The sequence below is a fragment of the Pongo pygmaeus genome, chromosome 5 (assembly GCF_028885625.2).
Source record: "Pongo pygmaeus isolate AG05252 chromosome 5, NHGRI_mPonPyg2-v2.0_pri, whole genome shotgun sequence".
In the NCBI taxonomy this organism is placed as follows: Eukaryota; Metazoa; Chordata; class Mammalia; order Primates; family Hominidae; genus Pongo; species Pongo pygmaeus.
In genome coordinates, this window is record NC_072378.2 from 34,240,384 (window position 1) to 34,311,645 (window position 71,262).

Here is a 71,262-nt window from a genome sequence, read left to right on the forward strand (position 1 = left end):
GCATGCGCCACCACGCCTGGCTAATTTTTGTTTTTAGTAGAGACAGGGTTTCGCCATGTTGGCCAGGCTGGTCTCTAACTCCTGACCTCAGGTGATCTGCCCGCCTCGGCCTCCCAAAGTGTTAGGATTACAGGCATGAGCCACCGTGCCCAGCCAGCAGTTTGCCAGTTTCTATAGCACAGCTATCCTGAAGAGGTGTAAATCATCAAGTCTGGGTGGATTCTCTGTCACATATTCTTTGATAGTGTTTTTAAAAAGGAATTGGAAAGAGCAGACAGACCTGCTTAGCATTGTTAGGATTTGTTCATCATGGCAGGTCTTTTCCAAAGAGGCCACCACGTTGCTGATTTTCATGCCTCTGGGAAGTTCTCCAGAGTCCAAATTCTTGCGTCAATTACTTCAAAACTCAATTGTTTTATGCCTGTTACTTCACTTATGTCAAACCACTCAAGGAATAGCAGTGTTGCTGGGGCCAGGAGGTGTTGCAGAGCAAGACAGAGGAAGGAGAAGCAGTTTTTGGGGACTGGCTGGGTGGGGTTGGACACCCAAGAGTTCAGAATTTGGGCATTTGGGGAGCAAGGGAAGGCCATCCCCTAAGATCCTGGTGGTGGCATCCATGCCCCTGAAAAATCACTTTTGAAAATCTGTGCTCTAGCTTAACAAAGAATTCTCCTCTCAAGTATCAAGTGACCCAAGGGGTACTCTGGGTTAAATAAAAGGGAACAGCCAGCAGAAACTGCCCTAAGAAGAACCTGGGGTTCTTGGGGCAGATTAGGAAATTAATACCAAAGAGAGGCTTAGGGCAGCTGCTGCCCAGCCTAGTAACCAGAAGTGGTCTTCTGGGTCTTGAGGTCTTCAGACCGGTAAGTCAGTGTCCGGTGAGCAGCCTCAATTAGAGACCATAGTTCTCAGGCCTTCTGCTGAGGATGCCTGAGGTCTTTGCTGACACCTGTTCTTGAAAAGCAATGGAGATCAGGACAGTTTGAGCTTCAGGTAGATGAGCAAAGAGCAGAACAGGGCTCTGAGCTGGGTGGCCTCCTCCTTCCTCTGAGGAATCATGGGGAGAGGATGAGTAAAAAGAAAGGATGTCTGTGGGGGTAGGGAGTGGGCTTGGGAATATTCGGGATCAGTGACCCTTGGGTCCTCCACCTTGGCCTGATGTGGAGTTGCATTTGCTTTCCCTGAGTTTCAGGCTTGTACACTGCGGGGGTGGTATGTGAACATGCAAGCCCTGATGTGCTGAGGACACGGTGGTGGTAGCAGGCCTGGGGACTTGCCATAAATAGCCCCAAGATGCATCAGGAATGGGATGGGCCTGTTGGTGACCTCCTTGCTCAGCCAATGATAGTTATAGCACCCTACAACTCAGGGGCACTTGATTTATTTACCAGGTCCTTCCATACCCATTAACTCATTGGAGCTTTCCAAAGGTACTATAAAATGGACAAGTAGAGGTGACTGGGTCTCAAGAGAGGTGACTCACATGATGAGTCAGTGGTAGGACTGGCACTGGACGCCATCCCAGAGCTCTCAGCTCTGGCCCTCTTCCCTCCTACTCCACCATACTACAGAGGGACAGTCCCATAGGAAGACCCCCAGGTCAACCCAAGAAACAGCCACATGAATGTGAGGGTGTCCAGAGCCGCTCTGCTTCCAGGCACCTCCCTCCTCATTCAGACACCTTCTAAACCCAGCTTGGAAGGATGTGACGGGAGCCCTCTCACCGGTTGCTGCATGCCCTCACTTTTGAACTTTGTAGATTGGGAGCTTGAGGGCACATACCACCCCCCCTGCACAGGACAAGAGGTCAAGAGGTACAGGCAGCTAGGAGCAATTCACACCCACCAGCAAGTGGGGAAGAGGCTGGCTTAGCCCTTTGGGATACCTGGCCAGGCCTTGTGGAGACCCAGCTGGGCTCCTCAGAGCAGGGACAGCCTATGGGCTCCATAAACTTCAGTGACTCATGGGTGACCATCCTGATAGGGCCAGGGAGAGGCAGAGAGGTAGCCTGCCCTAATCACTGCCTGAAGGCTCTGATATCAGAGAGGTTTGCTGGCCTCCCTCTCAAGTTGGCTCACTCTCTGTGGGTGCCCTTTGTCCTGGACCTGGGCTCCAGCCTTTGGGGCTTCCCAGATGGGAGGAGTGTAGAAGTAGGGGAACAGCCTACACTTAATATCTTAAATTTCAAAGTCTTCTGCTCCTAGCAAGGCTCATGGGGTAGGTTTGAGAAAGACTTTGATCTTGAAATAGGTTGTTGGGTCGTCCTGAGTCCAGGTCTGGGGTTTGTCAGGTCTTGGGTCTTTGATTTGCTGTGAGTGATTTTCAGTACCCTTATATCTTCATAAAAGGCCCCTCCCAAAATTAGCCAGGTGTGGTGGCACACATCTGTAGTCCCAGCTATTCAGGAGGCTGAGGCAGGGGAATTACTTGAACCTGGGAGGCAGAGGTTGCAGTGAGCCAAGATGGTACCACTGCACTGCAGTCTAACGACAGAGCAAGCCTCCGTCTCTTAAAAAAAAAAAACAAAGGCCCCTCCCAGAGTTTCTGTAAGGATCAAATGAGATAATGGGTGGGAACGTGCCTCACCATCTATACGGTGTTGCACAATGGAAATGGATTTTATCGTAAGGGTTTTGGGGCCCTGTGGGCAGGTGCTTTTGCAGAGGAGAACCAGTATACCAAGGGCTGTCAAGACAGCCTTACTTTCTCACCTTGATGTGCGGGACAGAGGGCTTTCTAAATTTTAGGGGCTGCCAGGCTGGACAGGGAAATGCTCAGCATGGTTAAAGATCCACAGAGTAGAGGGAAATGAACCTTCACTGGCTGCTTAGCTTCCCAGGCCTTTTTACTGCTCATCATAAATTACCATCCTGTTTTATTTTCGTTTTATAGCCTCTTCCAGGCTGTTTCTGGCGATTCACTCTCTGCTCTGGGCCAACTATGTTAGAAATGGTTTCCTGGTCTTTCTCTTTCTCTGCCGACACCTCAGATGGCTGGCGACTGACCCAGCAGCTGGGGGGCTTCCATAAGCACCCGTTGGATGAAGAAACATCAGAGCTGACAGCTGAAAGGTGACAGCAAAGAATTGAGATGCGTAGTGTCTGCCCTCTAGCAGCTTCCACCAGTGGAGGGAGGGAACCGGACACCTCACATTTGCACAGGCTTGCAGACCCAGCTTCTGAAGAGGAGTCACTACTTCCTGGGACCTGCCCCTCCAATTCAGGCAGCTCTCAGGAGGTGATGACAAGTTCTTCAGCGTAGTTGGCTCTCTCTTGATGTGGTTGGTCCAACCTTTCAGTATTTAGAAGTGTTAGGGAGACCTCCAAGATCCTTTCCATTGTCAATATCTTGTGGTTCTGCCATTGTGAGAAGGAAGGGCCCTGCCTGGGGGTTGGGAGGCTCTCGTTCTAGTCCCAGTTCTACCACCAATGAGTGGCCCTGGGCAAGTCCCTTTCTCTCACCAGGCATCAGTTTCTTCTTCTGTAAAGTCAAAAGGCCAAAGCAGGTCACCCAAATGCCTTCTGGTTTTGCCACTCTACAAGCAGTTACCTCATCTGCACAAAACATGCAAGTATTTGTTTGCACACTGACAGATTCCCACAACAAATTAACATCCTGTCAAGCGTCACACACAACAGTCCTGTCTTTAATGAAATGCTCGTTTTTCAAATGAAAGCAATGGGTTAGGGAAGATTTGAATGATGTTCGCGAGCCTTTGATATAACATTTTTATTGAGTTTTTTTGTGTGTCCCGATTGAGGAGAAAGCAACATAATGGCAAAGTTGTCTCTCCTGTCATTTTTCTAACAGAAGAGAATTTTTGTTCAACACAATTTTTAGTGTGAATTGTCAATTACCATTCTCCCAGATCTGTTTGGCAGCATGACCTTGGTTGTGGCCCGTTTTGTGGACACGAGGAGGTAAAAGATAAAGTAGCATGTGCTTAGTTTGTGATGAATAGGACACAGGTGAGGACTGGCCTTACAGCACTCACAGTGGCTGAGTTGCGGGTCTGGAGGGAGGGAAAGGGGTCTGCCTTTGCCATGCCAAATATAAGATTGCAGGAGCCCACCTACTCAAAAATATTGTGAAAAGAGTAATGTAGGATGCGGGGCTAGAAGAGAGACAGGGTGGGCATCATTCACGCTGGAAGGTATTGGGGTGAAGGCAGAAGAGGAGGAGAGGGGATGCAGGATGGAGTAAGGGCAATCCCTCTCTGGGCCTCACATTCCTGATCTGTAAAATAAGGAGTTTGGACTAGACAGTTCTCTGCTTCACCTGTCTAGCTGGCTCAGCGTGGAGAACAAGGAAGAGGGGCAACGGAAGAGGAGACCCAGGATGCATCAGAATGGGAGATCCTGGCTTGGCGGCACCCCGGAGAGCTTGGAGAGCACCCCCAACGATAGGGATTGAGGCGCAATTTGCTCTCAAACTTGTTGAGAAACTGATTGATACGGAAACACTGCTCTCTGGGGTTTACTTATAAAAAGTAACTCCCCACCCTGCCCCCCGAGAAAGGTGCAACTTCCAGGGTGAGTCACAGAGCCGGTGAGGATCCTCCACACTCCGGAGTGTGACACTGCAGACCAGCAAATGCCAATATCATTCTTCTCGGGGCAATGTTAAAAGTCTGTTCAACTACATTCAAAGTCCCATTTCAAGTGTAGGCTCCAAAATCACATACCAAAGTGTAACGCTTTATGGCTCCATCCCCCGGAAGAAATACACAAAATTTATAATTGTGCATGCATGTGCATGTTTAACATCAGCAGGCACTAAGAAACAATAGGCTTTTCATTATCTTCTTTTTTTTGTTTTTATTTTTATTCTTTAAAAGGATTATATGCCAGAGAGTGCAATGGCAGAAAGCAGAAGAGGAGATACGGAACAAGAAGATGGTGGGAGACATTTTACAATTTATCAAGATATGAGTCCAGTTCCCTCTTTTTAAATGCCCAAAGCGCCCTACATTGAGCTTCTTAAATTAGGAAGTAATGTTTTTAATGGCTACCCTGAGGCAAGGCTATATCTGGAAGAGCAATTTTTAATCATTAATGTAAAATTATCCTGCTCAGGTGATTCCAGTGATTCAAGCCAGGAGTTTGAATGACCCCAGATGTGCAGCTTCTAGACAGCACATCTGAGGTGGGGTGGCGGGGCCGGGAGCAAGATGGGGCTTATGTTTCAGAAGAGGCCTGCCTTGGCAAAGCCTTGCCCTGGGAATATGTCTTTACTCAGCCCCAACTTAGGAGGTGGGTCCCCTATTGCTGTGCCGAGGGCTGGTTGCCTGAGTGTTGTCCATACCCCACTGCAAACTTACGGAAAAGTCTGATTCTGCTATTTAGACTTCCTCCCCTTTCAGCAACCTACCTCGACTTAGCTCTTCTGGGTTTTGGCAGAGAATAATCTATTATAATAGAAAACACTGTATGATGAATAATACCATCTTTCATTTGTGTAGCACCTCATCCATTCCCAAAGTGCATATATATTTTATTAGACACAGTTAATTCTAGATAAAATAAGTAGCTCACTAAGTCAGTAAGTCCCATTTCCTGACAATTCTGGAAGAAAAGTTCGGTTCTCTGAGCTAATGGAGGGTCTGAGAGAATCCCTTTAAAATGACTAGATAAAAGAATAAACTGAGATCTGGAAGAATGAACTTGCAAATATACCATTTAATGTAAATGAAATGTTTTAAATAAAATTCAACTTAGTGTGTCCGGCACTGAGCCTGCTATAAGGAATAGAAAATAAAAGAGTCCCAGCTCCTGAGGGGCACATGGTCTAGTTGGGGTAGGGAGGTGGTGGTTGGACTACACTCAAATTCACTCAACACAAATCAGAGATTAAACGAAACCAACGCTCCACTGGTCCAGACCCACTAATTCTTTCCCTGTACCTCACAGCACCAGACCTCTGTGCGAAACCCCCTGGTTCCTGAGCTTCTCTGTTGCACATGGCTTGCCCCCCATGGAATCCACAGGGCCTTGTACTTAAAGTCCCAGACCACCCTAGTCTCTGCCCACCCTCCTCCAACCCACCACTCCTTTGTACGGCAGGCCTCAAGGATTCAGTCTTTCTCCTTTTCTTTGGGAGAGATCTGGGCTCCCCTCTTGTCCCCTGCTTCCTTGCTGTTTTAAGGGTTTTAACTGCAGAAAAATTAGTCAACCAAAGTAGAAACATCTAGAAATGACAAGATGCAACTCTTCCAAGCTTCCGCAGGTTCTGGTCTCCAGTTTAGAGCTTCTGATTTCCTTCTGGCAGCACCCTGGAGTGGGGACCTCTGTTTTTCACATGAAGAGGGTGGCTGGCCAAAAAAAGCAAGCCTGCCCCTATGGGGAAGACTTCCTGCCCGCCTTCCCAGCAGGAGGCTGGCCCAGGGCTTTGAGGGGAATCATGGTGAACTACAAGTGCTCCCTGCTTTCTGATGCCCTCCTGGTGGGGCCAAGGCCCTCCCTGCTCTCAGGGGCTTGACACCGCTACTCTCCCAAGCCTGGTGATCCAGTACTGATGCTTAATGAGCTCTCCAACAGCACCGCTGCCCCTTCCCTTGAGGACTAAGCTCCGATTTTTTATCTTGCCCAGATTCCTATCTAAGGGGTCTGGGGAGTCATGCCCTACCAACCATACATTCTCATCAGATGGGTTTTATCTGACCCTGTATATCGTGACTGACTTTCCAATCTGACTGTGGCATAACGAGAAAGAAAATCAAAATGTTTTACCCCAAAATATATCTCCTTGCCATATCTCGAAATTGTCCTGCAAAGTCTGTTGTGGGAAAAATCCACATTCTACAGGAAACCTTTCCTTTCCCCTTTGTTTTCCTTCCTTCCTTCCCAGATCCAGGAGATAATCAACTAAGAGCCAGGTACCCTTTTAGGTCCGATGAGAAACATTTTACAACCTGCTCTCTCTCTCTGAAGTCTGCTATCTGAGAGATTCCTCTGCACAATAAAACTTGGTCCCCACAATTCTGTATCTTAACCTGAACATTCCTTTCCATTAATCCCAGGTCTCCAGATAAATCCAACCAATTGTCAATCAGAAAATGTTTAAATTTACCTATAGCCTGGAAGCCCCCACTTTGAGTTGTCTCACCTTTCTGAACCAAATCAATGTATATTTTAAATGTCTTTGATTGAGTCTCATGCCTTCCTAAAATATATAAAACCAAGCTGTACCCCGACCACCTTGAACACATGTTCTCAGGGTCTCCTGAGGGCTGTGTCACGGGCCATGGTCACTCATATTTGGCTCAGAATAAATCTCTTCAAATATTTTACAGAGTTTCACTCTTTTAGTCAACACCCTTTAATCACCAAGGCTTCCAAGCACACCCCCATTTGGGAACCATGCCGTAATGGGGCTCAGACCCTGTCTTCAGGTGATCTGAATTGGCGCTTCTGAGAAAGCAATTTGGGAGAATGAATTTCCCCCCTCGAACTCAAGCCTTCCTTCTCTGGCTCCCTGGCTGAGGCCAAAGTATAGCCCAGACCTGCTTCCAGATCTACCCTCCTCCTGCAGTCGCTCCAGCCACTCCACCGCTCCTCCAGGGCCAAAATGCACTTCTTCCAGCCTGACACCCCTCTTTCCTGCTGGGCTCTACCAGTCTGTCTTCTGTGGTGAGCCACCCTCACCTAACTGTCACAGGCCCAGGGCAGAGTTCACCACCTTGTTTTCTCTGTCAACAGCTCTTCCTTCAGACGATCACAATGCACATCTGTGTTTTAAACCTAAGGCCCTCTAACTTTTGCTCTATTTCCAACCACTAATTAAAAATGGACTCCTCCTCTCTTCTTCCCTCTTTCTTAGTATATTCCCTTACAGTTTATCATGACGATCTGTGAGAATAATTGTCACAGAGGGCTTTGGAGGGACCATTTCTGCATGTAGATGGACTGGGGCTGTCAATGAAACCTGGATGGTTATAAGCTTTCTATTTTAATGAATTTATACAAGTACAAATATATCGCTTCAGAGCCACCTTTTGTTTGCCTCAAGAAATAGCCAATTCATGTTACATTTTTAAAAAGGTCTTCCACTATTAATTAAAAGGAATGATTTGGGGTGGGGGAGGGTGCAAGTGTGGCAGAGATTGGTTGTGGCCACCTTCAGCTTATTAACTTCCACTTCCGGCAGGTTCCTAGGAGGGCCACCTGTTAAAGACTGAGAGGACATTGCTTTGCAAAACCTCCTCTCTTTTTACTGCTCTGCTCATCTCCTCAGCTTGGGGCCTCAGCGGGCAAGGGCAGAGTAGGAGGGGAGGGCCCCGAGGGGTGGTGGACAGGCTGGTAGTCCAAGACGGTCTGGAATGGAATAGAATATGAAGAGAAATGCAGCCCGCCCACTCCTTCGGAGAGAGGAGAGTGCTGGTGGAGAAACTCGGGCCTGAATTTTTCTTGAGGAAGCTAATAAGATCCTTTGGCTTCAAGGCAGATGGAACCTGGATGGTTTAGGGGAGGAATGGGACTTGACAGCAGCGCTCAAAGCTTCTGGGCAGGGCTTTTATCTAATTGACAGAAGCGAAAACAGTAGACCTTGGCTCCTCTCTGCTCCCATCTCTCTCCTGCTCAAAGTCCTTGGTCAGGCACTGTTCGTTCCTTCCAGCCCAAAGACTTGAGAAAGTAATTTCTGCAGGCCCCTCCAGAGCTGTTTCTGACCCCACAGACAATCTGGTGGGTGAAGAAACCTGAATTAGCTGGGACTTTCCACAGTAGCCCTCAATCACTTCTCTTCAGCTCAGTTCCAGACCCTTTACAAAGTGCGTGAAGGCACCATTCCCCAAAGCGCAGAAAGGAGGCGCAGCCTGCCAGCAGGACAGGACATGTGAAATCAGGGACGTCTGGGGAAACCCTTTCTAAGGTGATCCTCGCCCCTGGCCTAGAAGTCTAGGGAGGAGGAGGTCCCCATACACCCACCTCGAGGGGTACCTCAGGAACAGAGTAACCGCCCCGCGGGGCCGGCTGGTGGAGTGGGGCCGTTCCTAACGGCTGCCTCCGTCCTGCCTCGCGGTCTAGGGAAGGGGTCTCGGCCACCTCCTCCCGCAGCCTTCCAAATCAAGATGGACTCGCAGGAGACTACACCCTGCGTCTGCAGAACCTCAGAATACAGGACTACCAGGGGTTCCTGGCCCATGGCCCTGGGAGGATTGCTGTTGGGGAGATGGGAAGGAATCTAGGGAGGCCAAGGCCCGCAACAACCACCCCGGAGGACCTCAGAGCAGATCCCTCCCTCCGCGGGGTTGGCAGGGGCAGCCTGGCGCGGGGCGAGGAGAGGGGCCGGGCGAGGGGGCGGGGCCGGGAGGTAGAGGGCCACCAGGTCCCTCCCCACGCGCCGGCTGTCCGCGCTGCGGCCTCGGAGTAACTGCTGTTCGTAAAGGCTGCCTCCGTCCTGCCGCGTGGCCTTTAGAGGGTTGGAGCTGGCGGAACCGTAACTCCCTCTCTGAGGGTGAATACGGGCCTTGATTGCCAGAAGGGCCTCAGACGGGGACGCGGGATGATGCGGGGCCGGGGGGTGCTTTCCTGGAGGCTGGGAAACCTGGAGGGAGGCCCCCAAAACTTCTCAGTTCGCCAACCCCTTGGTCCCAGAGGGAGAGGAGGTGGGCTGTGCCTCAGCAGGGTCGCAGGCATTGCAGGGGCATCACGTTAGTCAGAGCATGTTGGCATGGAGGCCGCTCAGCCCAGGGAGGCAGGATTCACTCCCCAAATGGAAGGCACGCAGTCGTGCCCACCTAGAGGCGTTAATATTGTGCCACATTTTGGGGGTGAGGATCTGGCAACTTTATACTTTTTTGAGTTGTCTTTTCAAGTCTGTAGGATCAGCCCACAGCTTGGTTCCTGTGAAGTGAGCTTGCTGTGACTGCTTCTTCAGGGACAACTGTGGTCATCTTGAGGAGATGCCTTGGGGTCTGTGGCAAGAGGCAAATAGGAGAATGTGTGATACTCAGAATGCACTAAAGCGTGCTCTCACAGAGCAGAAGTCAGCAGCTGCTCACCAGAGAGGGTCCTGGGCGTTGAGAAAGGCAAAAAAAATGGATGGGCTTCTATCAGATTTCAATACTGATGAACTCCAGTTGGGGGGCAGGTGCCAGCCAGGGCTATTAAGTAATAATAGGAGGGGCTGCCATAGGATGAAATGATGGGGGAGGGTGGGAAGGGGAAGAGGAAGGGGACGTGCTCCAGGAAGCCACCCAGCACCAGTGGTCTCATTAGCTTTTTGCTATCAGTCCTCAACTACATTTGGGGGACAGTTCCTGACCAGGCAATCTGTCAGCAAAGGGGTGCTGCAATCTGTCAGCAAAGGGAAGAGGAGAAGTTTGGGGTCTTAACTGGCTCTCTACTAAGATACCCAGAGAAATGCCTTCATTTGCAGAATAAACCAGAGGAAAATTTGAGTCTGCACCTGAGTTCCAAAGATTCTGGGTACCAGGGCTTGAATCTAGCAGTGTGACTATTCGTGCCTCAGTTTTTTCATCCTGAAATCTGGAAAGTAGTTCTTTCCATTGCGATATTCTCTAGCTAGAACCCAGAGAGGATAAGAAACTGCCTCATGGTAGCCTCCCAGGGGAGAAGGTGTTAGTAGGAGATGGCCTCAGAGCAGGGACTTCCAGCCTCCCATCCTCTGGTGGTCTGGGAGGATCACAGGATGTCAAGGCCTTGCTCCTGTGGCCTTGATTCGGATTAGCTGTGGTTCAAGACTGCCTGTGTGGCACATGTGGATACGTGCAAGGTCGCTGAGGCAATGCTGTGCCCTTAACATTCATCTGCTTTCCCAACCCAAAGGCAGACTCCCTAAAGGGTAGGGAATGCCTCATTACCCACTGGGCCCTCCTGCAGCTCCTGGCATGGAACGGACACATAGTTGGCATTGGCAATGCACATACTTACTAGATCTTAAAGAAGTCCAGAAGCAGAACCAGAGGCACATAAATAGGATCTGTAGCAGCAGTGGGTTAGAGAAAGGGTGGGAAACTAAGTGAAATCTTAGAGTGCATCCAAGGAAGTAGATCAATTTGAGCTTTAACTACTGGAGAATGGCCCCTGAGCAGGCCCCATTTGTTCACACTTATAGCTAATTGTACATACCTTTGAGGAATGCAAGAGCCAGCAGGAAATTCCCCTCCTCCTAAACCACAAAGGATTTCTGGGTGGGCATTGATTGTCTATGGGCCATGGCATAAGACCCCCACCCCCCGATCCCTCGGCAACCAAAGTATCTTCTTGCTCCCTAAAAAAAAAATGTATGGAGACTACATATTCTTGCCTGTCTAGTCAGCCTTGGTTAATTTCATAAAGTAAAGGGGCCCTGAGCCTGCCTGCCCGGCTGAGTTTAGAGTTGAAAGGGAAACGTCTTTGAGGTGGAAACCAGTTGGTCCTGATGGTTCATAGAGCCTTAGGTTTGGAAAGAAGTGAAGGGCCTTGCCGCCTTGCTGGGGACTTGAGCCTCTCAGCCATTGGTGCTCTCTGGAGCTGCCCCCCCCCACCAGGGGCAATGGCCCTTGTTGGCCTCCAGGCCCCCTCCTTCCCTGGATGCTGTGCTGTTCTCCTCTTGGTCTTGTTTCTTTGGCTGTGGCAGAACCTTTGGTCCCAACAAGGCCCATGAAACAGAGCCTAGCAAAGACCTGAGGCAACTGGGTGACCCAGCACCACAGGAACTCATGTGTGCTGTGAGGGCTTTAAGAGCTTTGAAGTGGAGAGTCTCCGACATGGACCAGGGCTATGGGTGCTGATGCTGTCAATAAGCCACACGCAAAGGTTGGGTCAATATGACTACTTCTTAGACCCTCTTCAGAGGCAGACTCTCCCTCACCTGCCTGGCCAAATTCCCTCTGGGCAGAAGGACCTAGGGAGCTTTCCCTGGCCCGTGTGGCAGAGGCCCAGGCTCCCACTCAGACAATGGCCCCTTGCTTTGCCCACTGAAAGAGGTCTCCAAAAGATGAGCTCTGTTACAAGCCGAACAGACAAGAAACAGTGGGATTAGGGCTCCAAAAACCCTCCAGAACTATCAGAGAATTCTGGACAGTGGTCCCTGATGGCATCTGTGTTAGGGGCTGGGAACAAGAGCCCCTCTCACAGGCACCTCTGCAGGTGGGGTTGAGACTGTCAAATACTGGTCGAGGCCAAGGGAGACTCTGTCATGTCTGAGGCCATAGGCATGTTTTCTTCTGGACTTCAGTGAGAGGCAGAGCCCCCAGTCCCATGCAGTCACCTCAGCTCTGCCTGGGAAGAAGCGAGGGAAGCCCATTCCTCCCCATCAGTTGTCCTCTGGGGAGGCAAAGTCAAGTATGTGATGGTTCCTTACCTGTGCAGGGAAAATGGAACTTGGGAGTCAGCTGTCTGAAGGCATCACTCCTTGTATGACTCTTGCAAGCCCAAGCTACCTGTTCCTGTACAGAAACCCTGCCTGGCCTCATCCTGTGGGTGGCAAACCCACGTATTCAGTTATTGCTGTTTTCCTCCTTCCTTGGATACTTGTTTCCAACAAATATTTACAGTGGGACCCACAGACGAACCTTAGCCCCAAACATAAGATAGCTATGTCAAAAGGGGTCCTGGGACAGTGATACCCCAGGGGGGTCAGGCAAAAACAGAAGCAAGCCTCTTGGCCACCTCCTCCCTTAGTCTTCTGCGTAAAGATGGACTTGCAGGAGAAGACCACACCCTGCAACTACAGAACCTCATGGTGCGGAACCATCAGGGGATCCTCGCCCATGGCCCTGGGTGGAATTGATGTTGGGAAGATAGATTAGTATTGAGGCACATCACCTGGCTATGACTCACCTTCTTCTGCCCCCACGCCTGTCCTTCAGACCATCTCCCTGCTGCGGCAGAGCCACTGAGTTCAGGGAGCAACTGTGGCAGATGAAATTGGGCTGTGGTGGGTGTGGGAATTCCTGTGGACTTCCAAAAGCACTTCGGTTTCTGCCCTGCTTGGTGTGGTTCCAGAACCCAGGATGGTGGCGAGGTGGGAGCTGGCAGAGCGCAGGGAAGAAGTTCCAGGATTAGAGCTCACCTTTCCGCTCTTCACCCTGATCAGGCAGAAAAACATGAGGGTGCAGACCTGGCCGTCTCCCAGACTGCACATTCTTATGGAGAGTGAGGCCTTTGTCTGTTCGGATTTGCTGCCTCGTGTGTTTCAAGCTGCCCACACTTCACAGGCTGCTTCGAAGCCCTCCCTACCCACCCAGTGAGAAACGCCCCTGGGGAGAGGCAGAGATGGGTCTTTTAGTCTTGCAGCCCTTGTTTGTTTAAAATGTCAGGCTGACTTCTTCTCAATCCCAGAAATATTTTACTGGCATGGCTTCAGCAAACGTGACTCAAAGCCTAGAAGGACATGGCCAGATCTCACTGAGTGACCACTTAGTCCAACCTGACGACGGATGTTAGAAGGAAAAATTCTTTCTCCGGGTCAAATTAGACTTCTGCAGATCAAATTAGAATACCATGAGAAGCAGGCACTTTGGCCAGGATGGGGAGGGGCTAAAGAGCAGGCAACAAGCTTGGGGCGAGCTGGAAATATGTGCAACACAGGTTTGTAGGAGCACAGGCTTCCAGTGGCGGGGAAATCTCCAATTGGGTGTGTAGTAAAGACTTAAACCTGTTAAAATAAATTGATTAGCAAAAGATCTCTGCTCAGTGCTCTTTAAACTCTAACATCTGTTCCCAGTAAATAATTCACATAGCAGATATTAACTAGGAGGCTTAAAAGGAGGAGATGGCAGCTTAAAACATGTACTGAGATGCCTCTTTGCCTAAGAAATGCACACGCAAACCCACACCCAGATGTTAAGGAAAAAGTGCTGATGGTGCTGCTTCCTCCTTCTGTCCCTTGTTCCAGGCTGCACACCTGGTCCTAACCCTGTCCCTAGTAGGCTGGCATCTTCACAGCTGCTTCCTCCCACCCCAGGACAAGTGCCCCTGGAACACTGGCCCGCAGCCAAAATAAGGGTGTCCATGGATTCCTAGAACTACAAGTGGTGGAAGGCAGCCCTCTCTCCAACCCTCCCTGTCACATATACACCCTCCCCTGCAGCAGGCAGACAGCTCTTGTTTGCTGAGGCTCTGCTGGAGTCCTCCTTACCTGTCCCTCACCAAGGAACAGATGCACCTCCGATAATGGGCAGAAGTTGGGTGTCAGTGATGGGAAGATTCTAGACCACTCCCTAGGAGACAGCCCCTTCTCTTCCCTTAAGCATCTCCCTCTCGACTTGGTTTTCTGGATATTCCAAGAATATCTTTTTCCTTGCCTCCTTTGCTCAGCAGTTTCCTATGGAGTTCCAGTGTCTTCAGCAGATCACCATTGCTTTCAACTTTGGAAGGAGCAGGGCTTCTGGGGACACCCAAGATATTCCTGGGCAGAGTAGGTGGCTAGCTTCTCTAAGTAGGGCAACCCAGCTCCTGTCTGCATGGAGTTGGAGCTGCCACCACCAGGCCTGGTCAGGGGCCAGGGTAAATCTAGTTCATACTGTCTTCTCTGGGTGAATAGTTTGAGCTCACTGAGACTACCTGGGAATTGAGAAGATGCACAGGAAAAGTACTTTATACCCTCGGATGTCTACTCTCTATCAAACATTGCAAGAGTTTTGTAAGGACAGGGTGGCCTGGCTCCACACTCACTGGCAGGTGCTGCGCTCAAGGGGCTGCTCCTCCTTTCAGGTAGAAGAGGGTTTCTCAGGTTCTGCTGGTGAACCAAGGTCGCTGAGTACCATCTTCATTGGCACTGTAGCCCGTTGGACCCAGGGCTAGAACGCAGCAAGGGCTGGGACAATGCCTTCTGGCTGGCACCCAAAGCAACAGGTGGGAGAGCTCTCATGGGAGTCATGTGTCTGCCCAGGTGAAAAGATTCCAGAAATTACCCACACATCATTTTCTCCATGAATTAACTGAGCATTAATTCCTGAAAGCTTTGATCTCCAAAAGGGCCTGGCTTGATTCTTTCAGAATCTCTCAGTGCTGTGTTATTGCAATGGTCATTTTCCTTCTGATCAGAGGTCATTGGAATAGAACGGAACTGTATGGAGTTCTCTTGGATTGAGAAGTGGAAGTGTCACTGTGCGCTCTCTTATTCCACACTTTCAGAGCCAAAATCCAGAAAGACGGGGCAGTAACCCTCATAGGTACTTCACTCCCAGGAAACCCCCTCTTCACTAGAGGTTGAGTCAGAGACCTAGTGAGTTCCTCGGAGTCCCGCAGGCAGGGCTTAGTGGTTGGTGATCAATGTGGATGGGCAGGAGGGTGGACTAAGCAGAGTCGCAGTGAGCTTACTAGTCTGTGCAGGGCTGCTGGGGCACGGGGGTAGAAGCTAGCTAGCTTCATTTTTGAAGAACTTTTAAGTCCATGAGCCTCTGGCTTTCAACAGGGGTGTGGGATGACCAGGGAAGTATGCCGGGCCTTGGCATTTCTATGTTAGTTGGAAGGATCAGGCTCGAGGCATCTAAACACAGACTTGGGCAGGTGCTGTGAAGAGAAGGACCATCTAACATTAGAAACTTCAGTGGAGGTGGTGAAGGATATGCAGTCTCCTTGGGGATAGAGGACAGAACTTCTTTCCTAGGGCGGAAAGGAGGGGGTCCCTTGGCTGGAGGGCAATGTGGCCTCTCTGGGCAGAGTGGGTGGTTCTTGGCTGGAAGGAAGGCTGAGGGGTAGCTGGGATGGGGCTTCAGACTCCGTCACATGTCCTGTCATTTAGAATGGCAGCTGTGGAAACCTCCATCTGACCAGTATTTGGAGAGACTTTAGATGGATAATGGGCTCAGTGGCCGATGGCCAAGTTAAGTGGCTCTCTTATCCACAGGGATCAGCATTTCTTAGCCTCTATTGAGAGGTGCCCATACTCCAAGAGCAGAACACACTAAGTGGATGAAAAACTAGAACCTTCCCCATGCATCCAGCAAGAAAGCATTGCCTGGCAACACATTCCCGGACGTGGTGGGGGCATGCCTCTGGAAGCCAGAGGTGGGCTTGGCTAGGCAAGAGTGGATTGGTCAAAAGCCAAACTGTCCTGACCCTCGCCTGTCCCCCTTGCTGTGGCCCAGAGGCTTACTTTCTCTCTCCAGTTACTGGTAGGAGGCATTTGAGTGTCCAGCTAAGAGGAAGCATGGCATCTGCAAAGGCAGAGTGTAGGGCTATAACCATGTAATCAGTGAGAGAGGGGGTAAAGGCCTCTGCATCCTGTTTCTTCCCCATCAGTGCATGCTGAACCCAAGGTCTCCTGGTCTCAGAGGGGCCAGTGCCGGGAGTGAATGCTTTCCTGTTGTTATTTCTAGATTGGCTAGAAATGCAGGCAGGGCCAAGAGCACGTGTCTCATAAACACATGTTCCTCTCCGCCACCGCCTGCCATCCTCCCCCGGGCTTCCCAGGCCTCTTCTCAAGGCCTCTATGAAGTGCTTCAAGTGCCTCATGGCCCTCTGGTCCAGGCCTGCTGTAGCAACATGGAGAGCTCTTCCTCCTCTGCTTCATCCGATCAAACCCTGCCCTCTGTTCAGGTCTCAGTTCCAATGCCATTCCCTGGATAACACGTTTCCTTCAGGCAAGGCAGCTGCCAGGGACATGTCCATGAGCCACTCCCTCATAGCACCCAGCACAATTTGAAACCCAACATTGATTTGTGTGATTATTTGATTAATGTCTCCCTCGCCTCCAGGACAGACCTCACCTGATTCAGCTGAACATCTTCCCCGGTCTCTGGCACTTAATAGGTACTCAATAAATATTTGTAGAATGCATGAATGGCAGAGTCGATGTGAGTTCTCTCCTTTTCCGCACACTCACTTGTGTAGCCCTCGTTCGTTCTGCAGCTGAGTTGAATGACTTGGCTGCCCTGTACCACGAGGCGAGGTGGCCCAGGGAGAGAAGAGGGGTGAGGTGCAGAGGGAGTGGGAGACCCGTCTGACTGCCATGGGCATAAAGATGATGGGGGAGGAAACCCAGAGAAACTTACGGAACAACAGTAAAGGGCTGGCAGAGGAAGATGGCCCAGTATCACGGGGAGGGGGAGTGAGAGGAGGTTCGAGAAGACCAAAGGAGTAACGTAACGAGAAATGTCTGTGCCATTGCTGGGGGCTGGGGGCAGAGTTGGAAGGGGCAGGCAGGGCTGTTGCTGCAGATGCCACGAGGGAAACGTTATTGGGTGCTGGCCCAGGCGTGGGCAGAGGCACCCTCGAGGGCTGAGGTAAAGTGCACACCCAGCATAAAGAAAAGGGAACCGAGGGTTTTAAAGCTGGTGCAGCCTCTCTGGAGGGCCATCTAACAAAAATATTTAAATAGAAATAAAAAGCAGAGCCATTTTTGAGACTCTCTCCAACAGAAATAATACAGAACGCCGTGAGGATAAGCATACAGGGATAGTTGTGGCAGCCTGGCAGTGTTTAAAAACATGGAGAACCTGAGTGCCTGCGAAATGGGGAGCCCTTAAACTCATGGCACATCCACAGAATGGGGTGCAGTGCAGTCTCACAGAGTGTGGCTGGGCATGTACACTGATGTGATGTGGAACCATGTTGGTACATGGCTTGAAATGAAGCAAGCTGGAGAATAATATGTGTACTGGGATCTCATATATGTTTTTGAAACCAACTTCTACCTTTGTGCATAAAACTACATTATGTTTGCGTGTAGTAAACTCTGGAAGGACACATGCTCCACCTTTAACACTATTCAGGGCAGGGTGAGAGGGACTCACACATTTGACTCTTCAGTGTTGTTGAAATAAACTTGGATTTCTTCTGTAATAAAAAGGAAAAGGAAAGGTTGTAGGATGCGGCAACGAAGAGGGGACTGAGTCTCTGGGGGATGCGACCCATGAGCTGGTGGGAGAGGAGGCCAATTACACCAGATGAAATGGACAGGAAGGGTGGGCAGGCCTTCCACAGATTGGGAAGATCCTTCGGATAATTCTGATAAATGGCAATTTTCAAAGAGGACGCTAGCTTAAGGAAGGGGGGTAGTGGAGGGAAGGTTTAAATCTAATGGGAGGTAGGCTGTGGGGACGGAGGTGAGGGCAGAAGGAACTTAACATAAATCTGGGGAGAGGGATACTTGGCTGGAGGGCCAACCTGGGGTGAGCAGAAAGGCTGGCGTGTCCCAAAGCCCAGGGAAAGGCATAACCCTACAAAAGGGCAAGGAGCACATTGGAGGTAATGGGAGACATGGACAGATGACGTGAGGTTGGAGGGCTAGGGGGGAGTTCACAATTGATGGCCGAGGTGTTTATCAGTGAACTAAGAGTGGATGTTGTCAACCGATAGGGACGAGAGTTTGAGGGTAATGATAAACTCTGGGAATTGGGGGAAAAGGGCCAGCAGGAATTAGCAAAACTGACTGGTAGGCAGCAGCAGAGGGGGCCCTGCCCTGCTGAGCTGTGAACTATACATTTGTGATGGAAGAAACTGGTAGTTATGCATTTTTCTCTTAGCAGAGCTAAAGTATAAGACTTGAGAAAATGAAAGTTCCCACTGTTCTAAGGTTGGAGACCAGCAAGGCAAGCCCAGCATAAAGAAAAGGGAACCAAGGGTTTTAAACAGATTGACCATGAGGTAGAGAAAAACATGATATGTAACTGAAGAGCTTCAAGTTGGGATGAGCAGCCATAACGTGTTTCCAGAGAAGAGGGTGGTGGGAAGACAAGGTGGGGGCTCCACAGGTAATGCTGGGTTCAAGGTTTGGCTGTGGGGATGGGTTGCAGAAGTGGAGATGAGCAACAAGTCCCCTTGGGGTTGATAAAATTGTTTAGGCTGAGCCGTATGAGGCAGAGATAAAATTGGTGAGTCTGAGACCAGAGTTCTCCATTCATTCATTCAACAAATATTTATTGAGCATCTACTATGTGCTAGGCATTCTTCTAATAAGCTCCTGTGGGGATGTAAATGTGGAAGTACACCGGGTTGTTGATAGATGAAGATGGGAAGAAGATGGTCATGTGGCATGAGAGGGCTCCAAGAGGAAGAGGAAGCATCACCAAGAGGGGTTAGAATGGTCAGGAGGGGGAGGAAAGAAGCCAGTAAGGCACAGTCCTGGAGGCCTTGCCTGAGGGAAGATAGAAAAGAGAAGAGCCTTACTGTAAATTTCAGAAGACCTGGAAAAGGAGCCACCCTCAGGGAAAGACAGGTTCTGGATAAGTGGAAGAGATGCCAAGAAGCAAGTGTCTGCAGCTTCCTCGTGCAATGTGGCCTGCCTTTCCAATCCCCTCTGGGCTCACAGGCTGCTACCCGGCCAAGGGGAAGGGCAGGGTAAAGAGCAGGGGACATCTGTCCTCAGATATCACAAGGCTCCAACCCCAGGATTATGGCACTCTCCTTTGTGACCAGCTCTGGATTTTGGCCCTCGCCCACTGAATGCAAGTACAGAGAAACAAGAAGGCTAAAGAGGAACGGGGGGAGCAGATACAGTGCCAAGAGACAGGGGTCCATGAGGAGCCAGACATGGCGAACACAGAGGAGCAGAAGCCCCAGGACATTCCTGAGGGAAGAGGTAGATGAACACAGTGGCAGGGCTGGAAGACAGTCATACACAGAGGGAAATGTGACCCCCAAAGAAGTCAGGGCTACTGCAGGACAACTACTAGACACATCTGGTTCCACCAATTCTTAGGGGATCCCGTTAGATGGCAGCAGTCCCTCTGATGGCTTCTTCCTGTCGTTGGGCCACTCTGAAGCATGAGAAAGAAGAGGTCCAAGGGGCAACGGTGGGGTCAGTGGTGCAGAAGAGCCTGGGTGGAGGTGGGTGGTGATAGCCTGGGCTCACTCTGTGGCTCTCAGGGAGGCTGCCTTTCCTTCTACCTCGACACACTGGCCCTCTCCCACATTTTACTTTTCAGATTGAGCTCCACTTTCTAGTGTCACCTGCTGTGTCACCAGTCCCATTCCCTCTACCACCAACCTTGTCATTTGACTTGAGTATCCCGGTCTTCGTCATTTGGCTTGACTATTCTGGTCTTCATTCCCTGTCCCTTGAGGTGTGGGTGTGGCAGGTCCCCTATGCACTCATGTCCATCAGCATGACAGTTGCAATCAAGTTCTGCTTTTTAGGTTCCAAAGGAAGCTGGAGATGACCTAGAGCCTTTGGCTTCTCCGCCTAATAAGATTCCGCTTGGGCAGGTGGGCTGCTCTGAGTCTGGAATGGTCTTTTTGGAATGGCTAGAGGCAGGAGCCATTTGTGGGGGTGTGGAAAGTCATTGGTGGAAATATTTTCCTCCTTTTGCCCTGGAAAGCCTTTGGGATGCCCTCAAGGCTGGGTAGTGTCCCCATTAGCCAGCCAGAAGGTGATGGGGTGTTGCCCTTTCTTCTCCCAGCAGGGAAGGGGAGAGAAGGAGAACACGAAGTGAGGCATGGGAGTGAGACAATGGTGGGAAAAGAGGACACTGGAAGGAAGATCTACTCTTCCAGTCTGCAGGTGGCCCCTGAGGAACCGCAGTAGGTCGTGGCAGGGGAGAATTACAGGCGGGGAAAGTGCAAAGCTGCTTAGAAGAGTGTCCAGGGTGGAAGGGTGGAAAGCAGAAAGTCCTGGAAGTGGATCTGCTTCCAAGGTCGGGAGTGGGAACGTGGACATGTGCTCACCTCACCTGCAGTTAAACTCCAAGGGCCTCCTTTGGGGAGAAAGAAGGGACACCATTGTGGAGGATAGGGCTCCTTCCTTTCTCCTCCCCACCTCCCCACTGTGCAAATGCTGGAGGTCTGAGCACTTAGGGTTCTCAGAAGGGCCTCACAGACAGCACCAGTGGTTTCTTGGGGGTTGGGAGGTGTGTCTTGAGGCTGGGCCATGAACTGGAAGTGTGGAGTGACTTCTTGCCTGGCCACGCCCCCCCAGCCACCCGTCCCGGGGCTTGGCCTTGGTCAAGGCCCATTCTGGAGCCTTGGGCTCAGCTCATGAGTGCACACTGCTTTCTGCTGGGACCAGCAGGCTCACAGTTGCCTGGAAACCATTCTGGTTTTTCACAAACCTTTGCCTGCCTTTCATTCACCACACATAGGAAAAGCCCGCAGCTAGCAATGCTGTGCACACTGTGTGGCCTGAACTGTAAGAAAGGCCATAGCTAGAGCTTCTGCCAGGGCAGGGGCACTAAGGACAGACTTGCAGGTCAGCCACAGGACTAGGCCTCTCTGCTGCTGAGCCCCCAGCGGGGTCCCACTGCTCCCTGCATTATCCTTATAGGGCTCTCTCTGAGTGGATCTAAGCCCTTCTTCAAATTTATTTTTAGCATAGAATACTCTCCAGACAGAAGAGCTTACCTGCTTTATTCAATGGGTTCTTGCAGCCCAAGGGATGCCTTAGCCCTGATATTGTAGTATTCGTAGGCTGATTCATGATCCCTGCCGACATATCCTTAAAAGACTGGATAGATGCTACACACAGCTCAGCCCAGCCCTCTTCTTTCCAGAACACCCCCATCCCCAGCTGCTTGGCACCCTTCTCTGGACTAGAAAAAGCCTTGTAACATCTTGCTTCACTGACAACAGAGTGAGTGGGTTTCCGGTGCGGAAACACCTTGCTTGGGTGAAGTGTCAGATGAGGCTATATTTTTCTGGGACTTTGTCTATCCATGATTCCGTCGGCCTCCTGTGCTCAGGGGCACCCGGATCCTCCTCCTTATCTCAGGGCCACACCTTACACTTGTCCACTCGGAATCTGTCATTTACTTCCCTGCACCCTGGGCTGGTCCTTCTGCAGCTTCTCTCCCTGTGGTTGAAAATCTAACCACCCACAGTTGTCATTTCTCTTTTGTGTATCCCATTTCCCCATTGAAAATAGCATTCAATAAGACAGGTTCCAGCATGCCTCCTCTGACCACACCACTGGTAACAGTTCTGCACTCAAAAACACACATGCTCAGCCCTGCTTTGGGGTTTTGCTTTTAGTAAACCATTTCTCTTATCCTTACAGATTTTTGAAACATCATCTTTCCGTCTCAGATTTCCTCCTCCTTAAAAACCCAGCCCCCAGGGACCTCCTGTTTCATCTTTACCCCAAGCCTCTAGTGGCTTTCTTGCTTAGCCACGTGACACTTTTCAGACAGTTTAGGGATGGCATCGAGGTAGGAGGAAGGCAGGCTTCCTCCTGGAAGGAGGGGTGGATCCTGCCCACCCCTGCCTTGCCCTTAGCCTTCCCTGCATTGGTACAAACACAGGCCCTCTCAAGTGAGGGCTTCATTGGCAATTCGTCCAGACAATACAAAAGGAGGGTCAATAAGGGGAAGGGACAAAGGCTCCAGGAGGGTCACTGGGTCCTTCTAGTTTACTTCTGGTCCCTACTGCAGTGTCCATGACGATCCTCCATCTGTCTTGGATGTCTTGAATGGTGCTGATGCAGTCCCCCTGTTTCTGCTCTTTCTCACATTCTTCTCCAGGGCCTGTTCCCAGCAAGATCCCTGTGCCCGATATCTTGCATTTGCATTGGAGAGGCACTGGCTGCGCCAGGAGAATGAAGTTGGAGAGACATCTCTCCAGGCATCTCCCTGCTGGCTGGCATGGGCTGTCTGCATCCCTCAGGGGAACGCATGGCTCTGGCCTGGCTGCCCTCTCTGAGTCTGTTCATTGTATATGGAACCTTCTTTACCCACCTTGCACATCCTTGCTCTTCTAGGTTGTCTTCTACTCACGGCAGCAGGTCCAAACTTTTGTCATGATAAAGAGTCAGATCACTGAGCTCTGCCGAAAATACCTGGTTTGGTAGGGTCTCGGCTCCTGCTGTCTCCCTGACGGATACAGTCCTTCTCTCCAGTGTCGTTTCTCAACCTCTTAAATCCAGGTTTCCTCTCCGTAAATGGAAAAACCTCATGCTCTGCCAGCAATTCTAATGCACCTTTCAGGCACTTTGGGAAGCGCACCTCACCTAGGATGACTCGCCCCCTGGAGGCTCGGGAAGGACAGACTGTTTGCTCTGCAGCCCATCTGCCAAGGTTTTGCTGAGCTCTATATTGTGTAGCTTGTATTGCGAAAACACTTGTTGGCTTATTTCCTAAATGCAAAATTCTAATATGCTTTGATTCAAAAGGAAACTCCCTGAGATTCTGAGGCCCTTCTGGGACCTCTAGGTAGAATGGCTGGATAGGAGGCCTGAATTCTGGGAGAAGGGTGGGACCAGGGATGGGAGAGGTGTGAGAATTTCCCACATTCTGTCTTAAAAGAGAAGCCCCAGAAAGAAAGAGACTAACCCAGAATTTTGGAGAAAGTTGTCATTAAGAGGCAGGTGGAGGAACTGGTTAAAAAAGGGTGAAAAAATGGGGGGGTCGGGTGTAGAAAGAGAGCAATTAGGAAAAGTGGCACTCCAGGAAGTTAAGGGACGAGTCTCAACAGAGAGCATGGATGACAATGTCAAATGCCACCTAAATATTATGTGCTGGAGGCCTGAGCAGTGTCCTGTGGATTTAGCAAGGCTGCTGGTGAGCTCAGCACAAGCTGCTGCTGTGGGATGAGTGGAGGGCGCATTGGTGCCTCCAGGAGGGAAGGAAGGAGTGGCCCACTAGCAGCCTTAGTGGAAGATGCCCTAGAGAGGAGAGGGGCGGGGGATTTCTGGATCTAGGGAGAAGACTGCAGGGCTCAAATCCTGGAGAGGCTGAGGAGGAGGGTCTAGGGCCAGACCTTGGGAGAGAGGAGGCCCTGTCAACTTGCACATGGGAAGGTCAGGAGGCAGGCGAAGGCCGCTGGGCTTTGGGCCCTACTTTCCTCAGTGAAATAGCTGCTGAGGATATTTTCTGAGTGTCTGACTAGTGGTTGCAAAAAGCCCAGAGGAGGTTGCAAGAGGTGAGGCAGCTGGTCAAAGCAAGTGGAAGGGTAGGCCCCAAGGCCCAGCTGGAGAGGGAGGCAGAGGTTCCTGGCGCTGTGGCTGTGTGGAAGCAGCTTTCCTGCAGCCTGAGTGCCTGTGGAGCTGGGGTGGGAAGGCAGAGCGGACACTAGCCTGGGTTGGGGATTGTAAGGAGGCTAAGCTGAGATGTAGGGACAAAGGCCCAGCGACATGGATGCTGGTGAGAGTAGCTCCAAGAAGTGAAAGAAGGAAGGGAAGCCTGGATGTTGAGAACGCAAAGAGACCCTGGAGCTCTCCATGAGCTTGGAAAATGGGAACTTTTTTCTTTTTCTTTTTTTTTTTTACAATGACTATTTGATTATCTTTGTAATCAGAAGAAAAAAGTTGAAAAATCAAACTGCCTGAATGCCTGTTTGGCATTCAGTATATTGGATAAATAAATTGTGTATTTCTATAATGGAATACAACTTCATGATAAAGCTTCCAAACGTAACCGTCACACATAAAAGGGCTAAATATTATTAGCAATCATTTGTGTAAGGTTCAAAAAACAGGCAAACGTAATCTGTGGGGTTAGATTTCAGGTTAATGATTATATTTGGGGAGGGAGGTCACAGGAAGGTCCAGGGAGGTAGGCTGGTACTATTCTGATTGCTGACCTAGATGCTAGTCACATGGGTCCAGTCAGTCATTGAAATGCACTGGCCTGGAAATTTATGACACGTGTGTCCATTTTTCTGTGTGTTTGTTCTACTTGCATCAAAAGTTGACTTAAACCCAAAAAGACTAACATGAAGCAATTCCACTGGGCTTCGAGGCCAGTCACTTCTGCAGTCACCTGTAATAGATGTTGGTCCACCCTGTGGCTAGCCAGAAACAGCAACTGTCAAAGTGGTGGTGATTCTTCCTGTGCCCTGCTCAGGGGAAGGAGCCTCCGCCTCTGTCCTTGTCCCCTGCCCTCCATTCAGATGGTCAACCACACCGTAAACACGAAAGGCCATTTCCCCTCCGGAAGCCTCTGCTCTCCACCCATGGCTCTGCAAGTTGCACCCTGCACTGTGGGGCTCATCTGAGGGCCAGAGACCCAGCCCCACAGAGCAGGCTGAGCAGGGTGCCAGCTGCCCTGGATCCACCCAGAGGGGGATACCTTTTTGTAATACACCCAAAAATGTGCAGTGGATTCAAAACAGCCCTGCTATGGGTTTTGGGGGCAAATGTTCCTGAGGCCTTGCAATGTCTGGACCAGAAGAAGGATTTTCAGGCTTCCATAATAGTGTTACATTAACAATAGTCATAGTACCTATGGTGGGTAAAGAAGGTTCTAGTGCTCAAAGTACTTGGGTGTACATCATCTGTGACCAGGGCTTTGCCCAAGTTCTGGCAAGAAGGGTAGAGGCATCACTCCTGGCTAAAGTGTCTAAGGTTTCTGGAAGCCAACCCGGGGTGGCCAGGCTCTGGATGTGAGAGGGCCGATTTGGACAGGGTGCTCCATATTCCTTCTCCCTCACCTCTGTGTGTCATCGGCAGACTGGATGGACGTCTGTCATTCATTTGCAAAATGTGTGTGTCTGGGGTTCTGTGTGTCCGGCTCTCATTCTAGGCTGATGGAACCCTTCTGTAGCCCTGAACATTCTTTAATTCCTGCTTCTGAGGTCTGTGAGGAGCCCCTCAGGTGTGGGTGGGGGACTGAGGCCCCCTCTCCAGCCCTCTCTCCCAGCAGGCTCCCTGCTCCCAGTGGCCTCTAAGGTTCTGCATTTAGCTGCCTGTGACATCCAGTTATGGGCCTAGTCTTTTTGTTCTTCAGGACACTTTTTGTTTTGTTTTGTTTTTTTCGTTTTCAAATATTCTCCAAGGCTTCCTGTGGAGTTTTTGCTCTTTAAACAGTTCCTTTTGATTTTTTTCCTTACCAATGACCACATTTCATCATCATTCCTCTTCCTGAAATGAGATATTTTAGGGGTATATTTGAGACCCACTCTGCCACCACAGTGTTAAATATTATTATGTGGGCATAGGGAGCCTCAGTGCCCTGTCACAGAGCCCTCCTACTCCAGGGTCTGTCACTTTGGAGAATGAGCCCAGTTCCTTTCCTCTCTCTGTGGATTTGAAAACTCTATATTTGAGGATGCTGCCAGGTGTCTTAACAAAGAGCCGCACCTCGGTGTCTCATCTAGATGAGAGAGTTGGCAGTCGGAGCCAAGAGAAGGACATTTCATCCCGAGGGTGGGTGGGAGTGGCCATGCTCAGGGACGACGCATTGAACTAATCACCCAGAAAAGTGATGCCCCTGGAAGGACAGCCTTCTAGGAAGCTTTGGGGACATTTCAGGGCAATTAATAAGATGGGATGTCGTGATTAAGGAAGACACAGCTTTGCTGCAGCTGTTTGCTTATCTATGTACAGTAGAACTGTGTGTTTAACCGACCTGTGGGCACCTCCTAGTCTCTTATCTTGCTGCAGAGTTTCTACTCTGTTGTGGCCACTCGCCACTGACCAAGGCCATTGCCTGAGCTCTTCCACTCTCCTTTGTCGATACTCCACGCCAACCACTCTGCGTCAACACTTGCTTTTCTAGTCTGGTGGCACTTGTGGAGAGATTATTACATACTTGGCTTTTCTGCCACGCCCCAGGCCTGTCAGTTGTCAGATTAGGCAGATCAATTTTGTTGTCGCCTCCCTCTTTTTGAATGCTTTTCCATGTCTTTTGTGTCTTCTATGTCTTCCATGTCTTCCAGGTCTTCTATGTCTTGTATGTCTTCCAGATCACTGATTGTCACAGGGTTGGTGGCCATCAGAATCTCATGCAGTTTGATGCTGATTTGTATTTTTTTCCTATTTTGGTTGAAAAACTGCCCTGATTCACACTTCACTCCCAGCAGCTTAGAGCCGTTCGTCCAGCCTTTGCATTTGGTCTCAGAGCCCCACTGTGTCTTGCAGCTTGCAATGGAACTGAGGATGTACAGGAGAGTAGGATGAAAACACTGGGGCTGAAATGCACATCTTCAGGCACGGGATGGGAGGGATAGAATGGAACTGCGATGTGACCTGAAACAGCCTCAGGCCTGTAGAGAGGGCGGCAGTGGACGCTTGCTAAGTGTGGATTGATTTGGAGCTGGAGATCCTGGAATCCAGGAGCAAGTGAATAAAGGGGCTAAGGAGATAGCGAGGGGGAGGCCGAGAGAAGCAGCCTGAGAAGATGCAGACCTCCATGGCGGTTCAGGCCAGCTCGGGGAGGCTGAGGGACGGGCATTGGGCCTGGGGGGCGGGGGGGAAGGATGCCTGGGAGATGAGGCCACACTTTTGGGCCGCATGTGAGCAAAGGATCAGCAATCCAGTAGAAACCTGTCTTCTGCAGCCACTCTTTTGTAGCTCTGCAGGCTGCCTACTCTGGGGGCCTTGTCTCTGGCTGTGGCTCCAACTCCTGCCCTCCCCTCCCTACCTGCTGCCTGCCTGCCTGCACCAACCACAGTCCACGTCAGCCCATTCCCAGGCAGGTGGTAAGCACCTCTTCCCTGGAAACTAAGGTGGACACACACTGGCTGTCTCCCTCTGCCTGTCCCCAAATCCAGTGACCTGAGCTCCTGCAGCCAGAGCCTCTCCCGACCTGTTCCTTATCCCAGCAGCTCTCAGCTAGTGTGGACTCACAGGCCAACCACCACATGCTTTGGAGGCACACAGAGGACCACAGAGGCAGAGCCTCATTTCCAGCAGGACCGTCCTCTGCCCGGTGCTAGGGATTCCATGGTGTCATTCAAGAGTGCTGTGACATTTTTTATTTTTTTCTTTGGTATCTAGGAATCTGCGACTTCCCACTCTTCCTTCTCATTCTCTGTCCACTCTTTAAGGCCTGGCTGGAGCCCTTCCCCTTCACGAAGCCCCTTTTGTCCACTCCAGCCCACACAGTCTCCCCAGTCCATTGACAACACAGAGCACTTTTTTTGCAGCCCATATTCATTTAGCCTTTATTATGCTCTGTTTAGGCGTCACTCTGTTTTACTCTCTAAGAGTTCCCTAGGCATTCTTTTTCTTTCAGCAAGATGATAAACTTCTTGAGGACAAGGCCTTCTGCCCCGCCACCCCCCTCCTGACCTGGGGGGATAAATGAAGGGTTTTGGTAGCAATCAGGGAAGCTGGCCTACTTGCTCCCTGCCTGCATATGTAATGGTAGCTGATGGTTCAATATTAATGGATACTGAATAAGCCTGGCACCTGCTGGAGACAGCGATGACATTTGCTCTCACAGCAGATGACAGGGTGACGGCAGGCATCTCTGGGTGGAAGCAATGAGTTCTCCAGGGGTGATGCAGGGGTTAGACTGGGTGCTTAGGGCCCTCAAGGGGCCTCAAGGGAATGTAGAGAAGCCTCAGGCAACCCAGGGTCAGGGGTGAGGGGACCGACCAGGAAGAGAAAAGTCCGCTCAGAAAGGGTGTAGGCTCGGACACTGTAGGAGACAGATCCAAGAGGCTTCCTAAGTCAGACCTCTTGTCTAAATTGGATGGGCTGAGAGCTCTGGAGTCACTGCTTTGCATATGAGATCATGGAGACACAGAATCCGTCATTATCCCTGCCAGCTCAGCTCAGAGGACAGAACTGAGGAGGGAAGTGGTCAGGTTCAGGGTACAGGGAGAGAAGGTAGGACGTCCCCTCCAGGGCCTGGAGCTGGGGCCCACAGCCAGGCTCTGGCATGCCTGAAAACAGGGCACATCCCAGGTCGTCGGTAAAGACAGGTGGGATTGAACTCAACAATGAGGGATTAATAGATTACTCTTAAAATTGTCTTATGGTTTAAGGAGGGAACAGAACAGAGTAGGAAGTAGGGGAGAGGAACTCATGTGATTTTAGCCAGGGCTTGGTTTAAGCTGTTGTGCTTCTTCTCTTGTGATACTAGTTTGAGCCAAGGGCAGCAGGGGCTGCTCCTGGTGAGAGGACGTGGGCAGGGATCCCATCAGAGACAAGCCAGGCAGACACTGTCCAGAGAGTCCTCTCAGGAGGCCAGGACAGCCAGCTGCTTCTCCTTAGGGAGGAGGCCTTTGCTCCACCCTCCATTCCTCCTCCCCTAGGCCTCTCTCCCTTTCTCCCTGTGAGATCTTCTGCTACTCCAGCCACAGGAGGTATAGATCCATTCCCAGAACAAAAACTGTCTGACTGCTCCTGAAACACTTTTTCTCCTATGCACTACTGGCTCATCCTCATGCCTCCAGCTCAGCTTAGACATCCCCCTTGAAAAGGTCTTCTCTGAGATCCTGTGGCTCCTGGGCCCACGCCCAAGGCTGCCCCGTCACACTGGTCCCCGTATTTTCTTCACAGCACTTATCATTGTCTGAATTTATCTCATCCATCTCTTCTCTTTGTTGGGTATCTCTCTTGCTTCCTTAGAAGGGAAGCTCCATGCAGGGTTGTGGTCATTCTCTACCATGCTGTGCCCCAGCTTCTAGAACAGGGCCCACATTGACAGTGGCCAGTGAGTATTTGTTGAATGGATGAGTGGGTGGATGACAGCACATGGGAAGGCACCAAGTCTCAAGTGAGGTGGGATTGGAGTGGGGTCCTAGCAAACCTCCTTCTCTCTCATCCAGGACAGAATAGAGCTGTCCTGTGGGGGAGCTGCTCAGTGGGGAGAGGGCCTGTTGGGCCCTGGTAGAAAATCCATTCTGGGCCTGGGCCGGCCACTGCTTGCCCCCTGACAGCTGGTATGCTAAGCGACCTGTGAAATGGGATGCAACACCAGTTTCATTTGAGCCTGAACCCCCAGAGGCAGGGAGAAGAAGAACCAAAAATGTGTAGTCCTGCTCCCCTACCCAGGCACAGGCCTGCTGCCCTCGAGGGCCAGACAGTGCAGAGGGGACTCTGAGAGTGGAGGAGAGAGAGGTGTGGTCCCCGACCTCTGATGGAGTAGGAAGTGTGGTGCTGTGCACAGTGAACCTATGGGGTTTACTAGACAGTGGCCAGTCTAGCAATGGGCAGCAGGGAGAGAGCAGGGTTTCCAGACAGGCCTTTAGTTAGGTGCCCAGGCACAGGCAGGGCTGTCACACCTGTCTGCCCTGGCCCCTGAGCGTTTTGGGGGTTTTGGATGGAGGCTCACCCTGACCCCTTTCCAGCTTTAGCATGAGAGTCCCAGCCCCATTTTCTTTCCTAGCTAACTGCACCATCACTGCCACATCAGAGCCCCCAACACAATGAGGAGTTAAAGGAAGAGAGGCTACCTTGAGATCCCCCTCTACCCGCCAGCCCACAGGGTTCCCCCACCTCAGAGTTCAGGAAATATTGGTAAATGGAGGCAGGAGTGGGGTAGGGATCCTCGGGGAAGATCTTAAGAACTTCACCATGGAATTAGCTGATGACACCAGTGTCTTCTAAGGGGTGCCTACCATTTTTCTACACTTGCTAGGGAGCTTGTATCTTTATAAGAGAGAAAATTTCTGGGCTTGGGAAAGAGGAACCCCAAGCCGACACTGGTCTGAGTGGGAAAATTTGGGGCTGAAGTCCTTCCCGTGAAACTGTGTCTGCTGGGCAATGCTGAGCAAAGTTCCACAAAGGAGAGAAAGGGTGGAGGAGGGCAGATTGCCCTTCACCTACCTCTGCCTCTTCTTTGCCTGCCCAGCCTTAGCTGGGCCCCACACCACTAATGGAATTTCCATCCTCATCCCATAGCATCCCCAAAGAACATTCCAGTCTGAGCCTCAAGGAACCTCTGGGACTTGGTGTCTAGATCCAGGAAATGAAGAATGAGCCATGACTTTGGATGCTTCACCCTTGCCCATCAGGCTCGGAATTGGTGAGCATCTCCCACATTACCGTCTCCAACGGAACAAGGTGCCCCATTGGACATTTCCTCTGCATGGACCAGCCATTCTCCAAATCTGCCCCCATGTCATCCCAGCTCCCCATCGCATTCACTTCTCACTCCTTGTCCCCTGTCCCCCTGAGTGACAGGACTCTTGCCAGTTAGGTCCTGTCCCCGTTTCTGATCTTGGGTCCATTCCCCATGATCCCTTTCTTGCTTGTGCCTTGGGATCTCAGGCCTGTTGAAGTAGGAGGCAAGACTCAACTTCAGACCAGAATGAAGACTGGCTGACACAGAAGAGGCACCAGAAGCACCTCTCTCTCCATAAGACATGCCCACCTGTGCCATGACAGTTTACCATTGCTATGGCAATGCCCAGAAGTTCTCACCTCTTTTCCAGTCATTTCTGCATAATCTACCCCTCAATTGGCATGTGATCAAGAGTGGGTGTCAAAATGACTGTGGAACTGTCCCTGAGCTGCTACTCTTGACATGCTGGTTACAGGGTAGCCCGGCTCTGCAGGGACAGTCACGGAGCTGAAAAACTGCTGCCTAATGAAGCTGTTTTCTTCTACCACTGGCTCACCCTCAAATTATTTCCTGAGCGAACTCAAGAACCTTCCTGGGCTAAGCCCCAATTTTGGGGCTCGCCTGCCCTTGCATCACAGCTTCCTCTTCTGTTCACAGCTGCAACCGCCTACTCAACCTTCTGAGGTTCCTCTCCCTGCCCCTCCACAGTGGCTGCTGATGGGAGCTCTGGCTCCCTGTGTTTTCACTATCTCCCAGTCAAGTGCAGAGTCCTGTGCAATTTAAATGCTTCTCAGCTAAGAACAGAGAAGGGGATAGCATAAGGATATTCAAAAGATTCAAGAAATCTCAAAAGTGATCACAAAACATTTGTCTTTGACCAACCAGAAACATCGATGGGTGAGAAGGGCATTTCCTCTAGCTGAATTCTTCATGGGTCTTCAGGCTCTGTCTTCACTTTGGATTTTCTGGAGTCTCCTGAAGGTTACCTGAAATCTTGTTGGTCCTGAATATTGTATGTGGAGTCACAAGCTGCAAGAAGTCAGTGGGGCTGGATGGGAGCCAAAATCAGAGAAGTCAAGCAGCACAGCTGGGCCCCATTGAAAGTGAGGCCAGCTGTCCCAGTTGGAAGCTGGGATGGAGAGCTGGGGATGGGTGGAAGTAGTGACAGGGTCCGTTTATTGGTCATTCAGACTCCCCAGCAGCCTCAGGACTCGACTTCCATAGGTCAGAGAAGACCTGGTGGAGGGCCTTATGCAAACCTCAGTGGGTGATGCAGGAGGGAGTTTTCTGAGCAGGAATGCCAACAAAAAAGGGCTTCAAAGGAGGGCCCTGCTTGGGACAATCCTGCCTCTTTATGGTCTGGTTCACAGGTTCCCCTGGGTGGGGTAATGGAATCCAAGCTAAGGTGTCTGACTTCAAAAGTTTTCAGAAATGCCATTTTTGTAAGGATCAGGGATTGGGTTTTCTGAGATGCAAAACATCCTTGTTAAGGGGTTAAAGTATCCTTAAGCTGTTCAGGTTTCTGGGGATAGATAGGCTTAGGAAGTTAGAGCAGGTGAAGTTGAGGGAGATGGGAACTAAGAATTAACTCAAAATAGTCACCAATGCAGAAACCCAGGCACTTGAGACCCTGACAGTGGGGAAGGCAGAGGAGTAACTGTGGGGACTTGGGCACCCTATTAGCAGAATGGGGTAACAGAGAGGGCAAGAATTGCTTCCCAGGAGACTGGGCTGGGAACAGGAAGGGGACTAAAATGCTGTCCCTGGCTGAAGAGTGTGGAGGTATAGAGGAGCTGGTGGCAGGGCTCTGAATCCATACACAAGAGCAAGGACCTGTGGTTTCAGGGTGGGATAGGGCTTTGATGTCTTCATGGACTTAGAGTAACATTCACCACCATGGTGAATTCCACAAAGGAGAATTCACACAAAGGTCTCGGACCAGTCAGTTTCCATGTGAAAAAGCCATCTGGGAGCAAGGGAACAAATCCAGGAATACAACTGTATTGGGGGAAATTCAGCCAGATATCAGGCAAATTTCACCCCCGATATTTCACGTAGGTTCTTTTCTATGTTCCCTAAGTGTCCGCCAGTCTGAGAAATAAAGGGACAGAGTACAAAAGGGAGAAATTTTAAAGCTGGGTGTCTGGGGGAGACATCACATGTCGGCAGGTTCCGTGATGCCCCCTGAGCCGTAAAACCAGCAAGTTTTTATTAGTGATTTTCAAAAGGGGAGGGAGTATATGAATAGGGTGTGGGTCACAGAAATCACATGCTTCACAAGGTAATAAGATATCACAAGGTAAATGGAGGCAGGGCGAGATCACAGGACCACAGGACCGGGGCGAAATTAAAATTGCTAATGAAGTTTTGGGCACGCATTGTCATTGATAACATCTTACCAGGAGACAGGGTTTGAGAGCAGACAACCGGTCTGACCAAAATTTATTAGGCGGGAATTTCCTCATCCTAATAAGCCTGGGAGCGCTATGGGAGACTGGGGCTTATTTCATCCCACAGCTACGACCATAAAAGACGGCTGCCCCCTGAAGCGGCCATTTCAGAGGCCTACCCTCAGGGACTCATTCTCTTTCTCAGGGATGTTCCTTGTTGAGCAAAATAATTTAGTGATATTTCTCCCATTTGCTTTTGAAAGAAGAGAAATATGGCTCTGTTCTGCCTGGCTCATCGGCAGTCAGAGTTTAAGGTTATCTCTCTTGCTCTCTGAACATTGCTGTTATCCTGTTCTTTTTTCAAGGTTCCCAGATTTCATATTGTTCAAACACACATGCTCTACAAACAATCTGTGCAGTTAACGCAATCATCACAGGGTCCTGAGGTGAGATACATCCTCCTCAGCTTACAAAGATGACGGGATTAAGAGATTAAAATAAAGACAGGCATAGGAAATCACAAGGGTATTGATTGGGGAAGTGATAAGTGTCCATGAAATCTTCACAACTTATGTTCAGAGATTGCAGTAAAGACAGGCGTAAGAAATTATCAAAGTATTAATTTGGGGAACCAATAAATGTCCATGAAATCTTCACAACTCCACAATTATTCTGCCATGGCTTCAGCCGGCCCCTCCATTCGGGGTTCCTGACTTCCTGCAACACAACTGGAGGGAAAGGTGGCCTGACATTATGGCTAAGTTGATATGGAAGCATTCTGGTTTGTTCTAGAAAAAATGAAAGAGGTAGTGCAGGTAATCATCAGCTCCTGGGTTCTGTAGCAAGACATTTGCTGCAATCCCAGGAGGTAGCAACCTAGGCTTTGGTTCTGAAAGAAGAGGGTCTACCTTCCTGAATCATCTTTAGGAGTCTGCTGGGGGCCAGGCTTGGTAAGTTGGACTCTGTATGGAATTTTTATTTAAGTGAGGTCTGGGTAGGAAAAGAGAAGGGAAAAGGTGACCTGACCCTGCCTGCACCAAGGGATTCTGGGAAGGAGAATAAAGAGAAAAACCCTTCTTCAGGTTTCTGCTTCAGAGCAGGAGAACCATCACAAGCTAAGTAAAGTTAATGAAGGGTAAGTGGCCCTATGGCCACCTGGGCACGCACCTGCCCCTTGGCCACCTTGCATGGGCAGGCTGAAGAGGTCACTAAGGCTTGGTTTTCCTGACCTGCCCTGATTCCATGTGCTGTAAGCAGGACCCAGAAGGCTGTGTGGCTACAGAGGTGCCCAGCATGGTGGGGGTCACTTCAGTGTGGACACTAGACTGGATCGCGTGGAACTACAACCAGCTCAGAGCGCCAGCCAGAGTGCTGTTCCGGCCAGAAGGAGGAGCCACGACCCACACTCAGAAGGACAGTGAGCCCCTCTCTGCAGACAGGAGCCAGCCACACCTGGGGTCTGGGGAGGCTCTTCCTGATTCCAAATGGAACTGAACTTTAAACCAGACTGGGCATTTGAGCAATTTTTTAAAAGCTGTCAACCAAATAAAGGAATGCCATATTCTTTACCCAGTCATTGTGTTGGTTAAAGGTTGCAGACCTGGCTGCCCAGTGCCTACCATCATTATCAGGGGATGTAGCTCTTCAAGCTCCAAGAGGCTTCCTTGGCTGCCAGCATCCCCTGGTCTTTTCCAAGGTGTTGACATGGTCTTTAGTGTTGAGAAACAGGGAGCAAAGTGCTGACATTGAAAAACGGAGCCCAGCCCCAACCAGGCCTTGGGCTGTAAGTCCCGTGTCCTGCCAGATGGGCTAAGACCCAACACTCTGGTGGATCAGCCAAATGTGCACCTCTGGGCTTGGACTTCAGAGGCTGAGCCTGGCTTATGACCCCCAGCTCACACCTCCCAGCTCAAAGCCCCCAGCTTGGGGTCCAGATGATCCCAGGAGGCTGGGTCAGGGGACTGCCTCCTCAGGGTCAGGGGGCAGCCTCCTCAGGGTCAGGGGCCAAGCCTTGTGGTCAGTGGGTTTCCACGGCAGCCCACAACCAAGGGGAGTAGGGCCAGACAGACAAGAGTCAGAGATCACAAACTAACCCCCTCCTCCAGGGCTGGGGAGAACTAAGGGAGCCTCAACCCAGACTGAGGGTTATACCATAAAATAACAGATGCTCATAGAGTCTGGGGACCTCCTGACTGTGCTCCTGGCCTAGGACTGTGCCTGGAGTGGGGTCTCCAGAGCAGGGATGATGGCACAGGTCGGGGGGTGGTGGGGAGGAGATGCCTCATGTCCGCATTGGTGAGCCACGACATCCCAGGAGGGTGGAAAATCTCCCCCGGGACTTGCTCCATGGGCCAGGCACAGCAGCCATGCCCACTGCTACGTGGAGGTAGGCAGTCCACGGCTGGGGCCCAGGCCATTGGGACCCCATCCATCTTTCTGCTGTCCTTAGCGTGTCACCTCCGTCTTCGTGGTCACAAGTGCTGATGTTCCTCAAGGCCCCATGCCCAGAGGAAAGAGAGGCCAACAGGCAGACTGGGCCTGTATAGGCCTCACACTTTCTGCTCACATCTCCTCCAGCAGTGCCACCTTGGACATTCCCTGAGCGCAGTCATTACTGATGGCCAGGGAGTAGGGGTCCTGGGCACAGCATCCTGACCATGTCTTGACATAGCTGCCTCTGCCATCAGCTTTTCCCCAGGCCTCCTTGTCCCCTCCTCCCTCCCTAAAAAGGCCCTTCATGTTGAGAGTAGAGTAGTGGCTTCACCAACCTTCCTGCCGATTGGGCTGTTACTGCAGATTCGGTGGAGGGTAAGAATGACGGTCCCCGCCATTATGAGAGGGCCCTGCGGTGCAGTGTTTCAGGATGGGGCCACACAGAGCATTGGAAAGCACAAAGGAGAGGAGCAAATCCCAGCCTAGAGGGGGCAACAGGCAGAGGGAGCTTCCGGGAGGTAGAGATGTCTAAACTAAGACCTCAAGGGTGGACAGCAGCAAGCCAAGTGGAAGGATCTGGGAGGGCAGTGGATGACATTAGGAGCTGGGAGGAACTAGCTGGAGTGTTGCCTGAAGAAGTGGGGGGCAGGCAGGCCAGTGTACACAGGGCTCTGTGGGCCCAGCAAAGAGGAGTGACCAGAGGCAGGATCTGGTGTGGGCTGGAGAAGGGCCTTGGCCTGCAGGTGGCACAGGCCAGGCTGGAGGCAGAGGGCCGTTTAGGACACCATTTTGGTTATAAAGCAGGGATGACAGAAGCTGAGCTGGGGAAACTGTGATGGAGACAGAGACTTGAAAAACACAATGCTTAAAGACTGATGAAGGGGTAGAGGTGGCTAGTGAGAGAGAGAGAGACAGACAGACAGACATTGGGAGAGAGATGGACAGAGACAGAGAAAATGGGAGCCTGGGGAAACCAGGTGCACAGTGGTAGCTTGTGCAGAGGGAAAGGATGGAAGAAGAGGGCAAATTATAGGCAGAAGAGGCCATGTCCATTTGCAAAGGTTGCGTGCAAGACCCTGGAGGCCCCTGAGGAAGAGAGATGGAAGATGTGGGTATCTGGCCCAAAAGCATGGAAGGGTCTCTGAAGATCCAGCCACCGCCTAGTTATGCTGTTTGTACAGCGGCCATTGCCAGGGAGGAAACCATCCTGCCACTGGGAACCAGGAAGACGGGTGAAAGGCAAGCAATATGCAAAATGAGTCTCAGCTCTCCTCTGAGACACCTTCCGGCCCTGGCAGAGTCCAGTGGCAGGTGGGTGTCTGGAGCCCCTCCGTAGGAACCGCCTCCTTGGCCCCATCCCATCTCCTTGACCTTCTGCGCCTTCCTGACTCCCAGCCCATCCTGGCTTCATTGTGAGCAGACTCTGGTTGGGAGGTTTTGAGGCTAGCAGGGAAGGAGGTGATGGAATCTTGGAGCCTTTCAGACTGTCCTCGATAAAGAGCCTGGGGCAGTGCTCTGACCCATCACAGACACATCCCCCTCTAGGGATCATTTCCCACATGAGTTCAGCCACCCCCAGGGCTAACCCAGAAAACTCTCTCACTGGGCTCCTGCAGAACTGGGTGGAGGCATCAGAAAATGCAGGACCTTTGAATCATTGGGAGGGGGCCATTAAGAGTTTTAGGAGTTCAGCCTGGGGTGTCCAAGGTACCAAGAGAGGAGAGGGGCGGGGTTAAGCCCTGCTTCTGGGTGGCTGCAGCACATGGCTTGTCCTGAGACACCTCACAAGCGCATCTGAGACACCCCTGGCCTGTTCTGAAGGCAGGTGAGCTACTGGGGTTTGTTTTAATAAATCCCCTTTTCTCTTTCACCAACTCAAGGAGCTTTGCTATGAACCATGCCCGGTAACAGGGACTGTGCAGAGGAAGAATCCCAGCTAGCCTATGGATGAAGAGCTCAGTGAAAGGAGATAAGCCCAGTGTAGGCAGGGCTTCCCAGGGCTGGAGTGCAGACAGAAGCAGGAGAGCAGCCCAGGTTGGAAGAAGGGTGTGCCAGGTAGAAGCAGGAAGGCTTGAGTGGCCAGGGAGGGGCTGTTTTCGTTTCCTTACCTAGAGAATCAGAATAATGATCATTCACTTATTCATGCATTCATTCATGGAATAAGTCTTTCGTGATGCACAATCACACACCCAAGCCCTGTGTACAAGACAGACAGACACTTGCCCTCCTGGACTCGATGTTCTGCTGAAAGGGTGGGACACAAAACAAACGCAAGACAAATTAATATGTCCAAGAGCTGCAGGTGCAGCAAAGGAAATGAAACCAGAGGAAAATTGGACAGAGCTGCAGAAGGAAGCAGGAGGAGGCAGAGCTGAGCTGGACCACGAGGAAGAGGGAGCCGTGTGGGTACGAAGGGTGGAAATCCCAGCAGAGCAGAGGCACGGCCAGCCAAGGCCTCGCTGCCTCGGTTGCATGGGCCCTGAGGAGGTGGGGGAGATGGCAGAATTAGACTTCAGTACAGCCCTGACGTCTAGGCCCTATGAGGGCTGGGAGAGGTGCTCCCATTTGGAAGGGAGGCCTCAGGTGTTTAAATGCTGGTGGGAACGGCAGGTGGGGGAGAGGAAGAGGGGCAATAATGGGATGGAGGTCAGGGCTCCTCTCCGGTAGCTTCTCTTTCTTTGTGAAATAGGAGGTGTGGTTTCTGCCAAGAGGCAGAGGGCTCTGAGGATGAGAATGGGCTAACTAGAGGCCAGCTAGGTGCCCACAGGCCTGCTCCAGGTCGGATATGTTATGTGCCCAGCAGCTCTGGGAACGGGCCATGGAGGCAGCTCACTGGGTAGCCAGACTATGGATGTGATGGGTATGGGGCTATGGCCAAGCGGGGTGGAGGTGAGGCAGGCCCAGCAGCCTGAAGCACAGAGGACCAGAGCGAGGTCAGGCGCCCCAGTCAAGAGAAAGAGAAAGGACCCAGGAGGAAGGGTGAATGTGGGTCGCTTTCTGGTGGGACAGAATCAGGGAGTGGAGGAGCCCCAGGGAGTGGCCTCAGCAGTGAGGGTCAACATGGAGGCCAGCCCAAGAAGAGATGAAGCACATCACTGCACCAGCTACCCTTACTGCTATAGCTGGAATGTTTATCACTGCCGAAACTCCTGTTGAAACTGAATCCCCAGTGCCGCAGTATTGGGAGGTGGGCATTTAAGACGTGATTGGGTCATGAGGTCTCTGCCCTTATGAAAGGATTGACCTACTCATGGATTAACAGATTAATGGGTTAGTAGATGAATGGGTTTTCACTGGAGTGGGATTGGTGGCTTTCTGATAAAAGGGAGAGAGACCTGAGCCGGCCTGCCTGGGAACTCTGCAGAGGCCCTGCCCCAGGAAGGCCCTCAGCAGATGTGGCCCCTCGACCTGGGACTTCTCAGCTGCCATAACTGTAAGGAATACATTCTTTCTCTTTATAAATTACCCAGTTTCAGGTATTGTATTATAAGCAACACAAAACACACTAAGACAATTACCAAAACCCCAGGCATCCGGCTTTGTAGCATCGTGGCCACCGAGACCCTTTCTTTCAGCGGCATAACTGTGTATATAAACACAGCCCCAGCTAGCACATGAAAAGGAAACTGCGTGATGGGGGAGTTACATTTTTAAGTTGTTTAAACACTTATAAAGTGAGAGCTATTTAAGATTTTTATGAGTAACCAGAAATTTTCACGAAGCACTTCGTGTTATGCGGTGGAAGAGAAAGCTGGGAAGAATAGCATTTATTTAATGCCTACTATGTGCCTTCACCAACCGGTGGGAAGCGACAACCTGTCTCCTCCTGGCCAGCTCTCAGCCTCTCTGAATGAGACAGCTTGGTGGGCCCATGGGGACAGCCACTAGGGAAGCTCTCTGCCCAGAGACACAACCCCCACTGGGCCCGGGGTGGAGGCACAGTCCTGGTGGCATCCCTCCTTGAACTGCCTACTGAGCCCCAGTAGAGCCGAGCCTGGGGAGCGGAGGTGGAGGAAGCAAAAAAGCAGCAGGAGGCCAAGGAGCCTATGTGAGCCCACCTGGGGTCCCAGAGACATGCTCCTGCTGCTGCCCTCATTCCTAATCCACAGAGGCCCCCGACACCAGACCTGATTGCTGACAAGGGCTACTTGGGAGGGAAGAGAAAGGGGTAGCTGGGGGAGGTAGAAATGGGGCCTGAAGAAGAGCTACGGCTGGGTGCAATGGCTCATGCCTGTAATCCCAGCACTTTGGGAGGCCCAGGTGGGCGGATCATTTGAGGTCAGGAGTTTGAGACCAGCTTGACCTACATAGTGAAACCCCATCTCTACCAAAATACAAAAATTAGCTGGGCCTGGTGGCGGGCGCCTGTAATCCCAGCTACTTGTGAGGCTGAAGCAGGAGAATTGCTTGAACCCAGGAGGCAGAGGTTGCAGTGAGCCGAGATCGCTCCACTTTACTCCAGCCTGGGTGACAGAGCAAGACTCCCTCTCTCAAAAAAAAAAAAAAAAAAAAAAAAAAAAGAGTCACACAAGAGGCCGAGACACTGGGAGGGCTAACCCTGGGTGGGCCGGCTCCTGAGCAGATGGTCCCGGGATCTGCAGAGCTGGGGGGAAGCATTCTGAGTCCCAGCCCTGGAAGGTGGGGGAGAGTCTTGGTGGCCTCGTAAGGAGGTCACCATCTGCCCTGCCTCCCTGGGTGCCTGGCTCCCGAAACTCTTCTAATCACCTCCCCAGTTCCTCAGGTTTTAGCCCAGCAAACATTCAGAGAGTTTCCTGGAGGAAATTAGAAAGAAGAAAGCAAAGAAGTAGAGAGGGTTTACCAGGCACAATCTGGCTGACTGCTAAGGGCACAAGACCCAGCCCGTGGGATGGTGGGCACTGTGTCCTGCTCCCTCCACACCCCCAGCCCTGGGCAGGCTGTACATGTGAAAGTTCCCCCCATGGAGAGGTGGGCTCCATGGCAATCCCAGCATCTGGTGTGCTCCTTGGGGCCTGGCATCCTGCCACAGAGGCTGTGGTCACATGGGAGTGCTTCCTGGGCCACAGGTAGGAAGGCGAGCCCACAGCCGTGTACCCCTGGCACCTGGACAAGGCTTGCTGGGGTCCCCTCCCGGTGGAGTGCTGCCTTCTTGGGACAAAGGCTGGACCTGGAGGCAAAGGAAGTTCCTCTCTGAGTGCAGGGGAGCCACAGCTCAGGTACAAGAACATGAGAGCCAGAATAGTTGCCACCTGTGGATTAAAGGAAGTGCCTCAAAGGGAACAGCATGCTCCTCTTCTTGCCCTTTCCTCCTTTGCTGGCCGGAGGCAGACAGGAGCAATGGCTGCCACCTTGGACCATGAGGTAGGAGCCACGTTATGACAATGGCAGAGCAACCAGATAGCCATGGCACCACCAATGCCAGCCCTGGACTTCCCACGGTAAGGAGAGAGAGAAACGTCTTACGGGAGCCACCGTCATTCTCGTGCAGCAAACCTGATCCTAACACACAGCACCACGATCCTGCCCCCTCCTCTCCCTTCCCTCCCAGTGCTGATGAAGACCTACTATGCAGAGAGGATAGAGGAGAGACACAGAGGCCGCTGGAGGTGATTTGAAAAGGACGAGGACACCTGGGAACAAGGCAATGAAGGTGACTAGGACAGAGGCGTGAGGACAGAGCCTGGGGAGGACTCATTAGTGCAGGGCTGACAGGCAGAGCCTTCCCAGGAGCTCGGCCAGCAGAACCTGACAGCCATGATTTGGGCCTGCCCACTACCCCAGGGGCCCCCAACCCAGTCCTCCCCAGAGGGCTGAGGGCCCTCCCTCCCCATACTCAGCAATACTCCAGAGCCCACTTCCCCATGGAGGCCCAATCCCCTTCCCAGATGAGGCAGCTAGTGGTGTGTGGGTGCTGGCCTGGTGAGAGAGGGACTCCTTGGAGACTGAGGCCATGGGGAAGGGAGTGTCTGTCCATACCTGTCGGTTTGTCCCAAATGTAGACCCCAGGTCTGGAGGTGAACACAGCCCCACCTGATTCCTGAGAAGCCATGCTATCTATGCAGCTCGCTTCTTAGAAGTGGGCTTCCTCTCCATCTCCATCAAACTCAGTGCAGTCAATGCCTACTGAGCTCCTGCTGAGCACTACATGGATGTGGGTTCAGGTGCTAAGGAAATAAACCAGGCCCCACACTGCAGTCCCCAGGGCGCAGTGCCCTGACAGGTTGCCCCAAGACTGTGGTGTGCCGGGAAATGTTTAACACCCAGTTCTCTGAAGGAGAACACCTGGTTTGTGGCAGTTGCAGGTTTGTAGTGTTTCGTGATCTAAATCATCCACCCTGGCCAATTCCAAGTTGTAAACACGGAGTCCTTGAAGTCAGGAAGGCCCTGGCCCGGCTCCCAGGTCCCCAGCTCCAGCACCCCACTGCCAGGGGCTGCTCACCTCCTGTCCCAGGTCCTCACCCCAACACCAGCAGGTCTCGGCCCTGTGCCTCATAGGTTCCCGACCTTCCCCTGCTTGGGCCCTGGGTTTGGCTCTGGGGCTGACAGCCCGTGCCTTGACTGTGGCGGGTGGGCTGTGGCTGCCAGGTCAGGAAGAATCAGTGGACAGTTGGTCACAAGCACCCTGGTCCTGAATCTTGAAATGCTCACATTCTCCAACTTCTTCAACTACTACCCCACCCCTCCAGGCCTTTTCCTCTCTCTGACGGCTTCACTTCACCCCAAGGTCTCCTCCTCCTCCTCAGAAGTGGCCATTCCGCAGCATTTGGAGCCGAGGACCCCTCCCAGGCCTGAAGCATTTGCCTCCCAGCCTCCCCTGAACTTTGCTCCCCTACTGCCACCCCCGTCTGTCCCGGAGGAGGCCTCATAGACACTTGCTGTGTGCCACTCCAGGGAGGCTGTGGTGCTCCTGCCAACTCTCCAGTGGCTGCCACAACTGCTGTCTTCAGGAGGAGGACGGATGGCCCCCTCAGCCTCCCTGCCTCTGCTGTCTCAGCCCCAGCGTTCCGGCATCATCTGCTCCACCTCCAGGCAAGTCAGAGCCAGGCTTGCCATCTGCCTGGCAGCCTGGGGCACTGTGCCTTTATGGCCCCCGGGTAGGACGTGGATCTGGGCCCCAGCCCCTGGGCGCCAAGGTGCCAACCCTGCAGGGGAGTTGCTTAATGACCTTCGTGAGCAGTAATTACACACCAGGGCCCTCTCTTAATAACCACGTATTCTCCCTGTCAATGTGCCTTAATTGAAAATGAGTAGGCGATACAAGTTGCTATGAAGTTGGCTGGCAAGCCCTTAACGTGATATTAATTGTAGTAATTAGTAGTCACTTTGTGTTGGAGTCATCTATAAATAGGAGGTCCATTAGTTTAGCAAAAGAGCATGATTTAAAATGCAAATAAAAGCCCAATTAGATAAATCGCTTGTCTTTTCCAGCAAATAATCATCTTCCAGAAGGACAGCAGCCACTTTGGGGCTGCATTGCTCAGTTCAGGGGCTCTGAACGCTTTATACCACCTGAGTGGCCCTTTTGATACACTGTCCCTTTAAACAGGTTTGCTCCAAGCTTCCTCAGGAGGCCGTCACTCTTAAAGCAGTCCCTATAGACTCTTATTTTATTGGCACAGTTGGTGGTCAGGGCCCCAAGTAGCTCCTCCCCCGTATGCTGATTGGTCCTCTCTGGTGACACAGAAGCACATTTTAAAGGAATAGTAGCACAGTGCGTAAGGCACTAGGAGAATGGGTGGGGGGTAGGAGGGGTCTACTCTTTGAATTTGGCTCTGCACGGTCCAGACAGAGTGAACCACCAATGCTATGTGTTGTCCTGTGACCCAAAAAAGTTAAAAATAAACTCACACCATTGTTGTGGGGCTGGACAACTTACTTTCTGCTTCTTTCTCTCTTCTACAAAAACTACTTACAGTGGTTGCAGAGATTTCTCTCTCTCTCTCACACACACACACACACACACACACACACACACACACACACAGAGTATTTCTCATAGGCTTTGGGCAAACACTTCAGGTGCAAACAACTGGAAGTAGAATGTGGCAGCTAGGGAGGTGTTAAGAGGGTGCAGCTTCAAGGCCAGAGGGGAAATTTCTCTTCAACCTTCCTTTGACTAGAGCTTCACCAGTTACCCAACACTTTCTCCCAGGCCTGTGTTTCAAACTTCTCAATTAAAGAGGCTGTTGAGATGTGCCTGGGGACATGGGTGCGAGTTCTTCCGTCTCTGGCTTGTTGAGCTTTTGGAGACCTGGTGTCCAGGGCTCAGCTCGGAGCCCTTCCTGTCCCCTCCTTCAGCCTGCCACACCCCCTCCCCACGAGCCCTTCACTCCTTTGTGGCCAACTGAGGCTGGCCCTCAGACAGCATTTGCATTTTAATAAGAGCCAAAGTCAAAAGATAAAACAGCTATTCCCAAACACAGGGAACACTAACAATTGCCTATTCCAGCAGGAGTTTCACCCCTTGTCCAAAAAATGAGGAGAACACAGGAAACTTGAAAGTATTATCCTTGATTATATTATCTTTTTATGATTCAATGTTTGCGGCAGGTGGTAGTACTTGCTATTTTTAATGTCCTATTTGACAAAATAAAATATTGGCAACCCTGTGTTGGTCCCAAAAATATTTTTTGGAAATTTTGCCAGGGTATGAAATTCAAATGTCTGGAGCTGCTGAGCTAGAAGACTGAATCAGGGACTTGAAGCGGGTGAGTCACAGCTGCCTGTGTGTGCAGGAGTGTGTGTGAGTGCACACACGTGGTATTGGCCGGTGAAATAAGGACAGTCATCGTGGGAGATTTCCCTGTCTTTGAAATAGCACAAGAAGACAGTTAGATCACAGAGGAGGAACTGGAAGGAGGCTGGGGTGCTGTCCCCTCCAATCTTCCTATATTCCAGATGAGGAAACAGGCCCAGGCCACACGGTGAGTTAGTGGTCTAGGCACAGGCCATCACACACTGAGGGCACCTCCTGCTATCCCCAGCTGACCCTGGCCAATGTGTTGGTCTCTAAAGCAAGCATTGGATTAGATGTCACAGGATGGGTGGAGGCTGCCTTGGCCTACTGAATCTCTAGTTGTTCCACAGCAGAGGCCATCTGTTTACTCCCAGAATGTGGAAAACAGCCTTGCTGACAATCAGACCAAAGAAACAAAGACAGAGTTCAAGACAGCACATTAGAGAAGACTGTTCCAGGGTCACAAAAATGACTGACCAGCCTCTTTGAGTGACCAGTGCTTCTCCACTAGTGACAATCTGGCCCTATTTTAATCCTCCTACCTCCTATGTAAAAATTAAGTTCCCTATCACCAAATTGGCCCACTTCTTGGAAGCACCCAACCCCAGACTGGCCTCTGCTTCCCCTCCCTCTCCCTAAAGTCACCCAGCACCAACCCCAACCCTGGAAGAGGCTCCTTTCATAACTCTCCTTTTGAGATGTTTGGGAAGTTTTCCAGGGTGCATTCTCCCTTGCTAAATAAATCCTACGGTTGTGTTCCTGGTGGTTTTTGGTTGTTGGGCTTTGAACAGTCAACAAATATTTGAATCACAGTGTTCCATGCAATGTGGTGATGAAGAAAAGCAACAGTGATCAAAACAATGTGGTCTGGATCAATGGATAGACACAGAGATCAATGGACTAGAACTGAGAGTCTAGAAATAAAACCATGTGTCTGCTGTCACATGTCACATGTCGACAAGGGTACTAAGACCATTCAGTGGAGAATAGACTTTAACAAATGGTGCTGGGACAGCTGGTTAGCTACAAGCAAAAGAATGAAGTTGGACCCTTACCTCACACCATATACAAAAGTTAACTCAAAATGATCAAAGCCCTAAATATAAGAACTAAGACTATAAAACTTAAAAGAAAACATAGGGAGAATTTTCATGACCTCAGATTTGGCAATAGATCCATAGATATGACACCAAAATAATGAGCAACAAAAGAAAAAATAAATTTGAATTTATAAAAATTAAAAACTTGTGTGTTTCAAAGACATTATCAAGAAAGTAAAAATACAACCCACAGAATGGGAGAAAATAGGCCAGGTGTGGTGGCTCATGCCTGTAACCCCAGCGCTTTGGGAGGCCGAGGCGGGTGGATCACTTGAGGTCAGGAGTTCGAGACCAGCCTGGCCAACATGGTGAAATCCTTTCTTTACTAAAAATGCAAAAACTAGCTGCTGTGTGGTGGCACACACCTGTAATCCCAGCTATTCAGGAGGCTGAGGCAGGAGAATTGTTTGAACTCAGGAGATGGTTCAAACAATTGCAATACGTTGCAGTGAGTTGAGATTGCGCCACCGTACTCCAGCCTGGGCAACAGAGTGAGACTCGTCTCAAAAAAAAAAGAAGAAAAAATATTTGCAAATTATATATCTGATAAGAGACTTGTATCTAAAGAACTCTCACAAAGCAATAATAAAAAGGCAAAAAAAAAAAAAAAACCAAAATGGGCAAAAGGTCTGATTAGACATTTCTCTGATGAAGATATACAAATGGCCAATAAGCACATGAAAAGGTGTTTGACGTCATTAGTCATCAGGGAAATGCAAATCCAAACAAGGAGACACCACTTTACACCTGCTAGGAAGGCTGGTATCAAAAAGTCATATAACAAGTGTTGGTAAGGATGTGGAAGGATCCAAATCCCCCTGCACTGCCACCTTGGAAAGTAGTCACAGTTCCTCACATGATTAAAGATTAGAGTTACCATGTGACCCAGCAATTCCACTCATAGGTATATACCCAGGAGAAATGAAACATGTGCCTACACAGAAACTTATACGTGAATGTTTATAGCAACATCGGTCATAATAGCCAAAAGGTGGAAACAACCCCAATGTGTAACTGACGAATGGATAAAGAAAATGTGGTCATCCACACAATGGAACATCACATGCAAGTCTTGTGTGGATGTGTGTTTTCATTTCCCTTGGATAAATTGCTAGGAGTGGAATTGCTGGGTCATATGGTGAATTTATGTTTAACTTTGTAAAAATGACTGTGCCACTCTCCGAAGTCTCACTGTTTTCTATTCCCTGGGGAAGTGACATTTGAGCTGAGACCTAACAGATGAGAAGGAGCCAGTCATGCAATGAATGGGGGAGAGGTTTCCGGGGCAGACAGGGAGCAACAGCTCATGTGAAGGCCTGAGGGGAAAGCTTTGTTGGCTAGAGGAGCTGACTCTGTTTGAAGAAATTGGTAAGATTTTTTTTTTGTTTTTTTTGAGACAGAGTTTCACTCTTGTGCCCAGGCTGGAGTACAGTGGTGAGATCTCAGCTCACCACAACCTCCACTTCCTGGGTTCAACTCATTCTCTTTCCTCAGCCTCCTGAGTAGCTGAGATTATAGGCACCTGCCACCATGCCCAGCTAATTTTTTTGTATTTTTAGTAGAGACAGGGTTTCACCATGTAGGCCAGGCTGGTCTTGAACTCCTGACCTCAAGTGATCCACCTGCCTCGGCCTCCCAAAGTGCTGGGATTACAGGCATGAGTCACCATGCCCTGCCCTGTAAGATTTTTTATATTGAGCCACCTGTAAGAATATGAAAATGAGTCTGTGGAAGAGAATGAGGTCCCCAGGGAAGGGCAGTCTGAGCACTGGGCTGTGTGCTGATGAACATGAGAGACTAGGAATGTGTGTGACCTGGAGGGAGGTTGACCACACTGGGCACAGCTGGAGGAGACAGCACCGACTTCCCAGTGAGGCTGCTCTGCGCTTGAATTCCAGCTCAGCCTCTGGGATGTTGGGCAAGATTCTTAACCTCCCTGAGCCTCAGTCTCCTCAGATGTAAAATGGGAACCAGCTTCACCCTGTCATGAGATGGTGAAGAACTGAGGACTCGCAATATGTATGTCATATCAAGACTCTGGCCTGAAGGGGCCAGATGCCACAGTCCAGGGCAGCTGGTGTGAGGAGTGAAGGGCAGGTACGAGCTGGTCTGAGGAGGGCAGCAGGCAGCTCATGGTGGCTGCAACTTTACCCTGGAGGCAGTGAGAAGCGGCTGGAGGACTCTTGAGTTAGCCAGGGGTATTGTCAAGGATGGAAGTTACAACTGGGCATCAGGTCGCTGATCATACAGCATTCTCCAGGAGGGTAGAGCAGAGGAGACCAGAGGAGGAGATCAGTCATCTGCCTGATTGCAGTAATCCAGGTAAGGTTACAGGGGCCAGGGAAGCAGAGGGAGAGGGCAGAGCACGGGGAGGAGCGCTAAGGGGTGGAGGGGCCGGCTTGAGGGCTGGAGGGGAGCGGGTGAGAGATGGAGTGTAGTGTTTCTCCAGCTGTCTGTTTGGGACTCAGCAAGAGTGGTTGGCCACACCAGAGAGGTTGAGGACTGGGGACAGCAGGTTTGGAGTGGGGAGAAGCAGGGAAGGAGGTGAGTGCTCTATTTGGATATGCTGGGTCTGAGGCATCTGTGGAGAAACCCCATTAGCCCCACAGCAGATTGTGAGAAGAAAGGCCCTGTCTCTGGGAGGCCCCAGGGTGCTAGACTCAGCTGTCCTCAGGAACAGCTCCCTGGGGCTTCTTGCCACCACTGACCTTAGGAGGGTCCCCTCTCTTTTCTCATCTGTTTGTCCTGAGCATGGGACAGACCCTTCCCTGATTCCCCACCTCCCTGTACGGTCTTAGCTGTGGCTTTAACAGGCCTTGAAGGTTTAGGAATGATACTATATTGTGATCATCCCAAAGGGTCTCTTCTGAGACCAGCTCCCAACATCACCCCCAGTCTTGCCCTCTGCGTCTTTCCTCATGGCTGTGGGCCTCCGACCCCCACCTCTCTCTACTGTGGTTTCTGGGGCTGATCCCTGAACCTGGAAAGTACGGGTTCCTCTTCCCACAGACTCTTCTGGTGTCCCCCAGTATCCACTCTCCTCTATGAACTCCTGATTTGAAGCTGGGCAGGTACTCATTCAGAACAACAAATTTCCCAACCTTGCTTGCAGTTGGATGTGGTCATGTGACCAATGAGGTATGGAAGTGTCATTTCCAACAATTGTCTTTAAAAGAATGAGGGGTGGCCTTCATCATTCTTCTCTCTTGACCGAAAGCAGATGGAATGGCTGGAGCTCCAGCAATCACCTTGGATCATGGAGTAGGGGTGTGCCCTTGTAACGGAAGCCATGCCCAATGGCACAACAAGATAGAAGATAGAAGCCTGGTGGTGCCTTTTGCTGCCCACCTCCAGGGGGCACCCTTCACATGGCATTCTGTGGTGTGTTCCAGAAGGTGCCAGTCACAGAATACCACGTGAAGGGCACCCCTGAAGCTTGCAAAACGTCAGCCTCTGCTGCCTGCCTCTGAATATCATGCAACTGAGAGAGAATCATACTTTGTTGTGAGCAACTGCTCTTTTGAGGATTTTCTATCCTATATATTTGCAGCTCAATCTAACCCCAGCACCCCTGGTCTAACACCTGGTCCCGAGTCCTCCTTTCCTTTGTCCAGATCTGTCTGTACCCAGGATGAGTGAATGTTGACTAACTTCAGGAGAAGCCCATCCTATCCCTGGCAGTGGCCCCACAAGACAACACACAAAAGTCACAGCCAGGATTCTCCAAAGTCCAAGCTGTTCTTAAGTCTCACCTGGGCTCTCCTTGTAGCTGATGATCTACTGTCAACCGCCCCAAAACTGAGTGGCTTCACACAATTTTGCATGGGTTTTCTGGGCTTACCCAGGCATTTCTAATCTAGGGTCTCCCCAGCCTCCAAAGTCACACAGCATCACTTCTAACACATGGCTTGCCTGATCCAGGTTCAAAAGTAGGGAACCACACAGGGCATGGATACCAGGAGGCATGGCTCACTGGATACCCCGCCATCACAAAGATAGGAGGCCACTGTAGCTTGGAGGGCAGCTGGACCAGAGACACAAATTTTGAGTTTTGACTGTTTTTACTCACAATACTTCTGACGTCAAATGCGTGGGTTTTTCTTCCACTCAATGGCCAGTTCTCTGATTCTCCAGCCACCCAACCAGATGTTTGTAAACGAAAAATCCTAAGCTCCACACCAACTGAATGGACCCCCTCTTGGCCAAGGGGACCCCAGAGAAACATTAAAAAATGGAGTTCCTGGTCATGATGGGAAGGGCAGTTGGACACGCCTCAGTATACCCCCTCCCTTTCAGAGTTTAGGCAGAACTGACCAGCATTGATGTTAAGATAGAGATCGCGAGACTGACAAAACTAACTCTTTGTGGCAGTAAGATACAAGATTATAAACAGGACCTAAGGCCATGCCAGGCAAGGGTTATGTCACACCCACAGGCCATCAATCTTACTACATGACATCCTTAACTGAAAACATTCCTTTCTGGTCAGGCACTTTGGGAGGATGAGGCAGGCAGATTGCTTGAACTCAGGAGTTGGAGACCAGCCTGGGCAACGTAAGGAGACCCCGTCTCTACAAAAGATACAAACATTAGCCAGGCGTGGTGGTGCACACCTGTGGTCCCAGCTACAGGCTGAGGTGAGAGGATCGCTTGAGCCTGGGAGGTGGAGGCTTCAGTGAGCCGAGATCACACCGCTGCACTCCACCCTGGGTGACACAGGGAGACTGTCTCAAACAAACAAAAGAAAAAAACATTCCTTTCTGCTTAGTCCAAGTTTAGATAGACAGAGCCTTACACCTTAAACCAATTGTATATTAAGGAATCTCTGAATCTACCTGTAACCTATCAGCCCTGCGTCAAGATATCCAGCCTTTTCGGGCTGAACCAATGTGTACCTCCCATGTACTGATTTATGTCTTTGCCTCCCTAACAGGTATGAAACGAATCTGTACCCTGACCGCCCCGGTGCACTTTTTCAGGACTCCTTGTGACTGTGTCCTCTGGGCTTCTGTCACTCATATTGGTTCAGAATACACCTCTTTAAAATATTTTAGTTTGATTTTTCCGGTAACATGTCCTTCAACTCAATTCAATTCTGACACGAACTCCCTGGAGTTAGTGCAGACCCCACAGGAAGAGCTCAGTCCTGGAAGACTTCTCCCACTTCGATTGTCAGAGCTGGGGGTCAGGGGGCCCTCATCTGCAAGTCACAGATCACCACCTGTACTTCTCACCAACCGGCTCTAAATCAGGGGTTCCCATAACCCCCTCCTCCCTGTGATAATTTGCTGTAATGGCTCACAGAACTCGGGAAAGTGCTTTTACTTACTATACTGGTTTATTATACAGGATATAACACAGGAACAGCTACACAGAAGAGATGCATAAGGCAAGGTATAGGGGAGAGGTGCGAGCTTCCACGCCCTCTCTGGCTGTGTCCCCTCCCAGCACCTCCCTTTGTGTGGCAACCCAGAAGCTCCCCAAGTCCCATCACTTAGGAGTCTTTCTGGAGGTTTCATCCTGTAGGCATGATTGTTTAAATCATTGGCCACTGGTGACTGAACTCAACCTCCAGCCCTCTCCCCTCCCCAGAGGTATTGGGTGGGGCTGAAAGTCCCAACCCTCTAATCATGCCTTGGTCTTTGGTGACCAGCTCCATCCTGAAGCTACCTAGGGCCACCACTCATCTCATTAGCACACAAAAGACACTTCCCACTTCGGAGATTCCAAGAGTTTAGGATCTGTGTGCCAGCACACAGGGACAAAGACCAAATATTTAGTTTTTATTATCACAAGTAAGTGCTGATCAAAACTCCAAGAATGGATGAGTTTGGTGCACACTTGTGTGCACTTGAGTGTGTGTGGTATGTGCAGGTGTGTGTATACGTGTGTGGCATGTGTGTGTGGTACATGCAGTGTGCCTGAGGTGGTAAGGTGGCTGCACATGGGAGGGAGCTGGAGCTTGTCAGAGAAGTGGGTTCAGGGCGGGTGTGTCTTTAAATTAGAATCCTCCAGGCCTGGATTCCCTTCTTTGCTGCCTCCCACTTTTCCTCCTTCAGCGCCTCTGCCACCTTCAGATCCCAGCCAGACACTATCAAGCAGGAAAAGAGCTACCAGAGACCACCTCTGAGGAGAAGTCAAGCTTAGCATCCAGGGGCAGCCCCGCCCCACTCCCCACTCCCTGAGGGCAGCAGGTCCACAAGGAGGCCCCCACCACTGCAGTGAAGTGGGGAGGGCTTGGTGAGCCCCTGCCTCACCGGCAGCTCCCCAGCAGGATCATGCTGCCATTCTCGTTGAGCCTGTGCCCCACCATGGCCTCCACAGAAGGTGTGTAGACACTGTCCGCCTTTTTGGAATTTGGATCTGAGTGGACCTGGGTTCCACTCCTGCCATGTCACCGTAGGTATGTCATTCGCATTCTTTGAGCCAAATAAAAGTACTGAGTTAGATCCCTTAAGATGCCATCCCAGGGTCCACCTGCGTGCCTGGCTCTGCCTCTCATTCATGCTTTGCTACTTTCACAGATGAAGCCTGGAAGGGCCAGGTGGAGGCAGGAACGTGCCTAACCTCCAGAGGTCATCGCAGGCAGCACCCTGCCTAGGTTCCAGGATCTCTGTCTGAGCCCAGGGCCCTCATCCGTCAGGCAGAGCCCAGTGGCTGCAGGGGCGGGAGCAGAAGGGGAGTTAATCTTCCCTGGAATATTAATGGCCCCGTCAGGAGTGCTGGGGACGAGCTGAGCAGCAATCTGCCTTTATTAACAAGGCAGGCGCCAGCTGGAGCGCAGGGGCCAGGAGAGAGGAGCTGCTGCAGCAGAGGCAGCTGAGGGGAGCTGCCCTCCTGGCCAGGGCGGCAGGTAAACAACAGAGGGCGCCTGGGCCTCAGAGCCCCCCAACCCTCAGCCACTGCACCACCGGCCCCCTAGCTTGATCCCCTCATCTCTTGTTTCTTCCGTGCTGGAGGTAGGAGGGGCTCCTTCTTGGCTGGATGCAAGTGTGTGGGTATGCAGTGATATATGCAGGTGTGCAGGGTGTGTGTGGGGTGTGCACATGTGAGCAGGCATACATGTGTGCAGATCTGTAGGCCTGGGACAAGTGCATGCCTGCCTGAAGCCACCTGGGTGCCCAGCCACATACCACCCTGGGTGGCTGAGGGCACCCGCGTGCTTGGGAAACAGTGCGCTGACTACAAGGCCACTGGTCCTCTAAGAGGGCAGGGGAGAAGGAATAATTTAGTCAGCCTTCACTCCACTTAATTATTTAAGCCACCACGAGTGCAGGGTTATGAAGCTGAGATTAACCACTGGCGCTATGGCTGGGAGCAATACATATTTCCCCTTCATTTTGTCTTTTCTGTTCACCAAATTGAATCAATTTATTAGGGTTGCTCACAATCAGTTTGTTCAGATTCCCCAGCAGTAAGGAAGAGAAATGTGGCACCAGCTCCCAGGGCCAAATTTTACTCATTAAAATGATCCCTCTCCAGGCAGGGGGGGACCAGTGCGACCCCCTGTTCACCCGGACTGAGCTGCCCTGCCCCAGAAGATAGGGACACACCCATATCCACTACAACCCTGAACCCTAGGGCCCCTCTCCCTAACCTCAAACATTTCAAATTGAAACTAAATTCTCGCCCACCTGCCTCCCCAAGGCAAGACACTCATGCTCTGTGAACTGTGCTTTCCAAGGCTGATGCCAGCAGGAAAAGGGGCATAGCACACACCTCACCCCAACACCTGCCACTGTGCCTGTGGTGCCACCATTGGAATCATTGATCGCCAGAGTAACAACAATAATAGCTAATGTCAATTGAGTTTCTGATATATCGGGCATTGTATGAACTCACCTAATGGTGTACATACTATGATTATCTTAATTTTCAATGGAGGCACAAGCTGGAGAGGTTAAGTGACTTGTCCAAGGTCACACAGGCAGTAAGCGGTTGTGGTAAATATAGTGGATGAACTATCCAAAAGCCATTGTCAAGCCCTCTTTTTCTTTCCTTCCTTTACTCAATGGCTAAAAAGCCAAAATGCTCACCTTCCCAGCTTCCCTTGCTGCTGCTAGGAGTAGCCCTGCAACACAATTTTGGCCAACAGGCAAGAAGTGAAAGTCCTTGAAACAGGCATTCCTTTCCAAATAAAAAGACAAAGCCTAGCTAGGGGAAGACCCTTTGCCCTTCCTGTTTCTCACTTCTTCTCCCTTCTGCTTATTTAGGGGAAACAGATGTGATGACCAGAGGTGCAGCAGCCACCATGTGACCATGAGGAGGACAGTATAGCTATGACAGAGCAGAAAAACAGAGATCCCAGGTCCCCAAGGACATCTTTGAGCTACTGTATCAGCTCAGGACTGCCTTCTCCCAGACTTCTTATTGGACAAGCCAAATAAACTCCTCCTTTGTTTAAGTCTCTCTGCAGGCATTTCCTGTTACTTACTGCTTAATGCGCTCCTAGCTGATGAGATTCAACCATAAGCAGTTTGGCTCCAGAGCCCCTGATCTTAGCATTCTTGTCCTCCCTGTCACTGAGTTTGTAGAAGACAAATTTGAAGGCTCTTCGTGCCATAGCTTATTTTTAAAGACATTTTTTAAGAGTAGTTTTAGGATCACATCGAAAGAAAAAGATACAGAGAGTTCCTATATACCCCTGCCCCCTATATTCATTCACAGCCTCCCCATTATCAACCCCCTGCACCAGAGGGGTATATGTGCTACAGTCGATGAACCCACATTGACACATCATTATCACCCAAAGTCATAGATTACACTAGGATTCACTCTTGGTAATATACATTTTATGGGTTTGGATGAATGTACAATGACATATATCCACCACTGTAGTATCATATAAAGTATTTTTGCTACCCTAAAAATCTGCTGTGCTCTGCCTATTCCTCCCTCCCTCTCACCCCCTAAACCCTTGGCAACCCCTGATCTTTTTATCGTGTTCATAGTTTTGCCTCTTCAGGGGTGTCACCTAGTTGGAATCATACAGTATGTGGCCCTTTCAGATTGGCTTCTTTCACTTAGTAATATGCATTTAAGGTCCATCCATGTCTTTTTATGTCTTCATAGCTTATTTCTTTTTAGCACAGAATAATATTCCATTGTCTGAATGTACCACGCTATTTACCCTTCATTTACTGAAGGATATGTTGGTTGCATCCAAGTTTTGCAACTATGAATAAAGCTGCTATAAACGTCATGTACAGGTCTTTGTGTGGACATAAGTTTTCAACTCCTTTGTGCAAATACCAAGGCGCACAATTGCTAGATTGTGATAAGAGCATGTTTAGTTTTGTAAGAAACTTCTAGATTGTCTTCCCAAGTGGCTGTACCATTTTGCATTCCCACTAGCAAGAATGAGAGTTCCTGTCGCTCCATATCCTCACCAGCCTTGAACATCCCCTCTTTTTGTTCCCCTCCGATCCCTACCTGAAGGGCTGTCTGTCTCACATAACTTGACAGCCTTGGCTTTAGAGTGGACACCTGAACAATAGCTGAGCCAATCAGATTCTTCCTCAAGAAGAGGAACCAAGCCTGGGACTTAGTCTCATGTGGAGGACATTTGATGCACTGCCCAGATCTCCCTGAGGAATGAAGAGCATATACCCCTAGCTGCTGAAAGTGCTGGGAAACAAGACACTCCCCAGGTGGATTAGTCCATTTTCACATTGCTATAAAGAACTACCTGAGGCTGGGTAATTTATAAAGAAAAGAGGTTTAATTGGCTCACAATTCTGCATACCATATAGGAAGCATGGCTGGGGAGGCCTCAGAAAACTTACAATCATGGCGGAAGGCGAAGGGAAAGCAGGCATATCTTACATGGCCAGGGAAGGAGGAAGACAGCGAAGGGGGAGGTGCTACACACTTTTAAACAATCAGATCTCACAAGAGCTCACTCACTATCACATGAACAGCAAGGGTGAAATCCACCCCCATGATCCAATCACCTCCCACCAGGCCTCTCCTCCAATACTGGGGGTTACAATTCCAAAAGAGATTTCAGTGGAGACACAAATCCAAACCATATCACCAGCTGTCAGTGCATCAAGGATGGTCTCAGCCAAAGAGAGCTGCTTTGCCCATGGCCATGCTCTCTTTCCTGGGCAGCCCACATCTGAATGCGGAGAAGTGGTTAAAGGCTCAGTCCCCTCACTATCCCAGGTCCAGGGCTTTCCACGAGATCAGAGGACATTTTGGGGATGGCATCACACCTCAGCTTCCCCCTCTGTCCGCTCCTGCACCTTCCCTTTCCTCCCACAGGAGTTGAGCCTGGGAACACTCCCTAGTAAACATCTTCCACAAGCTCCGGGTCAGCGTCTGCCCCTCAGGGAATCCAACCCGGGACACACGAGCTGGAAGGACCTGAGACAAGTGGACTGAAGTGGTCACTACCATCCATGAACAGAGAAGAGGCAGAGACCTGGAGTGCTGTGAGAGGAGCGAGAGGCAGGACCACATGGCCCTAGGAGAAGGAGCAGGATGAACAAGGGTCCACGCTGATTCTAGAATGTTTTCCAGTTCCTGAGTCAGCCCCTAGCACAGCCCTCAGGTTCCATGAGACACCCCTGATTCCTCACAATACCCTCCCGGTTTTGTTGAGCTAGCATAGATGGATTTTTGTTTCCTGCCATCAGACTATCCTCAAACAATAAATACTGCTACCCTGCATTTTAGGAATAAGAAAACTAAAGCCCAGAGGGGAAGGGCCTTCCCTAAGGTCACATCAGGTTAGTGAGAGAGCCAGATTTTTATGTTTATTCATGTAACAAATGGCTCCTGAGGATCCGCTATGTGCCATGAATGGTGTCACTTGGGGCTGATAACTGTAAGCAAGGTAGACATGATCCGTACAATCATCGAGTTCACCATCCAACTAAACAGAAAGACAAGTCAACAGACGACTACAATATAGCGAGACAAGTGCTATGGCATTGCGTAGGAAGGCACCCATCCCAGGCTTGGACACTCAAGGAAACTTCCCAGAGGAAGTGACATCTAAACCAAGGCCTGCAGGGGAGCAGAGCCCTCCAGGAAGAGGGAACAGAATGTGAAAAGTCTCACAATTGAAAGGAAATAGTGTATGGAATTCACACACTAGTTTTGTCTGTTCAACATCTTTTCATTAGGGGAAACCACAGTTTCCCTGGCCCTATGTTGGTTCCGTGAGGTGGTGAATCACTGGGCCTATGTCCCTCATGGTAGGGTCAGGTCCATGACCCGGTCTAGCCCAATCAGAACCTCCCTCCAGAATCTGAATCTCTGAGGCAGACACACAGGATGGAAGGTGGTAAGCACGGAGGCGTCTCGTGGCTGTACCCTAGAGAGATTGCCCATGTTACTCAAGACTCCAGAGCTGCCCTGGTTCCTGTTGATCCTGAGACCCGTTGTCTAGCTTCTCCGTCTATTCTGTGACTCCTTCACGAACTCCTCAATAAAGTCCCCTGTTCTCGTTTCACTTTTTCACAGTCAACTTTCGGTGCTTGCGGCCGAATAACTCTGATTCAGAAATTAGCCCGGGAGTGGGATTCATGCAAAACCCTTAGGGATATGTGAGCTACTTGGAATTGGTTTTCATAACTCCATGGGGGAAAATCAGTCGGACTCTGGTTCATATTATTGGATAGGAAAGTGGTTGCCAATGGTACACAGTGGTGAACAACTAATCATGTTATACCCTCCGGTCACCTGGGACCATGTGCCAAGCAAAAGTGAAAGACTATAGCAGCTGCCATGGACCAATTTATAAAGGATGATGAGTGCTGGGACCATAGGCTGGATGGTTGTTCCTAATACTGGATAACTTAAAGCAAGAAAATGACAGGCTCAAGTCAAAATGTTTGCCTCGAGGCACAGAATAAAATTCAGAGCCATTATATGACCATGCTGAAGTAATCTTTTATTGCATGTAGCCATGGAGCTGAAATTGCTGAAGACTGAACTTAGAGATTGATTCTGAAGTTACTGTGAACTACAGGGTCCGTGAATTCACAGCCTCATCAGGTGACTTCTGCGAAGTGAGGGAATTGGCCAGGAAATATTAATATCCTATTGGAACAGTGATATCTGGGAGGATTATAGGGACTCAGGAGACCCTAAGCATCCAAGTATCTCAGTGCACCACTCTCGAGCTCCCTCATGACTCACCCTTCACTGTTTCTCCCAGAATATTCAGGACCCAGACTAAACATGATCCAGATGATGAAATTCAGAATCAGGGTGGGAAATAGTTATACCCAGAAAGGATTGCAGAAATTCAGTAATTTATACTTCTAAGTTATGAGGAATATGTGTAGAAATGGATTTTGAGGGGGCATTTATCAAGGCGGGAGGGATACAAGCGCAGGTTTGGCTGCGTGTATTGGTATGGGTGCAGTCACCAGAAATTTTGCATTCAGGGTGTTCTCTCAGGCAGTTGGCAGAAGTTCTGACATTTTGCAGAAGTCACTAATGCAAAACTGGACCATATGATGATCCACACTAATTGGCAAAAATGGCCCAGAAAATCCTTGGCATAATTAGAGGAACAGAAGTCAAATAGCTAGAGAGAGGAATGCTGAACCGATCTCTCAACTCACATCCATTCCAGGAGCCTCTCCCTTCTTCCTTCCCTTGAGAATGCTCTCAGTCAAAAAGGATAATAATATTGTCTTTTCATTATCAAAAAATTAATAGCATATTTCAGATTTACAAAAGGTATAAAAAATAATGTAACAAACATCTATGAACCTCTTATCCAACTTAAGGTATGAAATGTTGGGTCCTCCAGGATGCAGACACCAAGAAGGGATTAGAAAATTCCTGCAAAGGAAAACGGGGAGAAAGGCGGAGGCAGTAGGCAGAGACCTCATGGCGCCACAGGTCTGACCACTGGGAAGGACCAAAGGAAGGAAGGAAGGAAGGCTGGGTCAGGAGAGTTTCAGGTGTTTGGGCAGCTCTGAGAAAGTTTCAGCAAGGCTGATGGGAAGTCCTTGAGCCACAGTCACTTGTAAGAGGAGCCCTGCATCTCACAGGATTGGGCCTGCCTGGCATCCCTGTAGGGCACAGGTAGGCCTGGTGCAGGTTGGGCAAGTGTGGTGTTGGTACAAACACCGCGGAGGAGTCAGAGTGCAACCCCTGGGGCCAGCAGTCAATTACATGCACCGCAAAAGGTGATGTGAGAGGCACATTGTCATGGCCATGCATAACCATTTATTGGTGGTCAGTGCCAATAAAATTCCATATCAACCCTTTGCAAATCTGTAAAACGGGCTCAGCTACCCACTTTCAATAGTCAGAAATTATAGCAGAAGTGCTGCTGTTACAGTGGGATTTCTAATCTTAGAGTGGGTGGGAGGAACTTTAGTGGCCTAGCCCAGGTTAAGTAACTATGTGAAAATAGTGGTCACGGCCATCCCTTAAAAAGGAGGCAGGGAGTGGGTTCTAAGGGAATCACTCTGAAAGCAGTGATCCCTGGGTATGGGTAATTGATCAAGACATCCCTTGATCAGTGAAGGGATGAAATGAGCAAGAAGCCCATTGAGGTCTTGATTCTATAACCAAAATCTTCCAGGTTTGGTGAATGAAGGGCTTGCTTGAGTACCTGTAACTGAGATGGAATTCCCAGTCCAGGGTTGGTTCAGACCCAGAGCTTCTCAAATGCAGGGGCAGACAGGGCCTTTGAGCTAGAACCTGTCATAGCAGCACACACGGGACATGATAACTTCTGTGAGCTTCCTTCAAACACAGCTGCTGCCCTTTACCTGGGTTACTAAGTTGACATGGTTTGGATATTTGTCCTCTCCAAATCTCATGCTGAAATTTCATCCCCAATGTTGGAGGTAGGATCTCGGGAGAGGTGTTTGGGTCATGGAAATGGACCCCTCATGAAGGTCTTGGTGCCGTCTTCATGGTAATGAGTGCTTTCTTACTCTATTAGTTCCCAAGAGAACTGATTGTTAAAAGAGCCTGGCACCTCCCTTCCCTCTCTCTAGCTTCCTGACATGTGATCTCTGCAGCTGGCTCCCCTTTGCCTTCTGTCATACTCAGACGCTTCCTGAAGCCCTAACCAGGAGCAGATGCTGGCATCATGCTTCTTCTACAGCCTGTAGAATCATGAGACAAATAAACCTCTTTTCTTTATAAATTACCCAGCCTCGGGTATTCCTTTATAGCAACACAAATGAACTAAGACATGATCACAGGAGGAATGGGTGATTAGGGGATTATCTGAGCTAGCTCTAACTCCCGGGAACAGGAATGCCACTGTGGTCTCTAGGGCAGACTGGCACTTTGGGAGCTCAGGGATAACTGTTCCCACCTGAATCTTCCCTACAGTAGGTCAGTGGGACTTCAACCCCCTCCAGCAATGACTTCTCAAGTTCCTGAAAGGAAATAGAGGTCTTTATAGGAGAGAAAACCCACATCAGCTTCCTGATCAGAAGACTAAGGCCTTAGTGATAGGAAGGGCCAGGAGGAAGTCACTTGAGCTCCTTCTACCCACAAATACAGTAAACCAAAAGCAACACTGCAACCCCAGGGGACTGCGAAGGCTGAGTGTCACCACCCAACACCAGAAGGATTTAGTTGGGACAATACCGACCACATCTCCTTTCTATCCCAGATTGGCTAGTGTGAAAAATAGCCAGGTTTTAGCAAACAACAGTGGCACACTGTACACTTAATTGGGTGGCCACTCCATTTTCAGTTACTGTTCCAGATGTGGGCTCCTTGGTAGAGCAAATTAATTCAGCCCTATGCTTGGCATTCAGTTGCTGATCTGGAAAATGGAATGTACTCTGCCTGACAAACAGAAAACACTTGAAGCAGTTTGCTTGCCCCTGGCAGAGAGAGGAACAGAATGGTACAGCTCTGCCTCAGGAAATTCTGGCTTTCTTGTTCTTCCCACAGCCTGGACCAGCTCCTCATCCCAAGGGGCATCATCCTGCCAATGGGCTCGTACTTTGTATTGATCGCACAACACTAATAGTGTCCAACCGGAAGGAAGTCACAGGTGTCCTCGATGTCTTGTTAAGATGCACATGTGACAGAGACTGTGCTGTGACTCAGGCCCTGGCACCTCAGAGAGGATCCTGCAGGTGCAGTGGTCTGAGACATGTTGGAAAGTTCTCTTCAAATGAAGAACTTAAAAGGAGGCACAATGCTTCATGACTTCTTTGGATTTTGAAGGCAGCCTTAAGATCAATTCTTTTTACCAACTTAAAAGGGGTTTCTAAACAACCTGAAAGCATCCAGTTTTGAGTTGGGCCCCAAGTAAAGGCAGGCTCTACAGGGGGTCTCAGCTGTGGTCCAGGACCCTTTGTCCTCAGCCCTTCCTAGTGGTGTTTACTGTCCAGGGCGGGGCACCAATGCTGTTTGGAGTTCACCTGAGACAAGTCCCCAGTCGCAGATTCCCAGTGGAGTCTCTGGAGCTTCTGAATCAGTAACTCTTCTTTGAGGAAACGAGTCTCACCATGGGCTATAGGGAAACTGAATGCCTGACCCTGAGTCACGAAGCAGCCGACAGCCTGAGATGTCCATCATGAATCAGATGCCATCATCGATCCGAAGCCCTGCATGGGATGTGCCCAGCAGCCCTCTGCCATCAGTAACCTTGCCTGTTGCCCTGTGTCAGGGCCCCTTCTTTCTGATCCACATGGGTGTGACCCTCAATACTGGAGCAGAGACCGGCATTGTCAGGAAGGAATATTTCAATTGCAAGTAACAGAAAATACTGCCTTAAACAGTAGAGAGGATGTATTGGCTGGCATTTTTTTTTTTTTTAATGCAAAGTTAAACTGCTTCAGGTGAGGCTGGCTCCAGCAACCCAGTGGTGTCACCGGAGACCCTACTCCCGTCTATCTTCTCTGTCTTCCATGGCGTCAGCGTTATCCTAACACTGCCCCCTCCGCCCGCTGATGGCTGTCAGCATTCGTGGAGCTACAGGCATATGCTCCCTTCCTTCCAGTCCAGCGGCAGCGAGCACAGCTCTGCCAGTAAAGCTCCGAAAAGCAAAGGGGCTCCTTTCCCCTGGAGTCTCCCAACACCAATTTCCTTGTGTCTCATTGGCTTGAATGGGTCCTGTCCCCAATTTGGACCAAGTCCTGTGGCTGAGGAGCTTCCTTGATTGGCTGCAAATACCCAGGCCCCGCCCCTGGGCTGAGGAGAGCCAATCCTATCCAAACAGTGTGACAAAGAACGGGGGAGGAGCTTCACTGCCTTAAAGTCGGGGCCGGGACGCTGGGCCTCCAGAACCGCAGGCTTCACACAGGGGGAAGGGGTGCTGAGGGGAATCAGGTTTGCCCCTCCCCACAAAATTACAGAGTGATAGTCCCATATCTCAGCTTGAATCTTATAAACGCTCAGAGTCCAACCACATTCATGGGATTGTTCCCTGTTGAGGGCCTCTGCTAGGGATGAGGAGGGGAAGTGAGCTGTGGCCCGCCCGTGCACGGCAGTGGGGAAACCCAAGTGCTTCACCCCCAGCTCTGTTTCTTCTGGATTCCCGGAGCAGATACCCTTCCCGACCCTAGGGATCGGCTTGCCCACACCCCTGGTCTGGTGGGCACCAGGGTGGACAGACGTCTATTCCTCCTAACAGGGCTGGGAAGGAGTCCTCCAGTCCTGGGAAAACACAGACCCTTCCTCAGGTTCCCCGGTTGACGACTTTTCACCCTATTGGCTTTCGAAAAGTTACACCACTTTTCTGACAATTCCCCCTCCCACCTTATTTTTCATTATAAAAACATTTTCACCCCAAAACCCACTAATTAAATAAATTTATCTCTTGATATCCGCAAGGGATTGGTGCCAGGACCCCTGAGGATTCCAAACTCCAAGGATACCCAAGTCTCTGATATAAAATAGTATATGGCAGGGCGAGGTGACTCACGCCTGTAATCTCAGCACTTTTGGAGACCAAGGCGGGTGGATCACCTGAGGTCAGGAGTTCAAGACCAGCCTGGGCAACATGGCGAAACCCCATCTCTACTGAAAATACAAAAATTAGATGGGTGTGTTGGCGGGCGCCTGTAATCCCAGCTACTTGGGAGGCTGAGGCACAAGAATCCCTTGAATCTGGGAGGCGGAGGTTGCAGTGAGCCAAGATCCCGCCATTGCACTCCAACCCGGGCAATAGAGCAAGACTCAGTCTCAAAAAAGTAAAAAATAAAAATAAAATGGCATAGTATTTGCATATAACCTATGCACATCCTTCCATATGCTTTAATTTGCCTCTAGATTACTTATAATACCTAATACAATTGTTGTTATATGTGTTACGTAGGAAATAATGGCGGGGAAAAAAGACTGCACATGGCCAGTACAGACACAAGCATCCAAGCCTCACTGCACCTTCAATGGGCAATTGGCAAACCGCAGATGGGTGCAGGGCCTGCGGGTGAGAAATCTGCAGGTGCATATTTCAATTGCAAGTAACGGAAAATACTGCCTTAAACAGTAGAGAGGATTTATTGGCTCACATGATTTTTAAAAATACAAAGTTAAACTGCTCCCAGTGAGGCTGGTTTCACCTGGAGGCTGGCATTACACTTCCAGAAAAAAGTCATAATTGCCACTTGTTTAGTGCCCTCTACAGTGTCTCGGCAGAGATTAACACACGGAATACATCTGAATTGCGTTCCAAGTTTGGACAGGCCAAACTGCTTTGCTTTATCAGGCACCGAGCAGGAGATGGGAGCAGCGACTTCCAGGACTCCTCGGGCTGCTGCCTGCAAGGCCATTTCCACCTGTTTGGTGGAAGTGCTCTCTGTTAAGCCTTGATTTTGCCCTGGAGTTACGCTTCTCTGTTCTCTGTTTTTCAACGCAAGATAACCATGACCCCCAACAGCTCCTGCCTGGAAGCAGATCCTCAGAGACACTGAACCCTTTCCCCTCCTATCTTGACATCAGGCACCGCCCACTCCTTTGCCGAGAAAGAGAAACCCTCATCACATTACATTTTAGTAACAAACTGTGGTGCTTAATCTCATATTGCTATTTATTACTTATATAAACTTGTTTTCCATGTTCAGTTGCTGTTTTTCTATCTGTGACAAATTAGATGCCTTGACATTAGTTAGAAACCACAGTAATTTTTTCTCTAAAATTAATGAAAATATTTCTTCATTTAATGGCTTTTCATTTAGGGGCAGGGTTTTTAGAAATCAGTAGAAGTCCTTGAATGAGGGATGGGTGTCCTCATCCTGGACTTACTGAGCTTTACCTCTGCCTGCACCTGAAGCTTGTGACCAAGGGCTTTGAGTTTGCTGAGGCCTCTTGGGAAGGCCAGATCCGTTCCCAGTGGGGCCCAACAAGGCAGGGTAAGGCGAGCTCTCTGGACCCATCTACTCTCAGGAGGTCCCCAAGATGACAGCTGGATTGGCATCACTCTCTGCAGGAGACAGAACTCACGGCCTCTCCTGCTCAGAGGCAGCCACGCACCAGGCTCTTCCCGTGTTCCCAACCTCCCCTGTTGGGGCATTCTGCACAGTTCCTCCAGATCACAGCACCCTGCCTGCCTCAGGATGAGAGAGTCCATCCCAAAGCATCATGCTTTTAGGATGAGGCCCTGGCAGCTGGGCTGTGAGTGGAGGGGGAGAGGGCAGGCCTGCAGGTTGGGAGAGACTGTGAGGGTGCTCACACTGAATTACAGCAGCTCAAGGTGGCAGGAAGTGAAGGACGCAGAACTTCAAGGGGTGTCCCTGAGGGGACTGGGCTGGGAAGAGGGGGCAGCGGGCTACAGGGGTGGGGCAGATGAGTTTGGTTTTGGATGTGGCACGTGGGCTGTGTGTGGGCTCTCCCAGCAGACATGTCCAGCGGGCAGCTGAGCATAGCACACAGCTGCAGGGTCCAGAGGGAGGTCTGGGCAGAGACAGAGGAGGCTGGGAGCTGGGGGGAAGCCAGCAAGGGTAATGGAGCTGACAGCGCAGGGCTCACTGAAGAGGGCAGGCCTATTCTCTGCATTTTCACGCACTCCTTTCACTAGCTTCTTCCTTTGGGGTTTCAATGTGTCTCCATCTCAGAGTTTCTTTTACTTAAATCCAAATAGCCCGCAGAGGGGTGACATTCTAAGCTCTTGTATTAATCAAATTTTACAGAACTATACTCAAATTAAATAAAGAAAAATAAAAAGGTGGGAGTGGATGTATTGGCGCAAGTCAATACAAAGTTTGGAGCTCCAGATACAGCTGGGTCCTGGTGCTCAAGCCTTGTCAACAGGACTATCCCGACTCCTCTGTGGGCTGGCTTCACATATGAGGGCAGGGATGGCCCCTGGCAGCCCCAGGTGTTCACTCTACTAGCTAGAAATCTCTCACAGAAAGAGGGCACCTCTCCAAAACCCTGACATTAATGAATTTGTGAGGCAGGGGCCAGGAGTCCACCTGGAGCCAGGAGTGAGATCAGCCCTGCTCAATCCACGTGGACTCAGAAGAGTAGGAAGATCCCTCAGTCAAAAGCAGGGAACTGTGCCCTGACGTGAGGTCTGGGATGGAGGCCATGCATGGGGCCACTAAGAAAAAAAGGGCCTAGCTTGCTGAGGGCTGCACAGGGCAGAGATGTGGTGCCATCCCTGGGAGACTTTATCTGGACTTTTACATGAGAGAGAAATCCAGTTTCATCTTGTTTAACTCATTCAGAGTTCACACCTCTGTTGCTCCCAGTCCAGTCTAATCCTATTGAACTCAAGCTCTGTGGGGGCACAATAAGAAGGGTCTGGGGGCAATGGGGTACTGGGGCTTTTCTGAGAAGGGGGTATTGGAGCTCCAAAGCCTGAGGCCAGCGCTAAGGGACACAGCTTCTCCCACCTTCTTACCTCCTCCTCACACCTGCACACAGACCACTCCATCAGGATCCTGTAACTGGAGGGGACCCCAGAGAGCATCACTCGCTCCCTTGGCAAACAGGTACTATGTACCTGCTCCACACAGGCCTTGGGGACATGAAGCTAATGAGACATGGCCTCTCAGAAGTTCCATGTAGAGGGGACGATGAGAGGCAGGGAGAGCTGCAATGTGCAGGGTATGAAGGAAAGTCGGAGAGCTGGGTCCTAGAGGCCAAGCGGGATTTGCCAGATAGGAGAGAGTGTTCTAGACGGGGGAAGGGCAAAGATGAGTATGGGAGAGCGGCACTTTCAGGGAAGAGCAAGGAATTCCCCATGACTGGAGTGTGGGGGGCCTGATGCAGGAAGACGGGGAGCAGGGCCAGGCCCCCAGGGTCTTGCATGCCTACAGATGATGCTCAGCTTCCAGTGGAGGCCAATGGGGGATTCTCCAGGTGGGAGGCTACGAGGTCAGATTTAGGATCCCAGTTTGACAGACAAGGAAACTGGAGTCTAAAGTTAGGAAGCCTGGGGCCTGGCCCCTCATTTATTGGAGGTTCTCAGTATACCAGCCGACTGGCCCCATGCTGCTCTCTGGGTGGGTGCCTCTCAGAGAGATGCCCCTCAACCTCTCCTCTGTTCTTCCTCCCAGGTGCCTGCCTCAGCCTGTACGCAGGTGTGCAGTAATGTTCCCACTTTGCTGGGGCTACAGGAGGTCACCAGAGGAGCTGGAGCCGAGGAGGGAGACGGTGGCCTCCAGGGGGCAGTCCCATTTTGGGGAAGGGCCTCACCCAGGAGTCAGTGTTGTTTCCCAACCTACTTGGGCGCCAGGGTAACATGGGTGAGCTGTGGAACCTGCTCTGTCAGCTCCTCTGCGGTGCTAGACCCTGGCCCAGGACTTTGGCCTGGGACATGGGAATAAATAAAGCTCAGTCCCTGCCCCCAGGGAGCTTACCACCAGGAGGACAAGGCAGGTCTGCAGACAATTATGATGCAGAAGGAGCTTGGTGGCCATAGCAATTTCTTGGTACAAATATATAGTCACATTGATGGGTAAACCCTCCTGTCGGTACCTGAAAGCCCTCATCTGCTCATGGAGTCCCTCAGCTTCTCACAATCCCTTCACCATCTGGCCCTCGCCTCTCATCAGGTCCAAACCCAATCTAACGGCTGAACAGGAAACAGACCCCATCCTGTATCCGCTACTGTCTCACCCACTGTCTTCACTGACCCCTCCCCACAAAGAAAAACCAAATAGGGCCTTGCAGGATGAATGGGAAACATTTGGGTGGGCAGGAGGCAGCACAGGAGCAGCCAGGGGTGGGGTGGCAAAGGCCTGGCTGTGGCTGGAGCTCAGGTGTGTGTTACAGGAGGTGATGCGAACATTGGGAACAGTGGAGAGTGGTGGAGAGGCGGAGCCCACTCAGCTGTGGCAGGGACTTCAATGTAGTCTGAGATGCTAGTGATGGGGAGCCACTGGCTGTTCTTCAGGACAAGAGGCCTGGGCCCTCATACCAGCACCCAGTGGGCCAGAGCTTCCCGCCACAGCCCCTCGAACCCCAGGCCATACCTGCAGCTCCAACCCTGCCTGTTGCAAGCTCTCCTGGCTGCCCTGTCTCCAAGCCCAGCAATAGCTCCTCCAGTAACTGCCAGAGTGTGGGTGTGTCAAAGCCTTCCAGGGGTGGTTCTTCACCTACAGACAAAGCCAGGGAGCTTCAGGTGCCTTCGCAGATGGAGTGGGCGCTGTGCAATACGTTAGGACTCTTCTCAAGGGTGTAGGTTTGCACGGACAACAGAACCTCCCTTCAATCCCTTCCTTGCATCCCAAAAAGAGAGTCCTTGCCCCTCCGGCCCCCACAGCACCCTGTAGAGGCCTCTGGCATTGTCCTCTAGGGTCTGGGTCCCCTGATAAACTGCAGTTTCCTCAGCACCAGGCATATAGTAGGTACTCAAGAAACGCCTATTAAGTGAGTGAGTGAGTGTGGTCAGGACGGCACAGGAGGTGAGTCTGTGGGTCTGTATACCTGTGTGTGAGTGTGTGTGTGTGTGTGTGCAATGCCTGTATACCTGTGTGTGAGTGTGTGTGTCATGTGCAATGGCCTGCAATTTACCTCACCCAGGGAAGTTCCTGGCAGGGCCAGGAGGAGGGGCTGGGTTTTCTTCCCTGCTCATTTGCATGACAGGTGTTGGCAGTTTATCTAACTGTGATAATGAAGAGGATGGGGGGGTGCTAATTCCTTCTCGCTTTATTGAATCCACCAATTCTTCACAGCCTCAGGGCCCTAAGAGGGGGTGATTAAAAGACACTTCAGCACGCTGGTTATTGCCAATTAACAGACTCCAATATAAACAATTAATACAGCCACAGTGGGAGGTGAGAGGGAGGGATTCAACCCCCCTTGCCTCCACAAGTTCAGGCAGTTCGGGGGCCCCTGGGCCCAGCCACACCCAGATGGCCCTGCCCTGGAGGCTGGTGGTTAGGGCTGATGAATGCCTGAGAGGTGGTATGAAGACGCCAGGGAGGAGAACGCTGGTGAGGGCCACTTGGCCTCAGACTGGGGGATGCGGGGGCTGCAAGCCCACCCCTGCCGAGTCGCCAATGAGGACACACCCAGGGGAAGGCAGGAACTTGCCCAAGGCCCCTGGGCCCACCAAGACAGTGCTCTTTGGACCATGTGTTCCATGCCCCTTGGGCCGGGCAGTGGCCACCCTGATGGGTCTCCTCACCCACCTAATGTAAGGAGCTATCTCCAGTCACTGGCCTCTTAGGATGAGCCATGTGACTCCATTTCCCTTGCCAGGTTGCCCTCCTCACCTGCCGTGGTCCCTGTAACTTGACTTCTCATGCAGGAAAGGGGCCCACCTGCCTGGGGGCAGCATTGCCTGTTAAGGGCAAGTCTCAGGGGTTGCAGCATGAGCTACCGAAAGGCACTGCTCTGCGCCACTGCGGCCACTCATGGCACAAGCCAATCTCATGAAATCCTCAAACCCTCAGACCGACCTCAGCAGGAAGCAGGATTACAGGTGGGAAAACACTCACGCCTCAAGGGTCTAAGGAACTCACTTCCACAACCCAAGTCACTCTTAGGAGCAGGTGGTGCAGGTGCCACGGGCCACACGTGCTCTGGGCCAGGCACCCCCCAGCTTGTGCTACAAAGGGCTGGATAGCACGTGCCTGAGCTCTGCCAACCACACCGCCTGCATCACAGCCGCCTAATCTGCCCATGTGGGGCGAATGCAGCCAGAGACAATACGTAACAAATGTGCGGCTGTGTCCCAAGAAAACTTTATTTATGGATGCCGAAATTTGAAATTCATATAATTTCACGTCACAAAATATTATTCTTATCTGGATTCATTTTCACCCATTTAAAGATGTAAACCCATTCTTAGCTCTCAGACCATACAAAAATAGGTAGTGGCCCCAATTTGACCCGTGGGCCACAGTTTGCCAATCTCTGATCTAGGCCTTAGCACTTTGGGATGTCTTGGGCATTCTAAAGGGAGCTTCCTTGGGATATGACTCCTCAGGGGAGGGAGGACTGGGAGCTGAAAGTCCCTCCATCCAGCTCAAAAAATGGGGGTGCCAGACCCTGTTCCACCAGAGAACCAAATGGCCACAAAGCATGGCCCATAAGGGACAGAGAGCCAGGCTGAGGGGCAGGTGTGGGTGGGTGTGAGCAGAGAGACAGACAAGGGGGGACCACTGGCTGGCCCACGACCCACTTGTGTTGGGGCAGGACAAGGACGACCACCCAAAATGGTGCTGAGCCTCAGCACCTGGACCTGGGACAGTTTCCTGCTCTTATATGGGACCATGGACATGTCTGATATTCTGGAACTTCAAAGCAAATCAAAGAGAAGGGACTCAGAGGGAGCTCAGAAATTGTCTTTCTCTCCTCACCCCTATTCACCTCATTCATTCAATCAACAAACATTTTTTGAGAATCTGCTAAAGGCAGCTTATTTTTCAGTTTGAGACAAAGCCTCCTGGTCTTGCAGCTGTCTTTGGAAATGCTCCTGGAGGAAAAAGGTTGTGTTTGGGGTTGCCAAGGACATTCTCAAGTCACCCAGGAAGTGAGAGTAACTAGAGGACATCCCAGGTCCACAGAGCAGATAAATAAATTTCTTGAGGGAATTCCTGTGTTTTTGCAAAGAAAATCATGTAGCGAAGCCAATACTGTGTTTGAGGCAGCAGGAAGGTTTCCTGGAAGCCTTGGTGTAAAAGACAATAACGATGGATGTGAAAGAGTCCAGTGGCTTTGAAAAGTCAGGAAGTGAGCTTTCCATCTGGTCCCTGTTGGGTGCTCCATAGCTGTCTCTCCTCCTGCCTCAGCTTCCACAGGGCGCCTCTCAGGCTGGGGGCAGGTAGTTGAACCAGAGCTCCATTGTCACAGCAGGGACCAGCTGCCCAGAGCCAGCCGCTGGTCCAGGGTTGGGGCAGGACACGTGCCTCTCCTTTCCTCACCCTGCATCTTCAACCCATCAGAAATCCTGCTGGCTCTATCTTTAAAATGTGTCTCATTGTGGTTTTGATGTGCATTTCCCCCATGATTGGTGATGTTGAGCATTATTTCATATACCCGTTGGTCATTTGGATGTCTTCTTTTAAGAAATGTCTATTCAGGTCTTTTGCCCATCAAAACCACAATGAGATATCACCTTACTCCTGTGAGAATGGCTATTACCAAAAAGACAAAAGGTAACAAGTGTTGGCAAGGATGTGGAGAAAAGGAAACCCTAGCACACTGTTGGTGGAAATGTAAATTAGAACAGCCATTATGGAAAGCAGTATGGAGGTTCCTCAACATATTAAAAATAGAACTACCATATGATCCAGCAATCTCACTACTGGGAACATATCCAGAGGAAATAAAATCAGCATGCTGAAAAAATATCTGCACTCAAATATTTATTGCAGCACTATTCACAATAGCCAAGACATGGAATCAACCTAAGTGTCCTTCAACAGATGAGCTGATACAGAAAATTGGTACATATACACTGTGGAGTACTATTCAGCCATAAAAAAAGAAGGCAATCTTGTCATTGTGACAGCACGATGAACCTGGAGAACACTATTGTTAAGTGGAATAAACCAGGCACAGAAAGACACGTGATTCTCACTCATGTGTGGAATCTAAAAAGTCATTCTCACAGACATAGAGAGTGGAGTTTGGTTACCAGAGGCTGGGGTGACTTGGGGGAGAGGGAATGGGAGGAGGCTGGTCAAAGGATATATAATTACAGTTAGAGAAGAGGGGGGAAAGTCCAGAATTGGGCAAACGTACAAAGACAGAAAGTATTCAATGATCAGCGATTGCCTGCGGCCAGGGGATGTGAGAAAGAGGAAAGGTTTCAGGGTGGGAGTGGGGAGTAGAAATTGGGAATGACTGCTGATGGTTGTGGGGTTTCTTTCTGATGAAAATGCTCTAAATTTGATTGTGGTGATGCTTGCACTCTGCAAACATACTAAAAACCATTGGATTATACACTTTAAATGGGTGAATTGTAGGCTATGTGATTTATATCTCAATAAAGTCATTTTTTAAAAAGTTCCTCAAATCTGGCTGGGCACGGTGGCTCACGCCTGTAATCCCAGCACTTTAGGAGGCCGAGGTGGGTGGATCACGAGGTCAGGAGATCGAGACCATCCTGACCAACATGTTGAAACCCTGTCTCTACTAAAACACTCAAAAAAATTAGCCAGGCGTGGTGGTGCGTGCCTATAGTCCCAGCTACTCGGGTGGCTGAGGCAGGGGAATCGCTTGAACCTGGGAGGCGGAGGTTGCAGTGAGCTGAGATCCTGCCACCGCACTCCAGCCTGGTGACAGAGCGAGACTCCATCTCAAAAAAAAAGTGCCCAAAATCTGACCACTTTGCTGCACTGCTGCCATCCTGGCTGGGGTCTGGAGGACAGCAATCATCCCTCACTGGTCCCCTACCTCCACCTTTGCCCCACAGGCTGTCCTCTAGGGCGGGACACTCTGAGATCATCAATCAGACCACATCCCTGCTCTGGTCTCCATGCTCCCAAGACTGTCATTCCTAGCATGAATCCAAAATTTTAGCATGGCCAGACATTTTGTAAACTCCCAGCCACCACCCTCTCCCCATTCACGAGTGCCTGCCACGCTGGCCTCCTCACTTCCCTCCACCAGTTACTCCCCCCAGCACCACAGCCTCCCTCCCTCAATTTCTGTTCAGGGACGGGCCCCTTCCCTACCCTCCTCTTCCCCTGTCTTCCCCGCATCTACACCCCTTGG

General features: G+C 50.6%; 1 long non-coding RNA gene across 1 annotated transcript; it reads left to right on the forward strand.

Moving 5' to 3' along the window:
- Positions 1 to 9,348: 9,348 nt before the first annotated feature.
- LOC134739648 (uncharacterized) lies at positions 9,349 to 34,514 on the forward strand. The gene is made up of 3 exons (XR_010126514.1): positions 9,349 to 9,604; positions 30,394 to 30,517; positions 30,763 to 34,514. It is a non-coding gene; the product is annotated as an uncharacterized LOC134739648 (long non-coding RNA).
- Positions 34,515 to 71,262: the final 36,748 nt, after the last annotated feature.